Source organism: Pelobates fuscus, chromosome 9, assembly GCF_036172605.1.
Source record: "Pelobates fuscus isolate aPelFus1 chromosome 9, aPelFus1.pri, whole genome shotgun sequence".
Classification (NCBI taxonomy): domain Eukaryota; kingdom Metazoa; phylum Chordata; class Amphibia; order Anura; family Pelobatidae; genus Pelobates; species Pelobates fuscus.
This window is the reverse complement of record NC_086325.1, coordinates 163,132,404-163,204,492: the sequence shown is the minus strand read 5'-3', so window position 1 is coordinate 163,204,492 and position 72,089 is coordinate 163,132,404. Positions and strand designations below refer to the sequence as shown.

At 42.9% G+C, this 72,089-nt stretch overlaps 1 protein-coding gene and 2 pseudogenes across 1 annotated transcript; 2 read left to right on the top strand and 1 right to left on the bottom strand.

The window, feature by feature from the left end:
* Positions 1–6,657: 6,657 nt before the first annotated feature.
* Positions 6,658–7,712, bottom strand: LOC134572962 (octapeptide-repeat protein T2-like; annotated as a pseudogene).
* An 18,920-nt stretch (positions 7,713–26,632) lies between these two features.
* Positions 26,633–38,886, top strand: LOC134572622 (glutamine synthetase-like; annotated as a pseudogene).
* An 8,925-nt stretch (positions 38,887–47,811) lies between these two features.
* On the top strand, positions 47,812–56,132 carry LOC134573281 (ficolin-2-like). Its single transcript, XM_063432939.1, has 11 exons — positions 47,812–47,956; positions 48,642–48,749; positions 49,127–49,171; positions 49,827–49,880; positions 51,401–51,436; positions 51,670–51,693; positions 52,449–52,472; positions 52,629–52,762; positions 53,815–53,941; positions 54,908–55,042; positions 55,481–56,132. Exons 1-11 carry the CDS (start codon positions 47,875–47,877, stop codon positions 55,726–55,728), a joined length of 1,017 nt encoding a protein of 338 aa, XP_063289009.1. The 5' UTR covers positions 47,812–47,874; the 3' UTR covers positions 55,729–56,132.
* The last annotated feature ends 15,957 nt before the right edge of the window (positions 56,133–72,089 follow it).

Here is a 72,089-nt window from a genome sequence, read left to right as displayed (position 1 = left end):
AGAGTATAGCTAACTTACAACTACATATCCTCCCCCTCCCCCCCCTGTATTGCATGACACCACCTACCTACACTTCGGAACTAACTCGGGAGGGGGTACACACGCTGACACCACTCCAGCTTGGGTAAACACGATAGTTACGCGGATTCTACCTTTCACAAGGTGCACCCAACAGCCGCTTAATACTCATTCGCTCCTCTTTTGATCATTTCAATAAAGAGGCAGAACACATGGGACATAGGCACAATGTGCACAGCGTTTATATCTCATAAGGACGGCTACCCGTGTGCACTACACCCACTTAACCCAGCGCTGCTGACTCCATGCCTCAATTACGTGTTATGCCAACGTTGCTCAGCTTAAACTTATACCAAAAATTTGCAAGTTCCTATGCCACTGTTTAACATGTATGTCTGCATGTGCGCTGTTGTGGTGCGGTTCAATATGATGTACCACCCTGCACGATAAAAATGAAAAATTAAAAAAAAAAAATATTTTCTTTAATAATATCTTGTAAAATTATTTAATTCCTATTCAGACAGTAGCGAAATTGGAGCTGAACTACTTCAGGCAAATATAATACCTACCGTATTTATCGGCGTATAACACGCCCCGGCGTATAACACGCACCTCATTTCCAGAAGGAAATTCCAGGAAATTTCCACCCCTCCCATAGTATTCCCCCCCCTCATCCCATAGTGTTCCCCCCCCCTTCCATAGTAATCCCCCCCCATCCCATAGTATTCTCTCCCCCCTCCCATAGTATTCTCCACCCCCTCCCATAGTGTCCCCCCCATTCCATAGTATTCTTCCCCCCCCTCCCATAGTATTCTCCACCCCCTCCCATAGTATCCCCCCCTTTCCATAGTATTCTTCCCCCCCTCCCATACTATTCTCCACCCCCCATAGTGTGTCCCCCCCCCCTCCCATAGTGTCCCCTAGTGCACTTTCCCTCTGTCCCATATTTACTTACCTGTCTTGAAGCGTGGGCCGGCTTCACAGCGCGCACCGCGGAACTGGAACTTAAATTTCAGGTTCCGGTTTCCGGCGGGACTGAAAGGAAGGGTGCACACAATAGTGTGCACACTTCCTTTCAGTCCCGCCGGAAACCGGAACCTGAAATTTAAGTTCCAGTACCGGCGGGACTGAAAGGAAGTGTGCACACAATAGTGTGCACACTTCCTTTCAGTCCCGCCGGAAACCGGAACCTGAAATTTAAGTTCCAGTTCCGCGGTGCGCGCTGTGAAGCCGGCCCACGCTTCAAGACAGGTAAGTAAATGTGGGATATCGGCGTATAACACGCACCCATGATTTTCTCCCTATTTTCAGGGAGAAAAAGTGCGTGTTATACGCCGATAAATACGGTATATTAAAAAATAATAAAGATCCCTCCCTGATTGAAAATTATCATTCCATTTCACTTATTAATGCTGATAAAAAAATATATTCAGTCGTTATCGCAGATAGATTGAAATCTATAATTCCATCTCTAATCCATCCTGACCAAACAGGTTTTGTAATGGGTAGATATCCCTCTGACAATATTCGTAGAGTAGCAGATCTGATTGATTTAACTAATAGAAGGACTGACAAGACTACCTTACTTTCGCTTGATGCGAATAAAGCTTTCGACCGAGTATGCTGGACCTTTGTGTTCCAAACATTAATTAATAGAGGCTTTAACGGCCGGATTCTCCAGGCAATATCTGCTCTCTACACTAACCCCTCAGCCAGGATAATAGGCTCGGGTATTACTTCTTCATTTTAAGGTTCGAAATGGAACTAGGCAGGTTTGCCCTCTCTCCCCTATGCATTATATCCTGACTCTGGAGCCCCTTTCTCAATATAATAGAATGAATGGAAACATTAAGTGAATTCAATTTGACCACAGAGAGACAAAACTAAGCCTTTATGCCAACAATGTCATATGAACATTAACCATCTGTTAACTTGTGAGTGGCCATGTGTTAACCATCTGTTAACTTGTGAGTGGCCATTTTTTAACATCTGTTAACTTGTGAGTGGCCATTTGTTAACCATCTGTTAACTTGTGAGTGGCCATTTGTTAACCATCTGTTAACTTGTGAGTGGCCATTTGTTAACCATCTGTTAACTTGTGAGTGGCCATTTGTTAACCATCTGTTAACTTGTGAGTGGCCATTTGTTAACCATCTGTTAACTTGTGAGTGACCATTTGTTAACACAATCTATGTGATCCCTCTCCACACAGTTATACACTATGTTATTTTGTTTACTCTCTACTTAGCAGATTATCCCCTATTTTTGTTTGTATACCTTTTGCTGAAGACCGGAGAAAGTCTTTGGGGATCCATTTGGATACTTCACCTAATACAGGGAAGTTCCTGTCTGCTTATATTTATATTTTTTTATTCACTGGGTCTTGTTCACACACCTGTTTTTTGGTTTTTCTGACATTAACAGATCCTGAAACTTCTATAAACTGTCTCCTTAAAGAATTAAAAATATTTGGCAGTATGTCAAACCATAAGCTTAATACATCTAAATCAATTATTATGAGCTGGAATTTAGATAAGGACACTATAGATATACTGAAAGGGGAATTCACCTTTAAATGGGAAACAGACAGTACTGAGTATTTAGGTATAATTCTTACTTCCGAGGTAAAGAATTTAATTAAGGCTAATTGGGAGACATTGTTGAATCAGACTACGAGATTGCTCAATGATTGGAAGCCTTTGGAACTTTCATGGCTGGCGTGAATTAACGTCATAAAATCTTATGTCCTTCCAATCTGGAACTATCTTTTTGGGGTGATACCCACATGTTTACATAGATCGAATTTACTTAAAATACAGAGAACATTTTCTGAATATATATCTAAAGGGAAAAAGCCAAGAATAAAAAAAAAAAAAAAAAAGCTTGAGAAAAGCATAGATAAGGGTGGACTAGCAATTCCTGATATTAAAAAAAAATATCATGATGCTGCTATCCTTAAACATATTTTTAAATGGTTTAAAACAGAATCTAAAGATTCTTGGTATGATATTGAAAAATTAATGCTGGAAATATCGGATATTTCCCTATTACTGTGGATTGATCCCAAAAAATTGGGCATGGATAGGATCTCTGGCAACAAAGGTGGGAAACACTATTTTACTTATCAAATTATAAAGTTTTGGTCCAGATTTAAGACAGAACATAATTTATCATGGGATAACAGTATAAGATCTAAGAGTAGTGCAAGCCTTCTAGAATATAATACGGAAGAAATTTGTTTATCTACATGGAAAAAGAATGGTATAAATGTTTTAACAGATATCTTAAATGGTCCTCATATGAAATCTTTCCATGAAATAGCTCTTGAATCCCACCTTATATATGCAAAAAGGAACGAAATTAAAGGATTGGAGTGTATAATGAAATATGGAGGTAATGTTAGAACTTTGATGAAAAGTACCATTTTTGATGAGGATGATCCATCTATAATAGACCCAGTTATTAGTATTATAAATAATTGGAAAAGTGATCTTGAAATAGAGGTTCAAATCTTGGACTGGTATAAGATCATACCAAAAGTAAAGAAATGTATACAATGTTTTAATCTCATAGAGTTACAGTATAAGATATTAACTAAATGGCATTGAGTCCCAAATAAAATCAGTAAGATGTTCCCCACATATTCTTCTCTTTGCTTGCAATGTAACCAACTAGAAGGTTTCTATACCCATATTTGGTGGAACTGTCAGAAATTAAAACCTTTTTGGGTATTAACATATAATGTATTAGAGATTCTCACAGGCACTCATATGATTTTCTCTCCCAAAATTGCTTTATTACATCTTGACTGGCCTAAAATGTTGCAAAAAAATAATATATAGCTACTCATATCCTCATAGCAGCAAAAAAATGTATTGTAAAATTCTGGAAGCAGAGGGAGCCTCCAACATGGGTAATATTAAAAACACACATTTCTTCTTAATTAAAGATGGAGAGGGAGCCCCTGCCTATAACTAAATATGGATGGAATAAATGGAATAATTGTATCCAAGAAGTATAAGTATATATATAGGAAATTCTCTTATTCAGGAAATTCTCTTATCTTTATTTTTAAGATATATATATATATATATATATATATATATATATATATATATATATATATATCTTAAAAATAAAGATAAGAGAATTTCCTGAATGGATCTATATCAGTCTCTATTAGCATCTTGCGATGTCCTCCCCGCATTTCTTTGCCTCTCTCCCCCTCCACAGATTTTGCGTTAGGGGTTCAGGATACAAAATATGGCTTTGTATGTATGATATGTATTTTTAAGATCTGACCCTTGAACCCCTTTTGCATTTACTACTGTCTTTCCTAATGACTAAAGTCCATCGTGTTTTTTTTTTCGTCAAAGATTTTGTATTATTGAATTTTAAAGAAGACTAACCAATGTTCGACTTGCTTAATAAGAGTTCTGGGTTCTGTAGGAATGTTGGAATGTCAATATTGCACTCTGATGACATGTGATTGTTTGTCTTGTTTCTGTATATACTTGAAAAAAAATCAATAAATATTTATAAAAAAAAAAAAAAAAAGAAGGGTTCTCTCGCAACTCAGTTATTTGAAGTACAGGTACTCCTCACTTACCAACTGGGTTCCGTTCTTCCGACTCGGTTGTAGAATGAATTGGTTGATGAGTGAGGAGTTGAGGGATTCCATGCTCTGGTGCACTTGTCTATGTTCGGGGAAAGTACCCTTGAACACAGACGAATGCAGCAGAGCAGGCAATCCCTCTAATCCCCATGGTGGCTCGCACTTACCCCCACGCTAGAGAGCTGGTCGTAAGTGCGAGCTGTCGTAAAATGAGGACCACCTACATACCCAATAGTAGCTGCTGCAGTAGCCTGGGGCCATTTAAGGGCTGGTTGTTCGATGGAATGGTTTTTCTGATGATCAAGCGATTTGTCACATCATAAAGGGCATTCATCTTCATTAACCATCATGAGATTTCTTAGGAGACTGACTTTGTTAGTGGCCTGTAAACTATTTTACTTGGTTTGTCATGTTCCAGGTATACACAACACAGCAGCTGACCAGTTATCTCGTTTTCAATTCCAGGAAACTCTTCATACTGCCTCACGACTAGCTACAGCCGCCCCACTGTTCCAATACCTAATAATGGAATAGATGAGTTGTTGAACCATAGCCAAGCATTGACTAAAATGGCTTCCCCATCTCTTCTCTCTTTCCCCCCCTCTCTCTCCCCCCTCTTCTCTCTTCCCCCTCTATTCTCTCTTTCCCCCCCCCTCTTCTCTCTTCTCTCTTCCCCTTCTTCTCTCTTCCCCCTCTTCTCTCTTTCCCCCCTCTTCTCTCTTTCCCCCCTCTTCTCCCTTCCCCCTCTCTTCTCTCTTCCCCCCCTCTTCTCTCTTCCCCCCTCTTCTCTCTTCCCCCCTCTTCTCTCTCCCCCCTCTTCTCTCTTTCCTCCCTCTCTTCTCTCTTACCCCCTCTCTTCTCTCTTCCCCCCTCTCTTCTCTTTTACCCCCTCTCTTCTCTCATTCTCCCCTCTCTTCTCTCTTTCCCCCTTCCCCCGTCTTTCCCCCTCTCTTCTCTTCTCCCCTCTTCTCTTTTCCCCCTCTCTTCTCTCTCCCCCCCTCTCTTCTCTCTTCCCCCTCTTCTCTCTTTCCCCCTCTCTTCTCTCTTCCCCCTCTCTTCTCTCTTTCCCCCCTCTCTTCTCTCTTCCCCCTCTTCTCTCTTCCCCATCTCTTCTCTCTTTCCCCCCTCTCTTCTCTCGTCCCTCTCTTCTCTCTTTCCCCCCTCTCTCCCCCCTCTTCCCTCTTCCCCCTCTATTCTCTATTTCCCCCTCTCTTCTCTCTTCTCTCTTCCCCCTCTTCTCTCTTCTCCCCTCTTCTCTCTTTCCCCCCTCTTCTCTCCCCCCTTCTTTCTTCCCCCTCTCTTCTCTCTTCCCCCTCTTCTCTCTTCCCCATCTCTTCTCTCTTTCCCCCCTCTCTTCTCTCGTCCCTCTCTTCTCTCTTTCCCCCCTCTCTCCCCCCTCTTCCCTCTTCCCCCTCTATTCTCTATTTCCCCCTCTCTTCTCTCTTCTCTCTTCCCCCTCTTCTCTCTTCTCCCCTCTTCTCTCTTTCCCCCCTCTTCTCTCCCCCCTTCTTTCTTCCCCCTCTCTTCTCTCTTTCCCCCTCTCTTCTCTCTTCCCCCTCTATTCTCTCTTCCCCTCTTCACTCTTTCCCCCTCTCTTCTCTCTCCCCCTCTCTTCTCTCTTTCCCCCTCTCTTCTTTCCCCCCTTCTCTCTTTCCTCCCTCTTCTCTTTCCTCCCTCTCTTCTCTCTTTCCTCCCTCTCTTTTCTTTTACCCCCTCTCTTCTCTCATTCCCCCCTCTCTTCTCTCTTTCCCCCTTCCCCCATCTTTCCCCCTCTCTTCTCTGCTCCCCCTTCTCTTTTCCCCCTCTCTTCTCTCTCCCCCCTCTCTTCTCTCTTCCCCCTCTTCTCTCTTTCCCCACCTCTTCTCTCTTCCCCCTCTCTTCTCTCTTTCCCCTCTCTTCTCTCTTTCCCCCTCTCTTCTCTCTTCCCCCCTCTCTTCTCTCTTCCCCCTCTATTCTCTCTTCCCCCTCTTCACTCTTTCCCCCCTCTCTTCTCTCTCCCCCTCTCTTCTCTCTTTCCCCCTCTCTTCTTCCCCCCCTTCTCTCTTTCGTCCCTCTTCTCTTTTCTCCCTCTTTTCTCTCTTTCCTCCCTCTCTTCTCTCTTACCCCTCTCTTCTCTCTTCCCCCTCTCTTCTCTTTTACCCCCTCTCTTCTCTCATTCCCCCTCTTCTCTCTTTACCCCCTTCTCTTTCCCCCCTCTCTTCCCCCTCTCTTCTCTCTTCCCCCTCTTCTCTCTTTCCCCCTCTTCTCTCTTCCCCCTCTCTTCTCTTTTCCCCCTCTCTTCTCTCTCCCCCTCTTCTCTCTTCCCCATCTCTTCTCTCTTTCCCCCCTCTCTTCTCTTGTCCCCCTCTTCTCTCTTCCCCCCCTCTTCTCTCTCCCCCCCTCTCTTCTCTTGTCCCCCTCTTCTCTCGCCCCCCTCTTCTCTCTTTCCCCCTCTCTTCTCTCTTCTCTCTTCCCCCTCTTCTCTCTTCCCCCCTCTTCTCTCTTTCCCCCCTCTTCTCTCTTCCCCATCTTTTCTCTCTTTCCCCCCTCTCTTCTCTCTTCCCCTCTCCTCTCTTTCCCCCCTCTTCTCTCTTCCCCCCTCTTCTCTCTTTCCCCCTCTCTTCTCTCTTTCCCCCCTCACTTCTCTCTTTCCCCCTCTCTTCTCTCTTCCCCCTCTTCTCTCTTCCCCCTCTTCTCTTTTCCCCCTCTCTTCTCTCTTCCCCCTCTCTTCTCTCTTCCCCCCTCTTCACTCTTCCCCCCTCTCTTCTCTCTCCCCCCCTCTCTTCTCTCTTTCCTCCCTCTTCTCTCTTTCCTCTCTCTCTTCTCTCTTTCCTCTCTCTCTTCTCTCTTTCCTCCCTCTCTTCTCTCTTTCCTCCCTCTCTTCTCTCTTTCCTCCCTCTCTTCTCTCTTCCCCCTCTCTTCTCTCATTCCCCCCTCTCTTCTCTCTTTCCCCCTTCCCCCATCTTTCCCCCTCTCTTCTCTGCTCCCCCTCTTCTCTTTTCCCCCTCTCTTCTCTCTCCCCCCTCTCTTCTCTCTTCCCCCTCTTCTCTCTTTCCCCACCTCTTCTCTCTTCCCCCTCTCTTCTCTCTTTCCCCCTTCTCTCTTTCCCCTCTCTTCTCTCTTTCCCCCTCTCTTCTCTCTTCCCCCTCTCTTCTCTCTTTCCCCCTCTCTTCTCTCTTCCCCCTCTATTCTCTCTTCCCCCTCTTCACTCTTTCCCCCCTCTCTTCTTCCCCCTCTTCTCTCTCCCCCCCCCTCTCTTCTCTTGTCCCCCTCTTCTCTCGCCCCCCTCTTCTCTCTTTCCCCCTCTCTTCTCTCTTCTCTCTTCCCCCTCTTCTCTCTTTCCCCCCTCTTCTCTCTTCCCCATCTTTTCTCTCTTTCCCCCCTCTCTTCTCTCTTCCCCTCTCCTCTCTTTCCCCCCTCTTCTCTCTTCCCCCCTCTTCTCTCTTCCCCCCCTCTTCTCTCTTTCCCCCTCTCTTCTCTCTTTCCCCCCTCACTTCTCTCTTTCCCCCTCTCTTCTCTCTTCCCCCTCTTCTCTCTTCCCCCTCTTCTCTTTTCCCCCTCTCTTCTCTCTTCCCCCTCTCTTCTCTCTTCCCCCTCTTCACTCTTCCCCCCCTCTCTTCTCTCTTCCCCCCTCTCTTCTCTCTTTCCTCCCTCTTCTCTCTTTCCTCCCTCTCTTCTCTCTTTCCTCCCTCTCTTCTCTCTTTCCTCCCTCTCTTCTCTCTTTCCTCCCTCTCTTCTCTCTTCCCCCTCTCTTCTCTCATTCCCCCCTCTCTTCTCTCTTTCCCCCTTCCCCCATCTTTCCCCCTCTCTTCTCTGCTCCCCCTCTTCTCTTTTCCCCCTCTCTTCTCTCTCCCCCTCTCTTCTCTCTTCCCCCTCTTCTCTCTTTCCCCACCTCTTCTCTCTTCCCCCTCTCTTCTCTCTTTCCCCCTTCTCTCTTTCCCCTCTCTTCTCCCTTTCCCCCTCTCTTCTCTCTTCCCCCTCTCTTCTCTCTTCCCCCTCTATTCTCTCTTCCCCCTCTTCACTCTTTCCCCCCTCTCTTCTTCCCCCCCTTCTCTCTTTCCTCCCTATCTTCTCTCTTTCCTCCCTCTCTTCTCTCTTCCCCCTCTCTTCTCTCTTCCCCCTCTCTTCTCTTTTACCCCCTCTCTTCTCTCATTCCCCCCTCTCTTCTCTCTTTCCCCCTTCCCCCGTATTTCCCCCTCCCTTCTCTCTTCCCCCTCTTCTCTCTCTACCCCTTCTCTTTTACCCCCTCTCTTCTCTCATTCCCCCCTCTCTTCTCTCTTTCCCCCTTCCCCCGTATTTCCCCCTCCCTTCTCTCTTCCCCCTCTTCTCTCTTTACCCCTTCTCTTTCCCCCTCTCTTCTCTCTTCCCCCTCTTCTCTCTTTCCCCCTCTTCTCTCTTCCCCCTCTCTTCTCTTTCCCCCCTCTCTTCTCTCTCCCCCCTCTCTTCTCTCTTCCCCATCTCTTCTCTCTTTCCCCCCTCTCTTCTCTTGTCCCCCTCTTCTCTCTTTCCCCCCTCTTCTCTCTCTCCCCCCTCTCTTCTCTTGTCCCCCTCTTCTCTCGCCCCCCTCTTCTCTCTTTCCCCCTCTCTTCTCTCTTCTCTCTTCCCCCTCTTCTCTCTTCCCCCCTCTTCTCTCTTTCCCCCTCTCTTCTCTCTTTCCCCCCTCTCTTCTCTCTTCCCCCTCTTCTCTCTTTCCCCCTCTTCTCTTTTCCCCCTCTCTTCTCTCTTCCCCCTCTCTTCTCTCTTCCCCCCTCTTCACTCTTCCCCCCCTCTCTTCTCTCTTCCCCCCTTTCTTCTCTCTTTCCTCCCTCTTCTCTCTTTCCTCCCTCTCTTCTCTCTTTCCTCCCTCTCTTCTCTCTTCCCCCTTTCTTCTCTCATTCCCCCCTCTCTTCTCTCTTTCCCCCATCCCCGTCTTTCCCCCCTCTCTTCTCTCTTTCCCCAACTCTCTCCCCCCCCCCCTCCCCGTCTTTCCCCCCTCTCTTCTCTCTTTCCCCAACTCTCTCCCCCCCCCCCTCCCCCTCTTCTCTCTTCTCTCTTCTCTCTCCTCTCTCCTCAACAAAATCGGCAAGCCATAAGACTTTCTTTGCGGTAGTTACATCTCCAGGGGTGTATTTGCCGCGAGGCAAACAAGGCATTTGCCTTGGGCGGCATTTTCCAGGGGGCGGCAAAAAAAGCCGCCCCCAAACGCCCAGGGCAAATGCCTTGTTAGCCTTGCGGCTAACTGACATGCCGTCTGGGCGGGCGGTCTGCTGGGCAGTGCTGGCGGCCGGCGAGGGAGCACTTCCTCTGAGCTGTCTGCTCAGCTCCCTCGCGCGCCGCAGAGTGAGGCTGGGAGCCGGAATATGACGTCATATTCCGGCTCCGCCTCCCAGCCTCACTCTGCGGCGCGCGAGGGAGCTGAGCAGACAGCTCAGAGGAAGTGCTCCCTCGCCAGCCGCCCGCCCGCCCAGCAACCAGCCCAGCAGCCGACCGGCAGCCCCACTAGACCCCAGGGAGAGGGAGAACCCCCCCAGCATTCCCAAAGGTAAGGAGGCTGGGGGGGTAAATAAAAAAAAAATGAGTTAATGTGAGTGAGTGTGTCTGTTAGTGTGTGTGTGTGTGAGTGTGTCTGACTGTGTGTGTCTGTTAGTGTGTGTGAGTGTGTCTGTTAGTGTGTGTGTGTCTGTTAGTGAGTGTGTGTGAGTGTGTCTGACTGTGTGTGTCTGTTAGTGTGTGTGAGTGTGTCTGTTAGTGTGTGTGTGTGTCTGTTAGTGTGTGTCTTTTAGTGTGTGTGAGTGTGTCTGTTAGTGTGTGTGTGTGTCTGTTAGTGTGTGTCTGTTAGTGAGTGTGAGTGTGTCTGTTTGTCTGTTAGAGTGTGTGTGTGTGAGAGTGTGTCTGTTAGAGTGTGTGTGTGTCTGACTGTGTGTGTCTGTTAGTGTGTGTGAGTGTGTCTGTTAGTGAGTGTGTGAGTGTGTCTGTTAGCAGCTAACAGACACACTCACACACTCACTAACAGACACACTCACTAACAGACACACTCACACTCACTAACAGACACACTCACACACAGACACACTCATACACTCACACACACACACTGACAGATACGCATCCATTAGCTAACAGTTAGCTAATGGATGCGTATCTGTCAGTGTGTGTATTTAGAAGGCGGGGGAAGGGTTGGGTGGGGGTGGCGGGGGGGGGGGGGGTGAGGGGGCGCCTGAGTTTTGTCCTGCCTAGGGCAGCACAAAACCAGGATACACCCCTGACTGCAGATTTGCGATTTTTGTGGGAAAAGAAAGTATTATGGCTTAACTGGTGTGCAGATTTTTGTTTAACATTGCATTTTATATATATATATATATATATATATATATATATATATATATATGTGTGTGTGTGTATAAAACCAACTGTGCGGCTGCTCTCCAGGCTTAATACTTCAATGCTTTATTTCAGAATGTTTAAAATACAATTTTATGGCAAGACAGGAGGCTTCATATTTGCTTTACCTTTCTTTACTGAACCTCCCAGCAGCAAAGGAACAGTTAACAGTAATGTAAAAAGTTCAACCAATCAGATAGTATAACAGTATTATATGATGTCATCAAACTCCTCCTATATCCTCTTTCTTTGCTGCTTGCCTCCCAGGTGAGTCTACTCCAATTATATTGCTGTATCATTTAACCTTTAATACAATATTTCAATTAAAAAATTTATTACAATGGTCATATACCTTTAACACTTTATTCACTTATCACTTTAACAACACTTTCTGTGGAAACATTTATGCTCTATTTATTTTAATTTCATTCTATTCAATCTTGGACTACTTTGTCAATTTCCTGTTAAACTTTATTTAGGTTTCCCCTTTAAATCGCAGGAGGTTTTTCCTCCTGCGACTCATTACTGCTTTTTACTATTCTCAGTTTCGCGCCATCGCGTTACCCCGCCCGTTCGCATCAGCACTTAGCAAGTGCTTTGTTTCCCGCCCTTTTGCTGGCAGCGGCCATTTTATTCGCGTTCCAGTCACCAGAGCAGCGATCAACTCGCCTGACTTCGGATCTGGTAAGTAGTATTTTCCTCTTCTGTTTATAGCACCTTAAAGTGCTAATACCTGAATTTCTTTTAGTGATTTTTCCCCTCATTTTATTTCCTTCTCAGGATTTTTTCCAACACCTGCTGTATTATCATTGTTGTTACTAAATAAAGGAAGGCTTTGTGGGTGACCCCCACCATTTTATTATCTGCCACTTCATTATATTGAGTGTCTTTAATATCAATTCTTAAGGTGTTTTTTTTTTTTTTTAAATTCTTTATTTATTTCAAATTTTTCAAGTTCGGTAAAATGCAGGGGGGGTTACAGAAAAGAAGGGGGGTAACAAAAAATTGCATACAAAAATTTTCATCATCACGGTGGGGTACAGGTGGTGTTTATTGTGATAGGGTTTCGTGTAGTTCAGGGTTCGTGTATGAATCTACACCAAGAGGGGTACAGGAGTGTGTGCGCTGCTGATCGCCCTGGCGTAGGTGGTCTGGTATAGTGGTTTTTTCAGGTTGGGCGTACAGGGTCTAGTGTTGTGAGCGTTATCGTAGATGCGCACGGTCATTGCCCTAAGGGCTTTTTGCTGTGTTGTTCTTTTGTGGTGTGTATCCGAGGGGAGGGTTAGGTGAGGGAGAACTTGGGGTAAGTGTGTAACTTGGGGTATGAGGTCTGTACATAGTGCCGTGTTGAGGGGTGTGTGTGTGTGGTGGGTTGTATGGTAGTGAGCTTTTACATTGTGGAGGAGCATTAGCTCTTTACAAGGACGGTGCCTCGTGGGTCTATGTTGTGGGGTTTGTAGGGGTCTGATGCCCTGGGGGGTGGGCAGTGGGATTTCCAGGGTATGCGAGTGGTGTTCCTTAAGGCGTGTTGGCCGCGGAGTTCCTTCGTAATTGGTTGGCGTGCTTGTCTGTGTGTCTTTACTAGGCACGGGCCCTTCCACCCCCAATTGGGGGTCTGGTGGAAGGGCCGGCGCTCAGAGGTTTGGGTTCATGGGGCCGTTCTGTTAGCGATATAAGGGGGATTTTCCTTTCTATCCTGATTCATATGTTCGGGGCATATTTGTAGGGGGGGAGGGCTGGTTGTGGGGGTGGGTAGAGGAGAGGATGCGGGGAGGGTACTGTGGAGGTGTAGGGGGAGGGGGGTCCAGGTGGGCAAGGGCAGTAGCGGGCCTAGTGGATTCAGGGTGCTAGTATGGTCCCGATGTGCCACGGGTCCCATATCTTGTGGTAGGATCTTGTGGTGTCGTGGGCGAGGGCGGAGAGCTTATCCATTTCCATCGCGTCTGTAACTTTTTTCAGTACCTCCGGCATGGATGGGTGCATGTTACTACCCCAGTGTTGGGCTATGGTTCTCCGGGTGGCCAGGGCAACTCTCGCTGTCAGTTTGTTTTGGGCTCTGGTGAGTGAGTCGTGGGGTTTTGACAGGAGCCATATCCAGGGGTCAAGTGGAAGGTTGCTGTGTAGTATTCTGTTGACTGTGTGGGCTATGTCGTGCCATAGTTGGGCTATTGGTGGGCATTGCCACCACAGGTGTATGTATGTGCCCTGTGCGCCGCAGCCTTTCCAGCACTGGTCAGAGGTGGCAGCGTGCATTTGCTTCAATCGTAGGGGGGTGAGGTACCAGCGGAACATGGTTTTGTACGCTTGTTCTTTGTGTGTTACACATATGGAGACGGCCGCAGTGGCTTCCCATATGCTCTGCCAGTCGGATGGGTCCCCGGGAGGGCCTATGTCTCTTTCCCAGGCTGTGGTGTACGTTAGTGCGTTGGGGGTGTTGGTGAGGTGTAGGATCCCATAGATAGTGGAGATTTGTCCCCTTTGTATTGGTGTGGTCATGCACATCTTTTCAAACAGTGTATGTTTGGTGGTGGCTGTGGCTTGGTTAGTTGGGTGGGATAGGAAGCTCCGGATTTGTAGGAAGCGGAAGTGGTCGAAGGTGGTGAATGGGGTGGTGTTTGGGAGGTGTGTGAAGGGTAGGAGGGTTTGTCCTTGAAAATAGTGATAGAATCGGGTTAGGTTGTTGTCCTCGTATCTTGCAAAGTGTTGAGGGGTCATCCCGGGGAGGAAACTTTTGTTGCGGAGGATTGGTGTTAATGGGGAGGGGGTGTTGATTAGGGCGTGTTTTCTGGTTATTCTGTCCCAGAGTTGGATTGAGTGGGTGATTGCTGGTGTTGTGGGGGGGAGGGGGTTTGGTCTGTCTTGTTTGGGTAGCCATAGGTACAAGGAAGGGAAGTCGCGGCCAAAGAGGTCATGTTCTATGTCCACCCATAGTTTGAGTCCCGCTGGGGCGTGGAGGTTTTGGATCTGGGCTAGTTGTGCCGCTTGGTGGTAGTCCCAGAAGTTTGGGAGTCCCAGTCCTCCTTTCTTATGTGGGATGTAGAGGGTTGCCCTTTTGATCCTGGATTTTTTGCCTGCCCATATGAATCTGTCTATTTGGGTCTGTAAGGTTTTGAAGTCTGGTCTGGAGATGGGTATAGGCAGGGCCTGGAACAAGTATAAGAACCGTGGGAGTAGATTCATTTTGACTGACGCTAAGCGTCCCAGCCAGGATATTGATAGGTTTTGCCATGTTTCCAGGTCTAGGCTAGCGCGTTCTAGTAGTGGGAGGTAGTTAAGTCGGTAAGTGAGTTGTAGGTCTCGTGGCATGTGTGTACCCAGGTATTGTATGCTTTGTGTTTCGTAGCGAAACGGGTATAATTCTTTTAATGTTGGTAACATGTCGTTGGGGATATGTATTGGTAGAGCCTCGGTTTTGCTGAGGTTCAGTTTGTATCCTGATATTGCTGCATATTCGTCTAGGAGGGTGAGTAGTGGTGGCAGGGAAGTGTCTGGGTTCGTCAGTGTGAGCAGTAGGTCGTCTGCGTAAGCCGCTATTTTATATTCTGTTGTGCGTACGGTGATGCCGCTTATAGTCGTTGTCTGTCTGATTTTTTGGAGGAGGGGTTCCAGGGATAGGGCGAAGAGGAGGGGGGACAGGGGGCAGCCCTGCCTTGTGCCGTTGTGGATCGTGAAGGAGGGGGGTTGGGCATTGTGGATTAGGAGGTTCGCTGTAGGGTGGGAGTATATGCCTTGTATGGTGTCTAAAAAGGATTCAGGGAAACCCATCCGTTGGAGGGTCGCGAGTAAGTAGGGCCAGAGGATTCGGTCGAACGCCTTTTCGGCGTCCAGGGAGAGGAGAAGTGTGGATTGGCGTCAGTGGTTGGCCGTCCAGATCAGGTCGTATATCCTTCTGGTGTTGTCGCACGCCTGTCGGTGTGGGATAAATCCGACCTGGTCTGGGTGGATCAGCTTGGGGAGGAAGGGGTGGAGTCGGTTTGCTAAGATTTTTGTGAATAGCTTTATATCTGTGTTTAATAGGGATATCGGTCGGAAGTGGCCTGGGTCTTGGAGGTCCTTGTGGGGTTTAGGGAGTAGGCAAATATTGGCTCTGAGCATGTCCGGGGGTGGGGTTTCCCCTCCCTGTAGGGATGTGAATAGGTCTAGGAGGTGTGGTAGAAGGTTCGTCGAGAAGGTCTTGTAATACAATCCTGAGAATCCGTCAGGTCCTGGGCATTTGTTGGGTTTTAGAGTTTTCATAGCTAGTGCGATTTCCTCTATTGTTATGGGTGCTTCTATGGCCTGTTGTCCCGCGTCCGTGAGGGTGGGCATGGGGATTCGGTCTAGGAAGGTCTTTATCGTGGCCTGAATGTGGTTTGGGTTTTGTCGTGCTTCTGGGTTGTGGTCATAAAGGGAGGAGTAGAACTTTTGAAAGGTTGCTGCTATTTGTTCCGGGGTGTTGCATGTGGTGCCTTCAGGGGTTCGGATTTGGGTTATGTGTTTGGTGCGGGTCCGTTTACGGAGCCTGTGTGCCAGGAGTGTGTCGGCTTTGTTCGACTTCTCGTAGAACATCTGTCTGGTCCATTGGAGGGCCTTTTTTGAGTCTTGTGCCATGAATTTTTGTATTTCCTGTCTGTGTGTTTGCAGTTGTGCCGTGAGGGTGGGGGTTGGATTTGTTTTGTGTTGGGGTTCTAGTGCTCTGAGTGCGGTTAGGTGCGTTTCCAGCTGCTGTAGCTGTTGTTTCTTATGTGCCGTGGCCACTGCTATCAACTTGCCCCTTATGACCGTCTTGTGGGCGGCCCACAGGGTACATGTGGATGGGACTGAGCCTTCATTAGTAGTGAAGTACTCAGTGATCTCTGTTCGGATCTTCTCCCGGATTGATTTATCATGAAGGTGTATGGGGTTGAGTCTCCAGGACCATGTCTTTGCTGTTTGTGGGATAGTGATTGTGAGGGAGATTTCTGCGTGGTCCGACCAGGTGATCGGGCCTATGGCTGCGTTTGTGACTTGGGGGAGTAGGGAAGGGGATATGAGGAACATGTCTATGCGGGAATAAGAGGAGTGTGGGTTAGAATAGAAGGTGTAGTCCGCAGTGGAAGGGTGGAGTATTCTCCATGCGTCGACCAGTTGGGTGCGGGAGACGAATGCCTGTAGTAATTTGTCGTTCCGAGTGGGGGGTTGGGGTCGTGTGTGTGGTGTTTGAGGTCTCCGTCTGTCAATCGCTGGAGATAGGGTGGCGTTGTAGTCCCCGCCTGTTATCAGGTGGTGTGCGGAGAATAGGCGGAGGTGCGCCTGGAAGGAGTTCCAGAATTGGGTGTTGGGGTCGTTAGGGGCATAGATGGAGGAGATGGCGTATCTGTGTGTTCCTACCTGGCCCAAGATCGTCACATATCTGCCTTGAGGGTCTGGGATTGATCGTGTAATGGTTAGAGGGCATGTTTTCCTAACCATGATTGCCACACCATTAATCTTCCCTGTGGGGGAGTTTGCCATGTAGCAGTCCTTGTAGTGTCTACTCATGAGCGGGAATGCCCGTGTGTGTTCGTAATGGGTTTCTTGGAGTAGGATGACATCCGCTGAGGTGCGGTTGGCCCACCGGAGAAGGCGGTGTCGTTTGGCCGGGTTGTTTAGGCCTTTACAATTAATGGAAATGCATGTGAGTCGTGCAGGGCCGGTGTTTCCCCGGCTTTCTGTTCCTGTGGGGGGTGGTCTCTGGGGTTGTGGTGGCATTGTGGTGTGCCCAGGGGGGTTGAGTGTGGGTGGGAGGGGAAGGGGAAGGGGGGGGAGAGGGGTGGGAGGAGTGGTGGTTGGGTGTAGTGTGGGTAAACCTGGTCTTACTTTGGTGTTGCCAGGTCGTCCTGGGGGTCGGAGTGGTCAGTCCTTTTCTCGCTGGTCTAACGAGGAAGTGTGGTGAACAGGGAAGAGGGAAGGAAGAGGTGGTTCGTCCGTGTCCACGTCTCCCTTCTCTCCCAGCATCGGCGTACTTGAATACGCACTAAATCAGTATCTGCGGGTAGAGAACATTTGTTAGATAAGTAGAGTGTCAATGTGTTCATGCGGGTTGTGGTGGGGTGGGTGTATAGATGGTTATACAGGATGATTATACATAGATAGTTATACATAGCTAGATAGATATATATATAGCAGATGTGTTAGATATGGTTGCATGTCAGGAAGCAATGATCTTCAAAGAAGAGAGAGGGTTGATCTGCATTATTAACAACAATAATATCAACATCAAAAACTTTAACACCATTAATAACATTTATAACATTTATAACATTTTGCCTAACGCTGTTGACCTTTGTCGCCCTGGCTCCGGTGCGATAGGGGTCGTGTCATGGTCTAAGGTGGTGGGCGACTGCGTCGGTCTGGACTAGTTGGTCGGGGGCCCATACCTGGTGAGGCGTGCCGAGACAGGTAACGTTTTGGGGGTGTGTGAGGGAGTGAGAGGCTGTGGCAGTAGTACAGGAGCTTGTCTCCCAACCCATAGGTGTTGGTTGTGGTAGTCTAGTGTCTGCACTTGGGTTCGTCTCCTTGGCCCGCCTCCTGTCTGGGGGTACCGTCCGGTTCGGTTGTGTGGCGCGGCCCAGCGTGTGTTATTGGGCCGGTAATATGTTGTTGCCCGGTCCACGAGGGCTGCAACTGGGGACGGCTGGGCTGTCAGGGTTCGGGATCATCTGGTTATGAGTGCCCGGTATATTGTGGATGGTGTGGCCCTGCTGTGTGGGTCGATCAGGGGCAGAGGCCCCTCGTCAGTGGAACTACTAAGTTTTTATGTCGCCCGCTATTCTCCCAGATCCCTATAGGTTCCCCCCCGTGTGTCGTCGAGCGGTAGGGGTTAGGCTGTTACCGGGATATGCCATGATGTGTAGTGGGCTGCCGGTAAGTCAGAGTGGATGTCCAGGGGGGGGCTAAGCTATGTCCTGCTGGTGTCAGCGTGTAAGGTCCCTCCATTTTGTCTTGACTCGACTTATGTCGTGGGTAGGTGACTAGGCATGGTGTGGGGCTGGGTGTTCCGGGGAGTCCATGTCCTTGTCGTGTTATGGTAACCCCTTAATTTGGCAAATAACAACATTATCCAACATATGTGTCCCATACCCCACACATTAGAAGAGAAAAGAAAAGGGAGAAAGTTAGGGCACATTATCTCTGGGAGGTCGGTAGGTTAGTTTGTTCAAGAGATGGCGTTGGTTTTCTTTCAGTCCCCGGTCGCCATCGCCAGTGCCCACAGGCCGCAGGGGTTTTTTGGAGTGTCTCGGTGGCCGTGCTATAGGCAGGTTGGATGCCAAGTACCCGTCAGGGTGTGTGTGCCTAGCGGGCTAAGTCTCTCTGCGTTGGGGTGACCGGCTGGTTGCTCGAACGTGTGGGCCTCTTTGCAATGTCCCCTCCTTACATGGGGGGTAAGTATTTAGCAGTTTCTAGGTGCGGGATAGGCGTAGTGGGCAGGCAGGGCCCTGGGAAGTGGGAAGATGTGTCTATAGGCCGTGGCCGGGACAGTTGCCCCTGGAGGGGCCCCCCATCCGGGTAAGCGGGGCAATGGGTGGTGTGGGAGAGCTTGAGGTTACTTGCCCTGTTTTGGAGCGTCAGGATGAGCCGTCTCGGGGTCTCAGGGTGCGGGCCCAGTCCCAGTGTCTAGTCTCTGTCTTCGGTTTGTGAGGGCGTTCTTTTGCGCGATGTGCGGCGTGGAGACCTGGCATATCTCTCTCTCTGGGGCCGGGTTCTGCCGCCTGCGTTCCGGCCCGTCATCGGTGGTGGTGGTAGTAGAGTGATGCCCAGTGATTCAGCAAATGGGGTCATCTCTGCCGGGTTCGTCAGAATGTAGGTTTGGTTTTCTTTGCGCACTATTAGTTTAAACGGGTGCCCCCACATGTATCGAATGCCGTGGTGGTTTAGGGTGAGGGTCAGCTGTCGGAGGTCCCTCCGTTTCTTCAGGGTGGATGGGGCAAGATCTTGGTAGAGTGCCAGTCGGGTCCCCTGGTATTGTGGCGGGGTGGTTCTGGCAAGGTTGAGGATTCTTTCCTTGATCGCGAAGAAGTGTAGTCTGATGATGACATCTCTGGGGGTGTCTGGGTTCATGGCAGGCGGCCGGAGTGCCCTGTGTGCCCGGTCGATGAGGAGGTCTTGCGCTGAGGCGTTGGGCAGAATAGTTGTGAACAGGTCAGTGAGTGTGGTGTGGAGGCTCTCAGCTGTGACCGTTTCGGGTAGGCCCCGGATCCGGATATTGTTCCTTCTGGATCTATTATTTAAGTCTTCCAGACTTTCCTCCATGGCTTCGATTTTGGCGTGGAGGTATGTGATATCCTGGGAGTGTGCCTGGGTGGAGGCTGTGAGCTCTTTAATGCATGTCTCCGTGTGGGTGGACCTGCTCGTCAAGGCCTCGATGTCTTCTTTCAGGCCTGAGAGCCGTTTATCCAGCTCCGTCGCCATGTGAGTTTTTATGTCCATCGTGGCTTCTTGTAGCATGCTTTTCATATCGTGCAGTGTCAGAGGGGCATCAGATGTGGTTGTGCATTCGCTACCTTCGGAATCTGTGCCATGTTCTTCCGTCTGTTGGCGGCAAGATGGCCGCCGTTGTTCTTGTTGCGGGCGGAATATTGTGGCGACCGAAGGTGTCTGATCCTTCTTTTGTTTGCCACCCCCCATCTCACCGGGTTGTTGCTGAGCGAGCGGGGTATGCGGTGAGGGTTCTCTGAAGGGGATTTGCGGGTCGTGCGTGCGGATGTCGGCGGATTGAAAATGCTGGGAAGAGGGAGCTATAGGATTATGCTGCCATCTTCCTGAACGGTCAGGCTCCGCCCCCAATTCTTAAGGTGTTTTTAACACCAATATTACTGTTCAGGGTGACCCCCTTATACAAATGCACTATAATTAAAGTGATACAACACTTTAATATCAATTCTTAAGGTGTTTTAACACCAATATTACTGTTAAGGGTGACCCCCTTATACAAATACACTATAATTAAAGTGATACAACACTTTAATATCAATTCTTAAGGTGTTTTAACACCAATATTACTGTTAAGGGTGACACCCTTATACAAATGCACTATAATTAAAGTGATACAACACTTTAATATCAATTCTTAAGGCGTTTTAACACCAATATTACTGTTAAGGGTGACCCCCTTATACAAATGCACTATAATTAAAGTGATACAACACTTTAATATCAATTCTTAAGGTGTTTTAACACCAATTTTACTGTTAAGGGTGACCCCCTTATACAAATGCACTATAATTAAAGTGATACAACACTTTAATATCAATTCTTAAGGTGTTTTAACACCAATATTACTGTTAAGGGTGATCCTCTTATACAAATACACTATAATTAAGTGATACAACACTTTATTACTACTCAGTGGTGAACCCCACTGTCTATGGTTATAATTAAGTGGTTAACCCCACTGTTTACTATCATAGTGGTACAACCCACTTGTGTATATTTTAGTGGACAACCCCACTAAATATTGAGTGCCGCCTACGTATTAAACTACACAAATATTTTGGGTGACCCCCATCTATACTCTGAAATAATTTTGGGTGAACCCCATTCAACTCCATTCTTTCAAATTAATATACTTAACTGTTTGGCAACCGCTATAAGACATACCATGTCTGACAATAATGAGCCCGCTATATCCCAGGTACTCAGAGCCTGGTTGGTTTCAACCATTGCAGATTCCATCCCCAAGGCATTAGCAGCCTTTCATGAGAAGACTTCGGCCGAAGTCACCCGTACTGCATGTCAACTCTCTGATTCCGAGGACTCTCAACCCTCGGATCAGGAGGTTACACGCAAACGCCCCTGGAAAGGGGAGAGTAGGTCTGCGGGCAAGGACAAGGCTCCTGCCAAGTCCCAATTGATTGCCACTCGCCCCGTTCAAGCTAACTTTAACCCCTTAGAGGGTCTACATCCCACACGTTAGACGGGGTTGACGATTATTTCCTTGGATATTCTGATGAGGACCCCTCGGCGAATGCGCTAGGGGATACCCCATCGGAATTTGTCAAGGAAACCTTTCTCACACATAAAGATCTAGATGCTATACTACCTAATCAAAAGGACCCGATTCAGACATCCTTCTAGATGCTTCAGGTGTCCCTTTATTTGACCCCAGGGTCATCAGACACCCACGGTCGGCAGAATGGGCTCCACCAGAGCACATTTCCAACTTTTGTAAAATGTGGTTATGCAAACCACTGGACAAAGAAATTAGGGCAAAACTCAGAGCCGAGTGCCCTCGACCGACCATTCCAAACAAGGTAGCTCTCACGCCAGATTTGACCCAAACACAGTTAGAGAGTGGGCCCAGAGAGCCTTATGCTTACTAGGCAACGCTAATGTGGCCATGTCCACCGAGAGACGCTAGGCGGCACTGTACAAACTGGATGCAAAATTAGCCGATCTGAGCTTCCGAGAACTGGGACCAGAGGCAATGGATTACTGTTTGGGGACTCGTTCATGAAAGACCTTTCCAAACATGTAGCGGTGTTCACCACCCTAAATAAGGCCCAATCCTCCTTGCGCAGGGTTTTTCGCCTTCACAGGCTACAGGCCTCGCCCCTCTGAAAATTATTGGCAATCGGGACAACCCCGACCCTACCACAGGCAACTATTCACTAATAGAGGGTCTATCCGGGGACGTGAATCTGCCTCCCTACGCGGAAGAGCTGCTCCAGGTAATGTCCCTTCTTTCAATGTACCTATAGCAGGTCGATTAACCAGTTTTTCCAACAGTGGGAATTACTTTCTCAGGATCTATGGATCCTACACACAGTCCAAGGGTTCAAATAGATTTCCTTTCCACCCCTTCCAGGACACCCCACCTACACCACTACAGATGTCTGCAGCAGACAACCTGACACTACAAACCGAACTGTGCAAGCTAGTAAAAAAAAGGGCCAATAGAGAAATCCCCTTTCCCGCATACTTTTCTAAGCAACCTTTTTTTTTTGGCCACAAAAAAGTGGAGACCTACGCCCAATTATCAACTTAAAAAAACATGAATCACTTTGTCAGGTATCGCCACTTCAAGATGGAGGGCATCCATCTACTCAGGGACCTCCTTTGCGTGGGAGATTGGTTCTCCAGCTTCGATCTCAAAGACGCATACCTCACAGTTCCTATTGCTCGCAACCATCGAGCTTTCCTTCAATTCCTCTGGCAAGAGGAAATCTGGCAATTCACATGCCTCCTGTTCGGACTATGCTCCGCACCATGATGTTTCACAAAACTGATGAAACCAGTGATGGCGCTACTCCGATCACAGGGGATTCGATCCATCATATATTTGGATGACATCCTGATAATGGCACAAGACATTCGCAAATTGTTATCAACCCATCAGATTCGCTTACGCGATCTGGCCCATACTATAGGCCTACTGTGCGCCTCTATGCAAGCCATTTTACCCAGGACCTTTACACTACCGAGCCATGCAATGGCTCAAGACATACTACCTACACCGTTCCACCTCCTACGATCAGTACATCCAACTCACAGATGAAGTTCGTATAGAACTTCACTGGTGGCTTCACAATATGGAAGCCTGGAATGGCAAAGCCATCTTCGGATCACAACCAGATTTCATTCTGGAATCCGATGCCAGTCTCCTGGGATGGGGTGCACCATGCGCCCAAGGGTCCACAGGGGGACTTTGGTCCCCATCCGAACAAGCACTGCACATCAATTGTTTGGAATTGATTACAGGATCTTTCGCAATTCGCGAAAGACTGTTTCAACTGTTCACTAGTACTGCGCATGGACAACGTCTCTGCAGTGCGCTATGTGAATCGGTTAGAAGGCTCCCGATCCAAGCTACTATCCGATCTGACCAAAGATCTTTACCAATTCTGTCTAGAACGGAACTTATCTATCAGAGCGGAATATCTTCCGGGCACGGACAACCTAGTCGCGGATTGGTTCTCTCGCCATTGGAGGGATGTAAGCGACTGGCAATTAGACCCCCGCGTGTTCCACCAAATTCATTGCCTTCGCGGGCCCCTTACACTGGACCTGTTTGCATCCCGTCTGAACCGCCAGACAGAAGCCTTTATCAGCTGGCTCCCAGACCCCAGTCATGGGCAGTCAACGCCTTTCTACATCCTTGGCCGGAGACAGGAGCCTATGCGTTCCCACCTTTCTCCATGATCCAACGCACCCTCTACCGGGTCAAAGCCCTAATAGTGACGATAGTCATTGTCACTCCACGAAGGAGAACCCAGACTTGGTTTCCAACCCTGTTAGAATTATCAGTGAACTATCCAATTCTTCTACCTCGATCACCAGACATCCTCAGGAACCCAACAGGGCACTTTCACCCACTCGCCCTTCAGGACCAGCTCCAGCTTGTAGCTTGGACCGTTTCAGGGGATCTTGGAACGTCTCAGGACTTTCGGAGACAACTCAGGCTCTAGTCAAGCTTACATCGCTGCATGGAAGACATGGGTCAGCTGGTGTTTGGAAAGGGACACCGATTCCTTTTCAGCACCTCTGACGATCATCCTAAATTTTCTGTCTACCCTATTTGATCAAGGTAAATCCTATCGATCAATTAATGTCTATAGATCCACTATCTCTGCGGCCCATAATCCCATTGACAATGCGTCAATAGGGAAACATCCTTCAGTCTGTAGACTTTTACGAGGGATCAGGTTAGCCAGACCTCCTCTTCCTAAATACTCCTGTTTCTGGGATATCACTCAAGTCTTTTCCCTTTTAGAATCCTGGACCGCTAATGAAAATTTGTCGCTACGTCAACTTTCGGCCAACTGGCCTTACTCCTATGCCTGGAATCCTTCCGTAAGGTCTCGGCTATCCGAGCATTTGATCCCCACGCAGTAGTCTTCTCGCCTGAAGGCGTTAAGTTTCACATCACCAAACGAACAAAACTAATTCTTCCTCCGTATTCTACCTTACTTTCCTAATAGACAGTCACTCTGCGTGGCACTCTGCGTAAGGCATTATTTAGATGCCACCACCACTCTACGCCCTCCTACGGGACCCCTCCTCGTGTCTTATGTAAAACCACACAAACTGGTATCCGCACCCACCGTCGCACGGTGGATCAGATGGATACTAGTGCAAGCAGGCATTGACTCAAATTTTGGCGCATATTCAGTCAGAGGAGCAACCGCATCCTCAGCCTTTCGCGCAGGGAGCTCCCTCTCAGACATTTTGTCATCTGCAGATTGGTCCAGAGAGTCCACATTCCGTACATTTTATTTCAAACCTATGACACATGCTGCATCTTCTATCATATAGGAGCGTTAAAACAGCAAATATGAAGCCTCCTGTCTTGCCATAAAATTAGGGATTATTCTAGCTTTAGTGACTGAATAATCTAAATTTTATTAACGACAGGAGGCGAATATTTCCCCCCCCCTTCTTTATTTTCACTTTCTAACACCCGCCCAGGTAAGTTACTATGCATTCCAGTCTACTGGTTACACACACTTTATACACCATCTGCCATAGGTTCACGCCATAACACTTCTAATCTAGTGTTTGAAATATTCAATATTATATTCAAAGAGTAACTACAATTTGTTCTTAACATACATGCCATAAATTGCATTCACCTAGTATGAGAACCTATACTCTCACGTCTTTTCTCTATTCCCTTAGTGTGAAAAATACCTACCTTTGTATATACGGCTCCTTCAAGCACGCTCAAGATTCCACATGTTGACTACTTCAGGACTCCAACTTAGTCCGCAGTTCATCGTTACAGTTTACACGGTTGACACAGACATATCATCGACCACAGCAAGAAAGAGGATATGGGAGGAGTTTGATGACATCATATAATACTGTTATACTATCTGATTGGTTGAACTTTTTACATTACTGTTAACTGTTCCTTTGCTGCTGGGAGGTTCAATAAAGAAAGATAAAGCAAATATTCGCCTCCTGTCGTTAATAAAATTTAGATTATTCAGTCACTAAAGCTAGAATAATCCCTAATTGTATTTTAAACATTCTGAAAAAAAAGCATTGAGGTTTTAAGACCGGAGAGCAGCCGCACAGTTGTTTTTTTATGTTTGGAGCCCAGGCTTTACTGCACCCGGCATTGGAATATTTTAGGCGTGACTGTAAGGAAAAGTGTGTGTATATATATAAAAGAAACCAAGAGGGCTGCACTCACCTAAACATGCATACATTATAGGGTGCTGTGGGGCCAAAATATACAAAATACAGAATCTAGCGCACTCGCTTATTCACTAAACAATGATTTCAATTCTTAGAGATTGTAAAAGGTTTTATTTAAAAACACCTCACCTAGGCACAAAATGATGGGGGTTTAGTTACATTATATGATCATACATTGCATAAGCCTGCCAACTACGTCAAAGTACCCCATATTCGGCAGGTCCTATCCTAGTAGCAACCTAATGCTTGCTCTTATGAGATTAATCCACTTACTTGGGAAATACTTCCTTACTGGGACTCTCTGCAAGTCTACTTTGACTTAGTTGGGAGGCTTATGCAATGTATGATCGTATAATGTAACTAAACCCCCATCATTTTTTGCCTAGGTGAGGTGTTTTTAAATAAAACTATTACAATCTCTAAGATTTGAAATCACTGTTTAGTTAATAAGCGAGTGCGCTGGATTCTGTATTTTGTATATTTTGGCCCCAGCCGCACCCTATAATGTATGCATGTTCAGGTGAGTGCAGCCCTCTTGGTTTCTTTTATATATTTGGGAGTCCCAGGCCAACTCCTTGATTTTGCACCCCTCCCTGTTACAGGTGCCTCATTCCAGGACCCTAATTAGCCTTGACTTGCAGAGAGTCCCAGTAAGGAAGTATTTCCCAAGTAAGTGGATTAATCTCATAAGAGCAAGCATTAGGCTGCTACTAGGATAGGACCTGCCGAATATGGGGTACTTTGACGTAGTTGGCAGGCTTATGCAATGTATGATCATATAATGTAACTAAACCCCCATCATTTTTTGCCTAGGTGAGGTGTTTTTAAATAAAACCTTTACAATCTCTAAGAATTGAAATCATTGTTTAGTGAATAAGCGAGTGCGCTGGATTCTGTGTGTGTGTGTATATATATATATAATCCTATTTTTTTTTTTTTTTTTTTTTAATTTTTTGTAGTTTTAGAACACTGAAAGTTCTTAAGTTCTTCCCTTTTTTTTTTTTTTTGTTTTTCTTGGAGTTTTTCTCAAACTCCCTCCTGCTTGTCTACAATTTGACTCCTGTCTCTTCCTTCCCCTCTTTATATCTTCAACATTTAAATAGGATTTTAAATTGTTTGCATGTTCCTTGTGTCTTTTTTTTTTTTGTATCTTTTTCAGCTGTAACCAAAATGGTGTGTAGAAGAACAGTGAACTTTGTTTTAGATGCACCATTACAAGGATAATTGAGACTATTGGCCTATTCTTTGGATTATAAATTCAGAGTATATCATGAGGCAATACAGTAACAGGTCTGTTTAGTAAACACCAAATTTTCTCTGTATTGGAATACTTCTAAAAATGGTCAAATTCTGACCAGATTGGCAATTCGCACATTTACTAAAGCCAGTTCTGTCAGAATTCTGTCATCGTGGCCAAATCTGCACCATTTTCCAAGATGCCTCTAGTGTTGATTTTAAACTTGGTGCTTTCACATCTGAATCCTACTGAAATCATTTTTTTTTTATTCCTTCCACATAAGGTCAGTCTCCACCATGGCTGCTGTGTCTCTTGGTTCTTATCTCATCAAAGGGCTGAGGGAACCGTACATGAAGCTGCCCCAAGGAGGAAAGGTGCAGGTCACCTACGTGTGGATTAATAAAACTGGGGAAGGAGTCCACTGCAAAACGAAGACATTGGACTCAGAGCCCCAGTCCATAGAAGGTGAGAAAAAATACACTTTAAAGCCCACATGACACCCATCTGCCATGTTTCTGGCAGCCCCCTTGTGAATTATCAGATGAGAGAAAGTATCACTTCTGTCTAAAATTGAACCTTTACTGGATCCTCCTGAAGTTGAGATGTTGTGTTTTGAGTGGGAATGATGATTCTCTTGGTTTTCAATGGTACACAGAATAAAGTGTAAATAGTATGAAGTGAGGTGACCCAATGAAGTAGGTGAATTATTGAACAAGCAGGCTGAGGGTCAGAGCAGGTGGTTGATATCATAAATCGAAAGAGACATTTATCTGTACAAGCAGGAAGACAAAACAAGCAAGCACTAGCAAATATTGGTGCGGAGTAAGGCCAGAATGTAGTACAGCAAATGGGTCACAGTCGGAGATTCAATAAGATGGAACACATAATTATAGTCATGATTGGGTGGGGAAGTGTTTATTGTGAACATTGCTATTTATAGAGATTGGATGCTCAATGTGTGTCATCAGAACCACAGAAGAGGAGGGAAGAAGATTTTGTATGACCTGGCTTTGAACCTTTAGTAATGGGCTCAAACCAAACTGTTCAACATGACCAAATTCAGGTGCATTCTCTGTACGATGTTTAGAAAGTTCTAAAAAAGCTTAACTCTGGAAGTGAAGATCTTATTTCCCATGATGCTCAGCTATGTTATTTTGATGACCCTCCAGGGCAGCCCATGTGCATATCCCAGATGAATAGTTGTTACATTGAGTTTTATTCACTGCAAGCAAAGTTAATGACCTACTTGCCCTGTGATTGCTGGTGACTAGTCTCTGATGTCCCCATAGGGGGATACAGGTGGGTCAAGGCCAGGAAATGGTGGGATACTGTAAAAACACAAAAAAGTGCTGATGCTTCAAGGTTAAACTCACAAGTATAAGTTTTATATATAGAGCCCATCAAAATGTAGGTGATAAAATCCATTCAAGGTGATCCTCCGGACATTCAGAGATGCATGCAAAAATAAATAATAAAATCCATAGTGCAGCACTTTTAAATATAAAATACACTGCTTTATTAGATACACTTACAAGATATGTGTAGTTAAAAAGCCCATCCGTAAGATCACAGATGCTGGGAACTGGATACAAATGTCCTTGTAGGACTTCTCCAGACAGGTGTAAATTGTGAATAAAAAAACACAAATGAATAAACATAAGCAGAAAAAGTTAGGATATGCTGAGCTGGTTAGGGCAATACTTAGATCTCCCCACTGACCCATGGAGGGATAGATTGTCTACTAGGAAAGTCATTGATATTCCCAGATCGCATTGGCTCAGGTATGTTGTTTTTTTGCCCAATGGCCAGTTCCTGACTGTTCAGGACCTCAGAAAACCTGCTGTGAAATAGCTAGAGTGGCATAGGTGGGCCATCACCAATATAAAGTATGCTAAACTTAATATGAACAGAGCTTCACTTGCTAAAAGGTCTCCCATGGTTTATCTAATTGTTAAAGGAAGATTTGCACCTGGGAGTGTTTACATAAACACAACACTGCAGCCATTTATAAATTCTGCTTAAAGTGTGTTCGATAAGAAGGAACTCTACAGAGAGTATATACATCTATAAATGTTTAGCTGTTTGCACACAGATAAAAGCTACAAATATGTCGTCCAATACCGACAGCTGCTCAAAAGATGCTGAAATATCATGTCTGTCAGCGTGCAGCTGTACATTAGTTGTTGCGGGATTTAACTAATGACAGATCGCTACTCCGTATGTTTGTTTAGAATCCATAAGCATTAAACTGCAATGAAAAAGCCAATAAACTGACCAGGAGTAAGAAGATATAGTGAAATAGAAAAGGAAAGTGCAAAATATATAAACGATCGAATATAACAAGAATGGAAAAATGGAAATAGACCTTGGTATGTGATAGATCTACTAAACAATGTTATCATGGACATAAAAAAAGTCTAAAAATCACAAAAACCTAAATGTATATTGCACATTGATTGAAGTCCATCTGGGTAAAAAACTTAAACGTTGTTGAATAAATAAATGTCTGTTGCTGTATCAGCTAATTGATCCCAGAAAGGTTACATACTGTAATACAAGAAGGAAAATATACTGGCAAAGCTAAAGATAATATAGTATTAGTCTTGTATCCTAAAATAAAATACAGACTGATACAATTTGGGATGATACAATCTAAATCTGGATATTGTATCATAAACACAGAGTGCTTGAAGTACATAGTCTGTGCCGGATTCTATAATATACAATACAGACACTCTCTGATAAAAATTTTATTGAAAAAGATAAAATGCACTCCCAAAAGGGTTAAAAGTTTTGGCATATGGTAACAGGCCGGTAGCTTACAGTCCAGAAAATCCTAATAGCTTCCTCATGCAGGCCAGATCAGGGGAAGTGTGGATCTCTGTGAGGTGTCAGACACTGGATGTTCGCCACGTGCATTCCACTGCGGCTCGGGATGCGTTCAACTTGACTGCCTTTTGAGAGCTTTGAGTATGATGCTTGCCTTCACGAAACGCCCATCACGAAACGCACAAGGCAAGCATCATACTCAAAGCTCTCAGAAGGCAGTCAAGTTGAACGCATCCCGAGCCGCAATGGAACGCACACGGTGAACATCCAGTATAAGGTGGTAGCTATTGGTTTTTACAGTTCGAGAGTAGTTATGGTTGCCTGGTTTAGGTCTCCTTAAAGGGACACTCCAGGCACCCAGACCACTTCAGCTCATTGGAGTGGTCTGGGTGCCAACTCCCACTACCCTTAACCCTGCAAGTGTAATTATTGCAGTTTTTTTAAAACTGCAATATTTACCTTGCAGGGTTAAGTCCTCCCCTAGTGGCTGTCTATTAGACAGCCACTAGAGGACACTTCCTGCTTCATAGCACAGGTTTTCTGTGCTAGAGCGTCGCTGGACGTCCTCACGCTGTGTGAGGACCTCCAGCGTCGCTCTATTCCCCATAGGGAAGCATTGAAATTCATTTTCAATGCTTTCCTATGGGGTGCGCTAATGCGCATGCGCGGCATTGCCGCGCATGCGCATTAGGTCTCCTCGGCCGGCGGGCGAGATCAGTCTCGCCCACCGGCCGACGTAACCAGAAGGAGGAGCGGCGGGGGAGGAGGAAGCAGCGACGTGGGACCTGTCGCTGCCCCTGGTAAGTGACTGAAGGGGTTTTCACCCCTTCAGTAACCGGGGATTGGTGGGTGGGAGGGAGAGGGACCCTCCAGTGCCAGAAAAACGGATCGTTTTTCTGGCACTGGAGTTTCCCTTTAACTTAAATAGGATTACATACGATCAATTGATTTTTATATTTTATCTATTTTTGGGTGCAATTTCCCATTTTTAAGTTTCTACCGATATTTGTATTAAACTGCAATGGGTTATCTACAACTTTTAATCTTCTGTTTCATCTCTTCTAAATAAATAGAAGTAGGAAGATATAATACATTATGACCATACTCCATTTGTAGCAGTTTTAACCCATGTGTTATGATGCCCCCACTTCTTTTAGGGTACAGCTCTATCAAGAAGTCCCATTTCTGTTTTGTTTCTGTTTTGTTGTGTTTAAAAGTTTTGTAGTTGTAAAATATATGGCTTTGTCCAGTTATTTTCATGTTTTTTTTCCTATATCAGAGATCCCAGAGTGGACCTTCAATGGGACTGGCACAAGCCAAGCAGAAAGCGATAACTGTGGCATGTATCTCGTCCCGGTCAAAATGTTCAGGGACCCTTTCAGCCTAGACCCCAATAAGCTGGTGTTGTGTGAAGTTCTGAAAAGTAACAGAACACCTGTAGGTAAGAATTTTACAAATAAACAATTTTTTTTGGACTGTCTACTAAACTGAGCAGTCGGAGGCTGTTCGCTTTAAACTAAGGAATGGGCAGCTATTGCAGTAAATTTTGATGGGGTGGTGGGAGGCATGGCATTGATTCCCCCATATGTGACTGGCAGGTGGGGGCTGAATAAAATAAATATAAGGGGCATATACCATTCGTAATATTAACAGGCTAGTCTCATGACAGACAAGACGTGGAACTGAGTTCTCGGTCAGAGTGCTTTGACCCACTATTGAACAGATTTTAAACTAGACATAAAATACATATACTCGAATGGTGCAGATTGGGTCAGGAAGATAGAATTCTGACCAGATTTGACTTTTAATAAATGTTAGCATTGTCATTCTGGTCAGAATTCTGTCATTTTCACCAACTTTTCTTTATACAGATAAACTTTTGTAACCGTTGATGGTTCTCCTATTTACAAATAAAATGCCTTCAAGCATAGAGTTTAGCAGGGCTAACGTACATATATCTTGGCCACACTCAGGGCCGGATTTTCCTGTAGGCTAACTAGGCTTCAGCCTAGGGCCTCAAGATCAAGAGGGGCCTACATTCAAATTGTTAGCAAAATTAAAATTACACTATTCTAAAAACAGTGAACACTAAACCGAAAATAAGGAGAAATTCTACGCATATGATATGACCAGTGGCGTTCTGCGGGGGGGCGGTCCGCCCCCAGTGCCACTTACTAGGGGGGTGCCCGGGGCAGACTGCAATGCCCCTCCTGCCGCGATCGCCGAGACTGGCGGTCTGCAGCTCCGAAATGTGCAGAGCTGCAGACCATGGGTCTCGCGTGCACTGCCCAATCAGAGCGTTGCCGCGTGTTACCACGGAAACGCTCTGATTGGGTCTCGCGAGATCCATGGTCTGCAGCTCTGCGGAGCTGCAGACCGGAAATAAGGGCCGCCGGACCACCAGGGACCCCACCGGACCACTAGGCAGACCCCACTGGACCACCAGGGATTTAAGGTAATTTTTTTTTTAGTCACCCCCCTCTCCTCATCACCCCCTCCCTCTCACAATCACCCCCCTCTCCTCATCACCCCCCTCCCTCTCACAATCGCCCCCCCTCCTCTCCTCATCTCGACTTTTTTTTAAATTTATTATCCGTGCCAAAATTTTTATAAAGGTTAGTACCAATCACAACATGTTTCATTTAACATATTGATATATATCACAGTAATGATGTATTTTATTGTCTCTCATGTAATTTACAAACTTAAAAATGGGAGATGAAAGGGCCTCATAAGTGGAATAGCCTAGGGCCTCTTTTCATCTAAATCCGGCCCTGGCCATACTATTATATGGTTAGTAAGAGTTCCTCTATTTAAAATATACAAATAATTGCGAATACAATTTAGAATAAGGATTGTCTTGGAAGCAATAAAACTTTCTTATAAAATTTTTCTATGTGTGTGTTAAAACAAGATGAAATTCGTATCTTGTAATACCTTTTCATTTTATTTTTATTTTTTTTATTTTTTTATTGGACTAACAGAATTTGTTAATGACAAGCTTTTAGGAGAATCTTCCCTTTCTCAAGTCTAAAGAATTTCTGCGCAAGATGATACATAAAATTCAAAGTTGATTTGTAATGCAGGGGTTAAAAGACATGAGTGCAGATAAGACACAGGTTTAATAGAGAATAGACCCTATTCTCCCAGAGGGTCATAAATATCAACTTATTTAATTATATAAAGAATGCATGAATTCCCATCCAACAGTTACAGGATACAATAATATACATATAATTACACCAAAATGCCCAAATATATATATACATCCACACACAAGCACCAATACATGTACCTATAAACATATAAATGTGCCTACACATACATAGACATCTATATGTACACTTACACCTATTCACATATACACATGTGTATGCATGAATATATACATGTACATGAACTCACATACACCTATACATGCACAGATATATATATATATATATATATATATATATATATATATATATATATATATATCTCATACATGCATGAGAGTATGGGAAAGCATAGGTCTACACATAGTACTTTGCATATTGATAGAATAGAAATATTGGAATGCATTTTAAAATTGTTGATGCATATGAGAGAACAGTAAGCTAATGCTGGGGAAGTGTTCATGTAAAGTGTTGGTAGTGGGACAGGAAACCCAAATCAATATTTAGTCCTCTATTCTTGCTGTTAAAAAATTTGATCTTTCTGGCTTCAAAAAATATTCCTTTCTTGGGTATGAAAAAAAAATTTAAAAAAAATGCAGTGCTTTGATTTTTAGGTCCTTCGTTGAGTGGCCAGGCTGGGTAAAGTGGTGTCCCACAGGAGTGCAGTACGATCCTTCGAATCCTGTATACCACATTGCTGGATGTGCAGGAGTATGCTCTTTTAATGCTGGAGGCTTTGTTGTATATGCATATAAACTGACCATTTGCAACAAGGTTTTTTGCATTGACTTAATCCCGTTTTTCTTTCTTCCCCCTCAGTGGGCAGCTTCCTGTTTAATATTTCTTGGAGGTTTGGTGGTTGTCTGAAGGCCAAAATGGGTGTTTTTCAGAGTCTCATCTTCTGTTAACATTGGTTGTAGGCCTTTAATGATTTCTGTATTTCCTCAAGAGCTAGGTTGTAGGTGACCGCAAGTGGCACTCGTGTAGATATTTTTTTTCTTTGTACTGTAGCAGTCGCGTGGGTGGAGTTTTTACAGCAAAGTTGATTTGTTTGGTAATAGTCTTTGGTTTGTAGCCTTTCTGTCTCATAGATTGGGAGAGTACATTTAGATGGGTAATTAGGATCAGAGCGATGGTACCTTGTAGCTTGGCTGTAGATGATGCCCTGTTTAGTATGGGAGGGGTGGAAGCTGGAGCTGTGAAGGTAACTGCACCAGTATCTGGGTTTTCTGTAAACCGAGGTGTGGATTGTGCCATTGTTACATGTCACAGTGGTGTCCAGAAAATATAGACCTATAATAACTTAATAATCCATTACAATAATTTATAGCAGAGTTTATAAGATTAAAGTATTTGCTTGCTTTTGAACAAGTCAATCTCTCAGTCTTGATACAATGGAGCAGCATTCCTGCATCCAAAAAGCTCCCCTCTGTGTTTAATATTAATAGGTACACCTATTTATACTCTAGATTTTCAATCCGGTGCCGTTCGGAAAATAAGAAAACAAACCTAATCTTTCTAAGCTTGACCATTAAATGACAAAGCCATGACTTGGTCATTTCACATGGGGACATCTTAATCAGTATGTCATGACCTAGACATCTTATCTATGTTTGAACTAAAACTTGAGGTAGGACATGATGTAGGTAAGGCCTGGCTTGGTATCACTCTAACCTAAGACAAGATGGCGTCTTAAAGTCTAAACCTCCTATTCACTCACTCTTGGTTACTAAAGAAACATCGTATGAGAAGGAATGTGTTCCATTTCTAGCAACTTGTTTGTTTGCAAAATCTCTTAAAGACCGTGAACAGTTAAAGAGATACAACGTTTAATCTTAAAACCTGTAAAATTTGCCTATGCCCATAACACTTCTGTGCTTATTGAATAATCTGGCAAAAACTGCAGAACCCTCCATACTGGGTCACAATAGCCCTCGTGGCCCTACTGTATTAATTGCATTGGATGCTAGAATGATTAAATGGTAAGATTTAACTCTTTCAGCTGACCATCACAAGGGGAAGAGGGATGTTTTTTTACAGATGGAAAAAGACTTGTGTAATTTGTAAGCTGGGCAACCACAGAGGATGTTTAAATTACATAAAGGATGGACGGATGTAATAATGTGAGTATCGAAGATAGTGTCAGGAAGCAGCGCCTGTAGTGCTGTTTCCACGCTCAGAACGACATGGAGGAAGAAAGGAAAAGACGCAAATATAGTGTATGTTGGACCTCTTTTTTTTTTTTTTTTTTGGTGAATAAGGAAAAAATACATGCACTTACACTTTTCTGGAGCTTATACTTGGCTCCAGATATATGCGCCTGGACGGTATAATCCCCGTATGTGGATATATTGTTGGTCCTTATGCGTACTCAGGAACGTCTTCAAAGGTGGTGAGACTGTATTTTATTTTTTTTGCTCTTTCTCTCCACTAGTTGTTGCACGGGATTTTGAATTTGCTGCAGTGTTTCTGCTCCAGGTGTTTTTAGGTAATCTTTTTGTTGTTTTTACTGTGGCTTAATTGAATGGTCTATGGAGGGCCTCTCTTAACATCTTTCTCTAATTCTTTTTTTTTTTCATGGGACATTTTTTGGCTTTTAGAGAAGCCTTGTTAGTGTCATCCTCTGCTAACTTGAACTCTTTATAGTAGGAATAGTGGGCCACGGGTAACCCGATTGGTTACTTCCGCTTAGCCACTTCCTTCGTCTGGAATGGAACTGTTTAAAGTACAAAGAGACCCATATCCCTCCCAGTAACTGGATGACACACTGTCCTGGGGGTACAACAACCACATTCTGCTTTATACCTCACCACATGCAAGGGGTGTACTCCCCCCTCCCAGGCACCTTAGCGTGATACAGGAAATCCAGTCCCTTTGTCCCCTGTTCCTGCCACCCAAGTACAGGGTTTCCCACTTTCGGTGACAGGAGGGTCCCTTTTTCTCCCAGGCATGGAAAGCCCACCTCAGCATCTTCCTCCCATGAGCCTCTGTACCTAGGAATCACAGTGTGGGAAAAGCAATGTTTTCCAGGAGAAAGCACACCAACTAGCTATTGTCCCCAAAGGGTGCCCAAACCAATCCCAAGGACCCCATAACGGTACCAGCCTCAAACAGCCTCAGTTCGCGGGGTCCCTGTGTGAAACCAGGCAAGGGAAGCACCTCCTTTCGGGATACAAATGCTCCCCCTGGGTCGCGTTCGTTTATATAAATGGCGCCCACCCAGGAAAGCACTCATTAATTACTTCCCTTGCGGTTTCACACTTTTATGTTGCGAGTTATTAACGTTCTAGTTATTTGGTGTGAACATTTCAATGAGTGCTGGGGAGGTCCTCGTTCAGTAAACAAACAAGGTGAGACACAATCCGCGAATGCTCCCCTTGATTGGCATTCGTCTATACGAAATGGCGGCCACCCAGGGACGGCACGTGCCGAAGGTTTCTTTTGTTGTTTGACACCTAGTGGCGAGGTGTGAACGTTCTAAACTGACATTCTAAATGAGGTATCGGGGTGGTCCCCCTTCGGGAGGCGAATTAATTCCCTTTGAGGAAACTCTCCCGAAAGGGGAGTGGGCACATTACACGAAAGGATGGGGAAACACACATAATATCACAAGGCAATTCATAAACAGGTAGCGGTCCAGCTATAGTAGATTACCTAATAATTATTACCCTTATACTATTCGTCTACTCCTATTATTTCTATTCTTCTTTCCGCAATTAAAGGGAAACTATAATCACCAAACCAACTTTAGCTTAATGAAGCATTTTTAGTGTACAGATCATGGTTCTGTCTGTCTCAGTGAACATGATGTACGCATACAAAAAAATCCTGAGATGCAAAAATCCAAATATAACAACGTTAAAGGGACACTATAGGCACCCAGACTACTTCAGCTCATTAAAGTGGTCTGGATGCACTGTTCCAGCACCCTTAGCCCTGTCTACCAGACAGTCTAACTGGCACTGGACATCCTCACGCTGTGCATTTGCTTCCTAATGTGAGTGTGGCCATTGCCGTGCATGTGCATTAGGTCTCCCCCGCTGGAACTATTGTTTCCCTTTAAAGGATTGGCTAGCAGCATTATATTATATTCAGTTTCCATATACTTTAGTCTTACATTTTTTTTATTTATTTTTTTCATAATGGTTGTCATGACAGTAGTCTCAGTAACGGCAAATGGGTCACAGTTGGCAGACTGCTGGAGATCTTCGAAGTACCTTTTGCCCTCCTGCTCAACTTGGTGAGGAATACTGTGTAATACTTGCCACTATTCGTAAATGCCTCTGTCAAAAGAACTCCAGGTACATTCACTAAAAACTGAATTGTGATGTATCAAAAAACAAATGGCAAAATTCAGATAAAGATGATTTGGAAAAACCCAGCTATAGTTGCAACTTGTCTCTATAGACCTAAACTATGCTGTTTGGTTTATAATTTACTATATATATTCACTGAATACTCAGCCTTGTGGATTTACTTTCTTTTTACACCTGCAGAAACCAACCTGCGTCAGACTTGCAAAAAATAATGGACTTGGTGAAAGATCATCGACCTTGGTTTGGGATGGAACAAGAATACATCTTACTTGGAATCGATGGTCGCCCTTACGGTTGGCCCAATAATCTTATCCCAGGACTAGAAGGTAATACATTTTATATAAAAGCATTGCATGTCTTTATGTAAATTACAGAGAAGCCAGTTTTGTAGCTGCCCTAGAAGAAAATGATTAACCTCCAAAATAAAACTCTTGATGGAAGTTTCCTGGCCTGACTTTGTGATGAATAGTACAGTGATGCATGGTGATTGGTTACCCTGGTAAAGGGTAAGCTTCATAATTGTTCAAAAAATGGTAGAACTGATGATAGAAGGTACAACAAATATAGAAATTAAACCAAACAGACCAAGGAGCTTCCAGACAAAAGGTTAAGAAGTTGAACATGGTTCCCCCCGTCAAAAAACACTGTTACTCTGCCCATTTGTATTTGTTACTTTTTTGGGGGTTTTTTGCATTTATAAAAAGTGCTTCTTTATAATCATCTGCTATGAATTTGATGTATGGTTTGAGTGTAAATGTGATTCAGTAGAGTGAAATTATTAATTTTAACCATCACAATTTTCAAGACTTCTCCAGGGCTGCACCGTTCCTGTGGAACTCAATTCCCTCCTACATTAGATGCTCACCCAGTCTCCACTCCTTCAAAAAAAATCAGAGAGATTATGTTGACTGACTTGCCTAAACCTAACCCCTAGATTCTTTTTTTTTTTTTTTTTTTCCCACAGATGACCATGCAACAGGTCTCGCATTCTGTTGTGTTGGTATACAAAAAGTCTTTGGACGTGATATTGTAGAAAGTCACTACAAGGCTTGTCTTTATGCCGGTATTGAGATCTGTGGCATCAATGGAGAAGCTATGCCATCACAGGTACGACATTTATGCTTAAATTCCTTATTTGCCTTATTTGTCTTGTCCTGTTGTGTATTACCTGTTGCTGTCACTGGTTAATTATGGATTTGATTTCCTAACTCTTTATTAGCTACTTATTGTGTCTATAGTAAGCTTTCAAAATCAGTATGAAAACTTGATGCATCTGTGCACCCTGATGCCTCCAATTTGGACAGTTGCTACCAAGCATCTAAGAATGCAGTGGTACATTCTCACTGTGAACTCATTCATACAACCAAATTGACCTAATCTATTTGTTTTTTCGGTTTCTTAGTGGGAATTCCAGGTTGGCCCCTGTGAAGGCATCGAAATAGGAGATCATCTATGGATGGCTCGGTTTATACTTCACCGTGTCTGTGAAGACTTTGGTATTGTGGCCACTCTTGACCCAAAACCGATGCCCGATTACAAATATGCTTCTGGCTGTCACACCAACTACAGCACAGAAAATATGAGGAAGAAAGGTGGATTAAAGTGAGTTGTGATTGAGTTGTGTCTTCAGAATAAAGATATAACTTTTACGGTCTGTTCACAACTAGCACTTGTGGGTCTTGGCAGGAAAATCATACTGTTTTTAATTCTCATTGCTTCACTTTTAAAATTTGCCACATAATTCCTGTTTTTCCTGTTCGGCAATGAGAAATGTTATAGACCAAGTAAAATACACGTAGATGGCACATTGATTTGTGATGACTGATTTGTTTAAGCATACAGTAAGTTCGTCATGCTTTTCTGGAAAAAAAAACTGTAAACCAACCATTTATGAAAAGCTCAATCTACTTTTCCTCCAGGGATATTGAAGATGCAATTGAAAAATTGGGGAAGAGGCACAATTACCATATCTCTGTCTACGACCCCCATGGTGGCAAGGATAATGCCCGTCGCCTGACTGGTGAATTTGCAACCTCAAGCTTCCATGAATTCACCACTGGCATTAACAACTGCTCCGTTAGCATTCGTATTCCTCACCAAGTTGAGCAGGAGGGCAAAGGGTACTTTGAAGATCGACGGCCGTCTGCCAACTGTGACCCATACGCGGTTACTGAGGCCATTGTAAGGACAACCATTCTAAACGAGACTGGCAATGAGACTAAAGACTATGGAAACTGAACTGGGACCTGGACCTCTCTGCTCTTCAATTTTTTTATTTTTATACATTGATCAGAAAACAACTCTCAACTGTATCTTGGGGGGGAGGCATGAAGATTATATATTTAATTCACAATTTACATATCATATTTAAATTACATACCGCAGAAGAAAATTGTTGGACGCTTTAAAAATTAAATTATGCATTATTGTGCCTGATTGGAAAACACAACTTAAAAACAAAAACAAAAAAAGCCTTATCGTGTTCAATTGTATTTATATGAATCTTTTTATAGTATTGATCTGTTAACCAATTATTCTAAAAAGGTGTTTGTGTTTTTTTTTATTTCTTTAAAATAGACTTGCATACCGTGGAAACATTTTATTTTGGACGCACTATTTTATTTATGTATGTATGTATTCTGAAAATATGGACAGACAAATTCTGACAATATGGTAGTCCAGCGCATCAGAATTTTGGTAAAGGAAAAAAGATTCTGACAAACCAATCAATCGCCAAATCCTGCCCCTTCCATCTCAAAAACATTCCGACCTTATTTAACACCTGATACGGCAAGGGTGCTTGTCCATGCTGCTGTCCTCTCTCGCCTTGACTACTGTAATCCACTTTTCAGTGGTCTTACATGTTACTAACTTGCGAGGCTCATCTTCCTGTTTGCCTGCACCTTCCACGCCTCCCCTCTTTGTCAGACCATCCATTGACATTCCCGTAAGAGATGGGGCTCAATTTAAGATCCTGACACTTGCTTGCAAATCTCTACACAATGCTGTTCCCACCTACGTTTCCTCACTAATACACAAATATGTCCCGTCTAGGGCCCCTACGCTCTGCCGGAGACCTACGCCTAACCTCTGTTCATACTCCTACCTCTGATGCTCACCCTTAAGGACACATGACATGTGTGACATGTCATGATTCCCTTTTATTCCAGAAGTTTGTTCCTTAAGGGGTTAAAGACTTCTCAAGGGCTGCACTGTTCCTATGGAACGCCCTTGCCCTCTCTGTTAGACTCTCACCCAATCTCCACTCCTTCAAAAAATCTTTTAAAACTTACTTTTTTAGAAAAGCATATTAATTAAACTGTGAACAGCTTTCCCTCCCCGCACCCTGATTCCTCTCCTGAAACTGTCATCAAAACAAATTACTAAGCCCTACTTTTCTACCCTACCCTTACCTTTTGTGTCAATATACCCCACTCCCTCTAACATGTAAGCTCATTGAGCAGGGCCCTCAATTCCTCTCTTCCTGTGCGTCAAACTTGTCGGGTTACAAATACGTGTCTGTTAGTCCACCCATTGTACAGCGCTACAGAACTTGTTGGCGCTTTATAAATAATAATAATATGAACTAGTTAATTCAATGCATTCAAGTCTCCCCCCTAGTGTACTGGTGAGAGATGAAAATATGTTTATACTAGTTTTACCCCTTAAGGACGGTGGGCGTTCTATGCCACCCTTTTTGGGGTGGCTTTAAATGTCGGAGGGCCGCATAGAACGTCCGCGCCGATCCCATGTCGGCGGTCGCGATCCTGGGGGTCTGTCTGGGAGCTCAGGCAGACCCCCACTGCCTGATCTGGGCCATGTAATCGTGGGGTCCTTGCGATCACATGGCCGGAATAGGCGGCTTGTGCAGTGCCTGCAGGGGGATAGCTCTCAGGCTGTCCCCATAATGCCTGCAAAAAAGTTTATAAAGTTAATAAAACTTTAACAAAAGTTTTTAACAAAGTAAATAAAAGTACTTGGATCGTATATATATATAGATAGATATATATAATATATACGATCCAAGTACTTTTATATGCACATACATACATAAACCTTTATTCTAAGTGCATTTTAAAATATATATATATATAAATTTTAAAATACACTTAGAATGACGTTAATGATATATATAATTATAATCATAAATATATATATAATCAATAAATAAATTGAAAAAATTAAAAATAAATGTAAATAAAATTAAATACCGGTTTTAATTTGTTCTAACTATATTTTGATATTAATATGCATATATATTAAAATTCATTTAGAATGACATTATAAATACATATTGTCCATATGTCTGACAAGAGCATAGTCTAGACTAAGCCAAATTTTCACACAGGTTAAGTCTTACCCTGCGAAGGCTCTAGCATGAACGCTACAACTACTATAACTAATATCGTATTGCCAAGCTACCGTTAACCTAATACTATTGTGAAACTTCGGTTTTATGCATGATTATCTCATCATTTAAAAAGTGCAATGTCTCCAAAGCCATATTTACACCTGTGAATGAAAATGTTGGCACCAGCTATTGTGGCAGTGCTGCTATTATGTTCAACATTTGCACAACTAGAATAAAGAATTACAAAATAAATACATATTGTGATGGACCACCTGGCACCCCGACTGGGTACCTCCGCCAAGTGATGCTTCCTAGCGAATGCTGAGGACCATAAGCACTGCACAGGACACCATAAGCACCCTAGACCCCATGAACTGCCACAGCTTGGTTGAGGTCTCGCCGTCCCTTCCCATCCTGGACCAAACTCCTGGATCCAGGGACTCAGTGGGAAGGTCTCTGCTCCAGGAGAGTACAGCTTTGAATCTCTTACAAGAGCTAGTAGTGATAGTTGTATAGCAGTTCCCTAAAACAAGAGACAGAACTCTGTGTTGAGAGTAAAGTAAGACTGAATTTTAATAAGAATAGTGATTACATGCACAACACTCCTGTGACAAACACACAATCCCTCCTCTCTGCCTGGGAGATAATTGGATCAGTAACTTTACTAATTATAATCCAATAATCTCCATGCACAGAAAAAAACATACTTTTTTTAAAACACCCCAAAAGTACCCTAAAAATACATAAAACCACACAAATGTTACATTCCATGATAGCCCTGATCTGGATGACCAACATATCCAAAAATCACCCAGATCAGTTCAGGGCAGGGGCGTACCTAGAGCATGTGGCACCCGGGGCGGGTCCTAGATTTGGCACTCCCCTGCCTCCCTCTCTCCAAAAAAAACAAAAACAAAAAACACCTACTAAATTTTTTAAATGTGTTCTTTTTTTTTACATTTTTTTAAAAATGTATTGAACAAATTTGTTAACTTTTTAAAACCCTTGCCCCCTTCTACAAAATCCCTGCACTTCCTCACACAGTTACAGGCAGACAGTCACACACAAGTACAAGCAGACAGTCACATGCACACAGTCACATGCAGACAGTCATACACATAGTTACAGCCACACACACACACAGTTACAGAAAGACCGTTACACACACACACACACAGTTACAGGTAGACAGTTACGCACACACACACACACACACACACACAGTTACAGGCAGACCGTTACACACGCACACACACTTTTACAGGCAGACAGTTACACACACGTACACACAGTTACAGGCAGACAGTTACACACACACACACATATTTACAGGCAGACAGTTATACACACACATACAGTCAGTTAAAAGAAGTTACACACAGTCACACACACTGTTACAGGCAGATAGTCACATATACAGTCACAGGCAGACAGTCATACACATAGTTACAGCCACACACACACAGTTACGCACACACACACACAGTTACAGGCAGACCGTTACGCACACACACACAGTTACAGGCAGACCATTACACACACACACACACACAGATACAGGCAGACAGTCACACACACACACACATATTTACAGGCAGACAGTTATACACACACACACAGTTACAGACACACACACAAGACAGACAGTCACACAGTTACAGACAGACACACACATATTCACACACACATATTTACAGGCAGAAAGTCACACACACACACACACACAGTTACAGGCAGACAGTTACAGACACACACACACACACACACACACACACACAGTTACAGGCAGACAGTTACAGACACACACACACACACACAGTTACAGGCAGACAGTTACAGACACACACACACATAGTTACAGGGTCAGGCAGACAGTCACACACACAGACACACACTCTTACTTACAGACAGTGTGGGCTGGAGGAGGAGTGGATTCCCTGAAGTCCTTACCTGGAGCCTGTTAGGTGGAGGAGCAGGGATTTCTTCTTGCTGCACCTCCATGGGCAGCAGTTACAGCAGCTTGTAAGGGCCGTGTTAAACCCCGCCCCCTCTCTCGGTTAGGCGCCGCCCCTAAATGGTTGTAGCTCCGCCCCCTTCTTGCTCCCATGTGGCCAGTTAAGCTTGCTGGTCTCCGTGTGAGCTGTGCGACACCCCAGCTGCCATGGGGCACAGCTCACACGTCCCCCATTAGCCCTCAGACCAGGGTCATTGCACCCCCCTACCAGGTGGCACCCGGGGCCCCTCTGCCCCCCCGTTAGTCCGCCACTGGTTCAGGGGTTCAGGAATTTCCTGGAAGTCATTTATTTGACTGACCGCAGGCATGGTCCCATAGCAGAAAATAGTTCCATAAAATCGCGGCTAAGTGCTGCTGGAGGACAGACCGTGAACCGTGAAGTTTTAATGCCGAAAATAACTGAAGCCAGCTCTTCTGCTGGGAAGATGCTATGGGGCATGTCTCTGGATGAAATTTGTATTTATTTATTTATTTTTTCACACAAACAAATATGAACACTAACTTTGGCCAGTGTTTGTGACTAAGTGGCTACTAAAAAAGACTGGACATACCCCATTTGCAATACCTTGTCTACATTTGCAAATGGTATGCCATTATGAGGGTAATTTTCATTCTTGGGCTATCATTTGGTCTCAAAGTCAACATAACCAGTCTGGCAAATGTCAATGTGTATAAACTGAAAAATGGTATGTGCTATATTTGACCCTGTAACTTTCCAAAACACCATACGATCTGTACATTGGGGGTACTGTTTTACTCGTGAGGCATCACTGAATACAAATATGTGTATTTTATTGCAGTAACAGCTAACAGTATTGTGACATTCACAGTTAAAATGTCATGCAGAACTAAATAGTAAAATGTCTTAATTTCTAAATTTTATTTTTATATTTTATTCATATTATGTTTAATACACAAATATTTGATGTGACATGAAAGCCCTGTTTTTCCGGACCAAAATGATATTTAATAAGTGTGGGTGCATTTAATATGAAAGAGGTGAATTACGCCTGAACAGACATATAGCGCAAATTCAAGGTTTTGTTTGCGTTCTGTTTTGATCACAACTTGTACAACTGCCTCAGTCCTTAAGGGGTTAATGTCATGGGAGTCCGCAGGAATTTTTCCGGGATGGGGGGGGCATAACTGTAAAGACATCTATGCTTGGCCCCTTTTTGACAGTGTCATGAAGGGGTTGAGCATAGTCATTATCACATAAAGCCAGGGTGAATAGCGTTTTCACAACTATGGTGTCAGGAATGCATGTTTGTATTCTTGACACTATAGTGTTTCTTTTTAGAAAATTAAAGGAACATTCTGGTCACCATAACAACTTCATCTAAATAAAAATGCTATGATGCCAGGAAGCCCCTGAGTGCTCTCTTTCCTTTAAGGGGTTAAACCGCTCTCAAATGGTTTAACCCCAAAGGCTTCCTCCAGCTCCAGGTCCCTCAGTGGTATTCGGCATCTGAAATGGAGTGTCAGGAAGTGCAGATTGACGTCAGGCATTGGTGCCACTGATTGGCTAGAGTTGACAGTTGACACGCTAAGCCAATCGCTAGTTCCCGGTTCATAAAAGTTTTGTACTTTTTTATGAATGGGGAGCTACTGATTGGCTTAGAGTGCCAGCTGATTCTTTTTGTTTATTAGGTAATGGTGGCTGTTGGTTCATATGGCAAAAATGGATTGTTTTGCATTTTTGAATAAGAAACAGCTGTTGTCATGCTCTTATAAAAATATCTATAGTTGTAGAATTTTTCCAATTTGTCAATTCTTAACCTAAAGTCTGCAATTGTTATTTCAATTCTCTTAATTTACCAGCTAAGCAAATAAACTCACTTGTGTTTTGAAAACATTTTTTATTGTTGGCAATAGTGATTTGGTCGAAACAAATTTTTCTTCTGTTCACAAATCTAGTCGGTGAATTTGAACTGTGCCTCAAAAGATAAATAAATTCCTTAATGACTAAAAACAGCAATGCCATGTCGTTATGCATCAGCAAAATTATATTAATACTATCTATATTAGCCCATATTTTTTTATAAATGTATTTAATATGAGCACGCTCTCTAGACAGAGAATTATCTTTGACACTAAAACTGCATTGAAACAATGTCAGTTATGACATTTCACCACTAGAGGTCTTAACAGTTCAGATTTACAGAGATATTCCATCCAAAATCTCAAATCTCACTATTGAAGCAAATTACCCAAAACAAAATTGTGCAGAACAACCATTTGGGTGGATTTCAGAGCTAACCTGGGCTTTTCCACAGAATGAGGTTGTTATTGAAGCTATAATGGAGTTTAAAATATGATATACATTTAAAACTGGATACGTACTTGAAACCTAATAGGCTCTTTAGAATGTATCACCACAGCTGTTTTTATTATTAATTCTCTTGTATAAATAGTTTGTTAATTTGTGGGTGTTTGGGCTTTTTTGATTGGTCTTTTAAACTTGAAATTTGATGCCACCAACCGCTGACAAGTTTTCTGAGGTGATTCCCTATATACAAACAGCATAAAGGAGGTGGTAAAGCGCACACAGTGATTATAGTTACCTCAAACAATAAAATTCCTATATAATATAAAAGAAAAACATCTCGTAGTGCAATATGTATGAACGGAAATTAAAAGGGAAAGGTATTTGGAAGTCGGCTCTAAACTGTGCTGGTGTCAGGTAAAACTTTGAAGATATACTTTGCTTTAGATCGGTGTACGTCCCAAAAGAGGATTGTTTTCAGCAGTATAAAATAATAAATTAAATTATTTTTATTAGAATGTACAGATAAATAAAATCAAATAACAGTAAAAACAAAAATGGCAGCACAACACGTTTCAACTAATGAAAGTATTTAGAAAACTGGGCAGACTAGATGGGCCGAATGGTTCTTATCTGCCGTCACATTCTATGTTTCTATGTTTCTGCTACACAGTCTTCGTCAGGTGCATATAACCAAAAAAACTAAAAGCATGGTATATATAACCCTCCCAATAATCTTAATATATCCCACCCAACTTTAAGTGATAAAATCCTGCCCATGCTATATATGGAAAATGGAAATGGGCCGGTCCTATGATGGTGGGCACAGTTTATTAGTAAAACCTATGCGAGCGCCACTCCCAATATGGCAACACATTAGTCCACAGTATATACAGTGTTCTCCCTTTTGGAATTTCCTCCGGCGTGATGTCCGACTTGTGTCTTCAGCGGTTCCACATCTGAACGCCTCAACCAAGATGGAGGCGCATCCGTACCTGGAATGATAACCGCAGTCGTTCCAGGCATGCAGTACTTCTATATCCACTCTTGGATGTCCACAGCAAAAAAGGAAGTGATGCAGCTGGTCCAACAAGTATCTATATTATAAAGTTTCACTTCCTGTTCGGTCAGTCCACTTAGATTCGTTAGGCAGACATATTGAGTGTGGGCACAGTAAGGGAAAAGTCCATAAATGAAGTCGTAGAAGTAACATAATAACTAATAAGAAACACAAACAGCAACTAAAATACTTTATATTGTGTACAAAGTGCTCGAGAGATAGCTTTTTATAAGTAGAGAATATATGATATGATATGCCACAAGCCTGAACCTTGAGTTCTTGTGTTAAAATATGTCAATGTCTAATTATTATCTTTTTAAGGGCACCAATGTTACTTACATAATTAACAACAAAGGGAATGTTTCTACTTTTTTCCTTTTTCTTGTATAATAAGAGATTGCCCCAACCAATTTGTCCTACCTTTTCTAAATCTTTCTGAAGGCTAATAATAGCAGATACTATAGTTAAAAGAAATGTTGTGCTACTGCTAACAAATGGATCATATGTAATATTAAATCAGAAAATTGAGAGTTATATATCTTCTAATTTTAAAGGTTGTTTGGAAATCTTTAAACTTTTCAATTATCGATCGAATATATGAGTCCAATGGGATTATGGAAATGAACGCAGTGATAAATACTAATTTTCATTCATATTAAAGGGATACTGTAGTCACCTGAACAACTTTAGCTTAATGAAGCAGTTTTGGTGTATAGAACATGCCCCTGCAGCCTCACTGCTCAATCCTCTGCCATTTAGGAGTTAAATCCCTTTGTTTATGAACCCTAGTCACACCTCCCTGCCTGTGTCTTGCACAGCCTTCCATAAACACTTCCTGTAAAGAGAGCCCTATTTAGGCTTTCTTTATTGCAAGTTCTGTTTAATTAAGATTTTCTTATCCCCTGCTATGTTAATAGCTTGCTGGACCCTGCAAGAGCCTCCTGTATGTGATTAAAGTTCAATTTAGAGATTGAGATACAATTATTTAAGGTAAATTACGTCTGTTTGAAAGTGAAACCAGTTTTTTTTTCATGCAGGCTCTGTCAATCATAGCCAGAGGAGGTGTGGCTAGGGCTGCATAAACAGAAACAAAGTGATTTAACTCCTAAATGACAGTGAATTGAGCAGTGAAATTGCAGGGGAATGATCTATACACTAAAACTGCTTTATTTAGCTAAAGTAATTTAGGTGACTATAGTGTTCCTTTAAAGTGACGTTCATTTTTCAAAATCAGCTAGTTTTACCATTCGAGTTTCAATTTACCCCAAGTCACTGATTAGTGAATAAACCTCACAGTGCTAAAGTCAGTCTCCCGATTCTAACAAAGTTAAATATTTAAAGTAATATATGTTTGTCCACCAATAATAAATGAGATAAGACTTTTACCTCCCACATTGACTCAATCCCACTCAGTTTCATTGCAAAACACACAAAATACATGAGTCAAAAAGTCAATACTCTGTGCTCATAGCTTGGAAAACACATGCAAACATTTAGTTTTCAGTTCAAGTATAGAAGGCAAAAGACGGGCAGCAATGAGAGGACTAGTTCTGACTGTCTTCTGCGCTCTAATTTGGGTAAAGGCAGTTCTTTGTCTTACAGAGGATCCATGCATAGGTAAACGCCACATTCACTCATTATGGTATAAAATTATTGCATGTGAGTTTAAACAAATTTAATTGATCCGTTCCGACACATTGACTAAATGATTCTACTGTTTTTATATAAGTTATATCATGATTATAAATTATTTATATTCCCTGTGTCTTTTATGTACGAAGGTTTGAATGTATCAATATTCATTATCTTTATTCGATATTGATATATATGTAAAATTGCCTGTTTATATTTATTTGATTGTTTATTTGCTCCTATTGTGTGTCGATGTTGTGTTTTGTAGTTGTGTCTTCGTATATGATAAATATTTACTAAAGAAATATTAAAATAATAAAATTATTGCTTTTCTTCGCTAAAGGGCAAGTTATGTTGGCCTCTAGTAACAATATTAAGGCTGGTGATGCAGAAATTTTAGAGCAAATCAAAAAAGACTAAATGTAGCACATATAAAATATATCATTAATTATGATAGATATAATTTTCCAATTGTATTTAAGAACTGCACAAAAATCACTGGCAGTTATATTTGAAAATGAATAAAATATAACAAAAAAAATAAACAGAAAAACATTTTTAGAACTCTCTTTTAAACGTCTCACTTATAATATTCACATTGTAATGCCTAGAAGGATTTAATTTCCATTTACTCTTAAATTTGTTTTACCAACTTCTTCTCTCACAACAGTGGATACCAAAAATGTTAAGGGCACCATTTCAGGACTCCTTACGGGACCTCCTGGGGGCCCAGGACAAAAAGGAGCACCTGGATCTTTGGGATCAAGAGGGAAGCAAGGTAACAAGGGCAATTAACCTCCAGTGTAACTATTGCTACTGACAATGAACAGTGATATAGATTAAATGCACGCATAATCATACTGTCTAATGGATAATACATTCAGGGCCCCAGAAGAGAGATATATGGGAAAGCTAGTACATTATGTAACAACTCAGTTTAAATACAAATTCCCCCCCAAAAAACATTTTTGTGATTGATCTGAAATGGTTAAATAAAACTTTATATTGAACTGTATTTATATTTACTGTTTGTGCTAGGCACCTTTTATTTTACATCTCTTGTCAATAGGAAGCAGGGCTAATATACCTCTCCTGCTGGCTGTACACCATAAACCATGTAATTTGTTTGTACTTTGAATTTTATTTTTTGTAAAGGAGATAAAGGACCACGTGGCAATCCTGGTGCTCTAGGACTCAAAGGTAAATAACTTTATTTTTTTTTTAATTGCCTATAATAAGAAGCAATTTTGCTATTAATTGGACCTTCATCACTGTTTTTAGTCTTCTTGTCTTATTTTTTAGTAATTTAATTACTTTACCCTACGCGTTTTTCCTATTTTTTTTTGCCAATTTAAAACATTTAAGAACGCATTATCAACTTGGTAAAATGAAAAGCATGAAAATTACTGTTTTTGAAATTACAAAAACTTGATGAAATCTGTATTTTGTTTACAGATTCATTACTTCAATCAATTTAAAAAAAGGAAAAGTCTTTAATGCTATATCCTTTTTTTTCTCATTGCAGCTAAAGAAAGTAACTGATTCTGATATATTTAATATAGGAAGCGATTCCTTTTAAAGTTAATGTGAACCTTGAGTTTTTTGGCCCTGAAGACACTGACAGGGTTATTGGCTAAAGTATAAATTGACAGGAATTCAAAATACATTTCCTATTTCGGGCTAAAATATTTTAAATGAAAAAGGTCCTCAAACTCAGGATGACATTTTGACCTAAAATGTGAAATTTAATTAGAATTTCTGACAATTCACATGTTAATGAATAATTATGTGTGTCATTGCAAATAAAACCTGTGAAGATCATTAATCATATAATTATGATATAATTCATCTCCAGGTGATGATGGTGCACCAGGAGCTCCTGGACTTGCTGGAGAGCCTGGACTCAAAGGTAAAACAACTCCTGGTACACGCTGTGAAGCTTTGTGGTTATGTTCACATTTAGCCCCATGTCTGCATTGGGGGATGAATGTGTTTTTTATTTAAGGTGGGGGAAGGGGGTTGTGTTGCAAACAAATACGTATATTTTTGTGTTTTGTAATACAGAAATATTCTAAAAAGAATATTTAAAAATCAAAAAGAAAACTATAAAAAAAGGCAAATTATGGGTGTAGTGGGCTGCAAACAAATGGCCATTTTCCATGTCCTTCTTTTTTGCTCGGAAAAAAAGTTTTTTCTTGCACTCGCATTATGGAGAATTGCACTTACCGTTAAAGCCCGATCGGATCTTCGCTAAAAGGCTATTTAAAAAAAATTAAAAAAATTAAATTGGCAAATATCTGACTTTATTTCAAACATGACTTTGCTCTCCTTCATTCCAAACAAATTCATGAAGTACTATTTCTTAAAGAAAAACAAATAGTTACATAGTTATATAGCTGAAAATAGATTTGCGTCCATCAAGTTCAGCCTTTCTCACGTTTGTTTTTTGCTGTTGATCCAAAAGAAGGCAAAAAACCCAGTCTGAAGCGCTTCCAATTTAGCAACAAACTAGGAAAAAATCCTTCTTGACACCAGAATGGCAGTCAGATTTATCCTTTGATCAAGAAGATGTTACCCCACAAATAAAAAAATGATATCTCTGTATATTATGTTTTTGCAAGTATTTATACAAATTCTGTTCAAACATCTATATAAAACCACTTCTTCAGGCAGAGAATGACATATCCTTATTGTTCTTACTGTAAAAAAAACAACAACTTATTTTGCCTTAGACTAAATCTCCTTTCTTCCAGTCTAAATGTGTGACCTTGTGTCCTATATATGGTCCTGTTTATGAACAGATTTCCAGACAATATTTGTATTGGTATTTGAATAATGTTATCATATCCCCTCTGAGGAGCCATTTTTCTAAAATAAACAGATTTAAATTTGTTAACGTTTCTTCATAACTAAAATGCTCCATTCCTTTTATTAATTTTGTATAGCCGGCCTCTGCACTCTTTCTAGTGCCATAATATATATATTTTGGAACAGGTGCCTACAATTGCACAACATATTTAAGGTGTGGTCTTACCAGTGATTTATAAAGAGGCAAAATTATATTTTCATCCTGAGAATTAATGCCCTAGATATACATCATAATACCTTACTGGCCTTGGCAACTGCCAATTGACATTGCACATTGTTGCCTAGTTTGTTGGCTATAACAATTCCCAAATCCTTCTCGTGTGTTGTTATCCCTAATCCATTGCTATTTAGGGTGTAAATTTCTTGTGCATTCTTTACTCCAAAGTACATTTTTCTACATTAAATTATATCTGCCATTTGAGTGCACAGACCCCTGATCTATCTAAATCACTCTGCAGCAAAGCAATATCCCTAAAAATAGTGATAAAGACTGCATTGTGTCTTCACGTTTAGCTTTATTTAATTATTTATATATTCATTTATGTATTCTTTATTACATAGGAGATGATGGAGAGCAAGGATTAAAAGGACCAAAAGGTATCGCAAACATAACAGTGCAACAGCAAACATAACAGTGCAGCAGCAAACATAACTGCAATTTTTGTTTTATTTTAAGGATATCATATTTGATTACCTCTAACATGATTTTTAGAATCTGTTATATCATTACGATTATGTTACATTGTGATTTTGGATTCTTTTGAGCATGTTTTGAGAGTTGATCCATATTAGGTTCTATAAGGATTTAATTGTATATTCTATCCCTGCAGGGATTAAAGGTGATCCATTTCGCGGTAAGAACATTGTAAATATTCTTTGTGAAACTTTCATGTCTAAATGTATAAAGTAAAATAGTAAATTTGAGAATTCCAAAAAAATTATAAACACGCCCCTGCCTCAGTTTCTCCTATTGTTTTCTAAAGGCATAAAAGTAGAAGAAGCACAGGATTTGGGCTACTAATTCCTCACAGATGAAATGTCCACTTAATAAGACAACCTGCTTTGGGCAGAGGACACGTTGATATTATCACTGCTATGATTTTATTTAAAGAACTACTATCATTACATTTTCACTTCTCATATTGGAAAAGTTTATTACATTTAATGGAACATAATGATTTGTTTTAATTATTATTATTTTTTATTGATATTGATATTGATATTTTTGAGAAAATTTCACCTGAATTATGGGTTTAATTTTATTGGAAAAATAGTAATTAAACATAATGCATTTGTACACCCCTCACACCCCAAACCTTTAGACCAGAATCTACTTTAAGATGTTATTGCTTGTCAGATAAAATGCATTCAATGTAGACATCTAACTTATGAGAAGGGCTTCTCCCCCTCCCAATCCTTTTGGACATCCAACAGCCTCAATTTCCAGGATCTTCTTACATAAGTGCTGTGTTGTTGTTTTTTTTCTAATAATCTAGTTATGCTAATGAAATCGATTTGATTCTTTCATCAAATCAGGAAATCTTTTGGGCAAATCTAAAAATGCCATTAATACAATGTTCTCTAAGATATTTATTCTATTTCCCCACAGTTGTCAGAGTTGGTACAGATAAAGGTAAGGGAATGTGGAACTTTAAAATATATGTGCATTCTCTCTCTCCCTCCCTGGCTACCTAAATGTCCCTCCCTCCATGGTTTCCATGGTAACTTCTCCACATTTAGATCTTTGTCCTACAATTACATTCTGAACATCAGCCAATATGTTATCTAGCAACAGGTCCAAAGAACTGTCAGGAGGTCCAAGATCAGGGAGAATTCCTCAGCGGCTGGTACACCATATACCCAGATGGCAAGACTCCTTTAAGAGTTATGTGTGATTTAGAAACAGATGGTGGAGGATGGATTGTAAGTTGGAAAATGCTGTTTTAGAAACATTATTGTTCATTGTTAGGTGGTAGATAAAAAACAATATCTTATGAATGTATGTATCTTTAAAAAAGTATATGAGCCATTGTGACTTATAACATTGTTAAAGGACCACTCTAGGCACCCAGACCACTTCAGCTTAATGAAGTGGTCTGGGTGCCAGGTCCAGCTAGGGTTAACTAATTTTTTTATAAACATAGCAGTTTCAGAGAAACTGCTATGTTTATCAATTAGTTAAGCCTTCCCCTATTTCCTCTAGTGGCTGTCTCACTGACAGCCGCTAGAGGCGCTTGCGTGATTCTCACTGTGAAAATCACAGTGAGAGCACGCAAGCGTCCATAGGAAAGCATTATGAATGCTTTCCTATGTGACCGGCTGAATGCGCGCGCAGCTCTTGCCGCGCGTGCGCATTCAGCCGACGGGGAGGAACGGAGGCGGAGAGGAGGAGGAGAGCTCCCCGCCCAGCGCTGGAAAAAGGTAAGTTTTAACCCTTTTCCCCTTTCCAGAGCCGGGCGGGAGGGGGTCCCTGAGGGTGGGGGCACCCTCAGGGCACTCTAGTGCCAGGAAAACGAGTATGCTTTCCTGGCACTAGAGTGGTCCTTTAATAAAGATCAAATAGTTCATTCAGATGTGAGATTTTAATCTTATAATCACGCTATAATGTTATGCCCGTTTTTATCACCTATACCAGTGGTGGGCAATCTTTCGGCCCTCCAGATGTTTTGGACTACATCTCACTTGATGCTTTGCTAACGTGATGGCTCTAAGAGCATTAAGGGAAATGTAGTCCAAAACATCTGGAGGGCCGCAGATTGCCCACCCCTGACCTATACAATAGGATTAGGATTATATATTCTCATATTATCTCATATTATTAGGATTATATATTATCTCATATAATTAGGATTACATATTATCTCATATTATGTAATAGGATTGTTTAACTCCTGTTTGTAACCTGCAAAGTGAAAATGCTACAATTTAAAAAAATAAAAACAATAGCCAATGAAATCAGTGTACACTCTCTGCAGGTCTTCCAAAAGCGTGTAGATGGTTCTGTGGATTTCTACCGTGACTGGATATCTTACCGCAGAGGATTTGGTGATCAATACGGGTTTTGGCTTGGAAATGACAATATTCATGATCTTACTTCTGAAGGTGATCGTGCTGGTGAAGTGTTATATAGAATCATAACTGGCTTATTCACAAAATGCAGAGTTGTGGTGAAATGGGAAACCAATGTTTTAAATTTAGGTCAAAATGGGGGGGAAAAAAAACTACAATGTGATTATATTTTAATCTTATATTTAACTATTTGGTTTCCAATACTACACAATTAAATGTTTAAGTTACACATCAAAAGTAAATTGTTTGTCAGAGTTGTACTTTAAGTATTTCTACATTTATCATGTGATCATGGCATTTATATAATTCATCTGTTGCATTTGTCAGACGTAATCCAAATATTCTGAGGCGTGAGTGTCCCTTAAGGTCTGATGTTGGACATGTGTAAATGTATACATTTTGAATTTGACATTCAGAGATTCAATATTAACCAATGGTTTTGTAATGTTGCCTGACGCTCTTGCCTTCTGCCGCAAGAGTAGGGCCAGTCGATGGGCTTTGTGAGACGTCGAACAGAAAGAAGTACCACAATCCATTTCGACAACATTCCATGAGCAATGTTATAGATACAAATAAATATACAACCATACCTGGCAGTTTGTGATTACAATAGATTCCTTTTTTCAATTATCTTTCTGTTTTACTACTGGCCACTGATGACCTGGAATGGTAGGACACAAGGTTTGAAAGGTAATATTTATATATATATATATATATATATATATATATTGATAAATATAAAACCATAGGATAGGACCTGCCAAAAATGGGGGTACACTGGCATTGGGGCAGGCTTATACAATGTATGATCATATATTGTAACTAAATCCCCATTATTCTTACCTAAGTCAGATGTATAAAAAAAAACTATTAAATCATGTGAGCTTGCTGAGTTGCTGTTTAGTGATTAAGTGAGTGTGCTGGAGCTTGTATGTTTATATATATATATATATATATATATATATATATATAATCTAAAATTGATTTATATATTTACAGGTAACTTTGACCTTCGAGTTGATTTAGAAGATTTTAGGGACAGTCGTGCTTATGCCACATACAGTGGTTTCTACATCGATGGGGAGAAGGAGCAATATACACTTCATATAGACAAGCATATTGGGGGCAATGCAGGTAATATCCCCTGCTAAAATACAAAATAAAAAGGCAATAAAAATGAAGAATGGATAAAATATAAACCTACCAATAAAAGTATAATGAATGTTCTTCTTTATGATTACTGTCTGTCCATGATGTAATTGACTGGTTGGAACAAGGTCCTTGAAGTTGGAAGTATTACTCCAGAATTATTCACAGTAAAAAGAAGAAAATTGATTTACAGGGGTTCAAGGTGTGTCCATTGTCTGATCATGCTATAGAAGACAACACGGACACTGGTCATCACAAGAGTGTAGGAAATGTCTTCCTGGTCCCTCAGAATAGTCAGATATTCATAGGGGGTGGATGTTTGTAGTGGGGTGGTCACTGTTTTCTTGTTAGTATTTATATGTTGTTTCTCACCATTGGTTGTATCCTAATTATCTGTGGTCTTTTGTTTGTTTTTAAATGCAGGGAACTCACTGATGTTTCACAACAACATGAAATTTTCCACCAAGGACCAAGACAATGATATGCGTGAGGGCTCCAGCTGTGCTGAGTTACATCATGGCGCCTGGTGGTTTGAGTCCTGCGTCTTATCATCACTGAACGGGAAATATCTGGGAAGTCAAAGTAAAGAAAAAGATGGAATTGTTTGGGCATCCTTCCGAGGGTTCGCTTCACTCAAATCTTCGGAAATGAAATTTCGACCTGCATCATGACACAAAATGCTAGCGACATAAATTGGAGTAACAGAAAGATGACTACAACTCTTGATGAGAATTATCACTGTGATGTGACATTATCATTTCTCTACGATGATAGACTGACACAAAATAACAACTGTCTAGTTGTATTAGAAGTGACAGAAAAATACGCTATAAAAATAAAATTACACCTAACTTCCTCTCTGTATGTGCAGTCCTAATCCGAGCCCACATCAGCAAATCATTAACGTATATAATATTATATATACCTGACCATCTATCTGATCACAATGACTGTTCATTCACTTTACTCCCATATCGCTGTCATTCTTTTTTCTTTATTAGTTAATAGTCGCTGTTGGTTAATAAGGTCCAAGTAGATTGTTTTGCATTTTCCATAATAAATAGCTGTTGTCACAGTCTTGTGTCTTTTTTACTTTGCACACACATTTAAAAAGTGAAAAGTTGTTTACAAAATATCGTTGAGAAAACATTTTAATAACTATAGTATAGTTACCCACAAAATCTTTTTTTTTGTTAGTAACACAGTGTGCCGAAACAACTTGAGTTGGACTTAAGTAAATGGAGGGTATCAAATGCTGCTGTTAATAAGAAGAAGAGTAACAGAAGAAGTAAAAAAACAAACCCGTAGCTTAATGAAGCAGTTTTGGTGTGTAAATTATGCCCCTGCTGTCTCACTGCCCAATTCTCTGCCATTTAGGAGTCAACTCCCATTTGTTTCTGTTTATACAGCCCTAGCCACACCTCCCCTGGCTGTAACTCACAGCCTGCATGAATAAACTGGTCATTTTAAATCAGATCTCACAGCACAGTGTGTATAATTTAGAAGCTTTTATCTCCTGCTCTGTAGATTGAACTTTAATCACACACACAAGAGGCTGTTGCATGCTCTAACAGGCAATTAATAGAGCAGGTGAAAATAAATTCTAAATTAAACACGCTGAGTAATAAGGGAAGTTCACAAAAAGTTAATTCTTTTTCAGGAAGTGTGCAGGGAGGCTATGTGTAGCTCAGTCAGAGGATAGGTGGCTAGGGCTGGCAGTACAAACAAAGTGATATAACTCCAAAATGGCAGAGAATTTTGAGCAGTGAGACTGCAGGGTCAAGAATTTAACACCAAAACCCACTCCATTAAGCTAAAGGTGTTTTGGTGCATAGAGTGTCTCTTTAACTATAGAGACACATGGGGATAGAAACATATAACTACCACTACCCTCTCAATAAAGTAATACTTCCTGATATTATTTTTAAACCTTTGCCCCTCTAATTTAAGACTATGTCCTCTTGTTGTGGTAGTTTTTCTTCTTTTAAATATGGTCTCCTCCATTACTGTGTTGATTCCCTTTATGTATTTAAATGTTTCTATCATGTCCCCCCTGTCTCGTCTTTCCTCCAAGCTATACATGTTAAGATCCTTTAACCTTTCCTGGTAAGTTTTATCCTGCAATCCATGAACCAGTTTAGTAGCCCTTCTCTAAACTCTCTCTAAAGTATCATTATCCTTCTGAAGATACAGTCTCCAGTACTGTGTACAATATTCCAGTGAGGTCTCACCAGTGTTCTGTACAATGGCATGAGCACTTCCATCTTTCTACTGCTAATCATGGGTGTCCGCAGGAATTATTCCGGGGGGGGGGGGGGGGGGGGCATAATTGTAATGACATCCATGCTTGGCCCCTTTTTGACAGTGTCATGAAGGGGAGGAGCATAGTCATTATCACATAAAGCCAGGGTGAATAGAGTTTTCACAACAATGGTGTCAGGAATACATGCTTGTATTCCTGACACTATAGTGATCCTTTAAGCAAATTAAAGGAACATTCTGGTCACCATAACAACTTCATCTAAATGAAAATGCTATGATGCCAGGAAGTCCCTGGGTGCTCTCTTTCCTTTAAGTGGTTAAACCGCTCTCAAATGGTTTAACCCCAAAGGCTTCCTCCAGCTCCAGGTCGCTCAATGGTATTCGGCATCTGAAACGGAGTGTTAGGAAGTGCAGATTGACGTCAGGCATGGGTGACGCTGATTGGCTAGAGTGGACAGTTGACGCTGTAAGCCAATCGCTAGTTCCCGGTTCATAAATGTTTTTTACTTTTTTTGGAATGGGGAGCTACGGATTGGCTTAGAGTGCCAGCTGACCGCTCTAGCCAATCAGCAGCACCCCTACCCAGCGGCCCTCTGTGCTTCCTGACACTCAGTAAATAAAAGTGAACACATTAACACTGATATTTTTTTTTACTTGGGGAGATGAGAAGGTCCAGAGTTTCCCTGCCAGGCCCAGGTACCAAAGCCTTATGATGTGGTGTCAAGAATAAAGTGGAGGGTTCACTTCATTTGTCCTTCCTGCTCCAATCTCCTTTTCTTCTCCTTCTTTTGACAGTCTTCTTTTTCTTCTGCCACTGTCTTCTATATTTGGCTCCTTCTGCTCCTTTACCTTTCTGCTCCTTTCTGCTTATTTTGTGCCCTTCTGCTCCTTTATCATTCTGATTCCTTTCTGCTCCTTGCAGACTCTTTCTGCTCCTTCTCCTATTTTAGCTTTGTGCTCCTTGCTGTCCCTTTCTGCTCCTTCTTCTACTTTACCTTTGTGCTCCTTCTGATTCTTTCTGCTCCTTTACCTTTGTGCTCCTTCTGTCCCTTTCTGCTCCTTGCATACCCTTCCTGCCCCTGCTCCTTTCATACCCTTCCTGCTCCTTGCTGCCCCTGCTCCTTGCAGACTCTTCCTGCTCCTTGCTGCCCCTGCTCCTTGCAGACCCTTCCTGCTCCTTACTGACTCTTCATTTAGGCTGCCCCCCACCCCCCATGCCTCACTTCCCTAATCTATAAAATGCCCCCCCATGCCTCACTTGCCTAATCTATATGCTGCCCCCCATGCATCACTTGCCTAATCTATAGGCTACCCCCCCATGCCTCACTTGCCTAATCTATAGGCTGTCTCTCCCCCCATGCCTCACTCCCCTAATCTATAGGCTGCCCCCCATGCCTCACTCCCCTAATCTATAGGCTGCCCCCCCACATGCCTCACTCCCCTAATCTATAGGCTGCCCCCCCACATGCCTCACTCCCCTAATCTATAGGCTGCCCCCCATGCCTCACTCCCCTAATCTATAGGCTGCCCCCCACATGCCTCACTCCCCTAATCTGTAGGCTATTTTACCCCCCCCCCCCCCCCATGCCTCACTTACCTGATCTGTAGGCTGTCTCTGTTGCCTGCATGTGTTGCTCCCCTGCGGTTTCAATCAGCAGAGAGAAGCAGGGATAGATGCAGCTTCCTATGCCTGTCTCTAGCCATACACAGCGCCACCTACTGGCAGTTTATTTTAAATCTCACCTGAAAAATTGCAGAACAAGCTGAAAAATCCAGGGGGGCAAAAAGCCGTTCCCCCGTCCCCCCGCGGACGCCCATGCTGCTAATACCTCTCCGTATACAACCAAGCATTCTGCTAGCATTTCCTTCTATGTGCATCAGAAAAGGCCTTACTGATATCTAGGTAAACAATGTCTACTGCACCACCCTGATCTATTATTTATTTACCCAACTAAAACATTTTTACAAGATTAGTTTGGCATGACCTCCCTGAAGTAAACCCATGTTGTCTCTGATCTTGAAATCCATGTGTTTTTAGATGTTCAACAATCCTATCCTTTAACATGCTTTCCATCCCTTTCCCCAATACTGAAGTAAGGCTTACTGGCCTATAGTTGCCCGACTCCACCCTACTACCTTTCTTGTGAATGGGCACAACATTCGCTAACTTCCAATCTTCTGGGACTACTCTTGTTAACAATGATTGGTTAAATAAATCTGTTAATGGTTTTGCTAGTACACCACTAAGCTCTTTTAATAACTTTGGGTGTATTCCCTCGGGCCCTATTGACTTATTTGTCTTTACTTTTGACAGTTAAAATACAACCTCTTCCTCTGTAAACTCACATGTAACAAATTACTCATTTGTCCTTTTTCCTAACTGAGGTCCCTTTCCTTCATTTTCATCTGTAAATACTGAACAAAAATATTCATTGAGGCAGTCAGCTAGACCTTCATCCTCTTCTACATACCTTCATTCTTTTGTTTTTAATCTAACTAATCCTTGTTTTACTTTCCTTTTCTCATTTATGTATCTAAAAATGCTTTGTTTCCTTTTTTTTTACTGACTGTGCTATATTCTCATCTGTGTGTGATTTGGAAGCTCTTATAACTTGCTTAGCCTCGTTCTGCCTAATCTTATAGATCTGTCTATCTTCCTCACTCTGATTTTTTTTAGAATTACTAGATGCTAAATGTTAGTTTTTTACTATTTTGTCCACTTCTGCGGAGTACCACAGTGGTTTATAATTGTTTTGGCTCCTACTGACAAGCCAAAGCAATTTACTGTTGCCTTAAGTAGTGTGACTTTTAAATAATTCAGTTTCTCCTGGACTCTAGTTAAACTGCTCCAGTCTGATAATGACTCCGTTACACATATTCTAATTTTATAAAAGTCTGTTTTTCTATAATCGAAAACTTTTGTTTTTGGGGCTTGTGGTCACTAGACCCTAAACTTTCACCTACAATAACATCTGATACCAAATCCCTGTTTTTTAACATGAAATCTAGTATGTCCTCCTTACGATATTCTACTATTCTTCCCTGATGAAGTTAGCGCAGTCTTACGAAACGCGTAGGAACGATTGATTCATCAAGCCAGGACCTCACACAGAGATCAACAGCGATCAGCCGCATACAACTTCACAGCCTGAGCGCGCTCGGCACCGATGGTAGCTTGGACAAAGGGAGATCCCCAACTAACTACAAGGGAACCCGGAGAAGGGAGAACATCGCTCCAGCCCTCTACCAGACTATTGAGGAGCTTACCCGGCACAAGACCGACAGGATCTACACCCTTACTGAGAAAGTTCAAACGGCCGATGCCTGTGCAAATTTAAACACCAACAGGCTTTTTTCCTGTGCTATTCAACTCACATACCGATAGAAAGACCCAGGAGCGACAAGAACAGAGCTCTCCCCAAAACTATCAGGTCGGACTTTTATGTTTATTTTTCGTTTTTCAAACATAATTTTTCTAAATTTTTACCAATTTTTACCCTACTTCAATTTGTACTCTGTTATTTTGGTTTTTCTATTGCTGTGTTTGAAATTAGTGTGCCTACTCAATTTAGTACGATTAGGTACCAGTTTAAACTATTGTATCTCAGCATAGATACCAGCATACACAGATTTATTTTTATATTTCACGTTTAATAAGACAAATAAAATGTTTTCTTTCATATGTGAAAAGTTTGTATGAAGTTTGCGCTTCTTTAAATACTTCTATTGGTTATATTGTTTAGAGAAAGTGTAGGGATACTTTCTATCAATGGAACTGCATCTCTAACACAACCCTTACGTATTTTAATAGACACACTCCGGATTAAGTGATACTTTACTTTTAATACTTAAACTGACACTTTGTCCTAAATATTACATCCTATTATTGGGAGTATATTTGTTTGAGCAAATTTATACTTAACCTGTCCTCCTTACGAGTTGGCTCCTCAACGCCTTGTTTTAGAGACAATCCCAGTAGGAAGTTTAAAATATGTGTGCTCCCGGCACAAGCAGCTATTTTTGTTTTCCCGCTCACATCAGGAAGAATAAAGTCACCCATGATGATAACTTGCCCCTTCATTGTCATTTTAGCTAATTCCTCAACTAGTAGATTATCTAACTCTTCAATTTGTCCTGGGGGCCTATAAATCACACCTACACGAGTTACTGTGTGATTACCAAATTCTAACGTAACACAAACGGACTCTATGTTGGCCTCACTAACTTTTATTAGGCTAGATGTTATGCTATCCTTCACATACAGGGCCAACCCTCCCCTTTCTTGCCTTCCCTGTCTTTTCTAAATAAAGAGTACCCTGGTATTGCTGTCATTCTTCTCATTATACCATGTCTCAGTAACAGCGACTAAATCTACATTATCAGTTGCCATTATTCCCACAAGTTTATGGATTCTCTAAACTGCGAGCATTTGTAGACATGACTCTAAGCTTCTCATTTTTTAACACATTCGCTACAGGCACTTTCTGTCCTTTTTGGGGGGGCAATTGGATTGATGTTTACTCCCCCCCTCCTAGTTTAATTACTTTCTAGCAAAGCCACTGAACTGCTCACTGAGAGCATTTGTTCTTTTTTTTGTACAGTTCAATTCCATTCCAAATAGAGCTACCATGAAAAATGAAGCGCTTGAGACCATCTACCAAGGCACAAGATAGGAATTGCAGTACTGCATTATGTAACTATGTACACCATTAACAGCGCCCTCTATTGTTTAGCATGATAAACATACTCTTATGTACATGAAAACTGATATTACTTCTTCAACAATATGCCCTAATGGTAGCTACATAGGAGTTTTAATGTCCTTACTAAATATATTGCTAACACCTTTTTTTTTTTTTTTTGCCATCAGAAAGCTGAAATGTGAACTAAAACTCCCAGAAACACCTGTTCTTCCCATAAAGTCCTGCCATGCTGAGATGTATGGAATGGACTTAGCATTTGCTAAAGAAAAGCATCCTGGTTGGCTAATCACGTCCTGTTCTTAGCAAAAATAATTGCAAAACTTGTTAATCCTAGGATTTATTGCAAATGTTGCTACTTGCTTTTTTTTTTTAATCTATTAATATTTTGAATTAATTGCTTTTAGTTGTTTTTATTATTTTTATCTGGTCTTAATATGCATTAAAATGAACAGTCCTTTAAACAGACTGGACTAATCTGTAATAAGAAAAAAGGAGAAAGGTAGGAATGAGTCAATTATCCTAACAGAGTGAGTTTCCCTCTCTCAGGAGAGAAACAGTACGGGAAAAATATAGTAACTGATTCTTCATTTCCCAAAATTTTAAAACTTAGCTTTTAATCTCAAACTAAGGTTGCTGCAGATGTACGGTATTATATAATACTTTGCAGTCACACTTAATTACATTATGGTTAGCAGCATACTTTGGTAGGCTATAGCATTAGTATTGTTCTATATTGTAGCCTAGAGCTGCTGTTTTTTTTTAACCCCTTAAGGACACATGACATGTGTGACATGTCATGATTCCCTTTTATTCCAGAAGCTTGGTCCTTAAGGGGTTAAATACACCGCTTGGTGGGTTATCTTCCCTACCGTCATTTTTCTTTTATTTAGTTTGAGATTAAAAGCTAACTTTTAAAATTTTGGGAAATGAAGAATCAGTTACTATATTTTTCCCGTACTGTTTCTCTCCTGAGAGAGGGAAACTCACTCTATTAGGATAATTTACTCATTCCTACCTTTCTCCTTTTCTCTCTCTTTCAGGGGTCAAGTCCTGGAGAAAAAAGTGTGGGAACTCACCCATGATTTCCCCCCCCCCCAAAAAAAAAATTACACTCCTATGCATATAGTGCAGTTCAGGGTGTGTATAATGAATGTACTGTGTTTGTAGTGAGTGCAGTCTGTATAATAAATGTAGTGTTTTTGTAGTGAGTGCAGAATGTGTATAATGAATTTAGTGTCTGTAGTGAGTGCAGAATGTGTATAATGAATTTAGTGTTTGTAGTGACTGCAGAGTGTGTATAGTGAATGTAGTGAGGTTGTAGTGAGTGCAGAGTGTGTATAATGAATGTAGTGTGTTTGTAGTGAGTGCAGAGTGTGTATAATGAATGTAGTGTGTTTGTAGTGAGTGCAGAGTGTGTATAATGAATGCAGTGTGTTTGTAGTAAGTGCAGAGTGTGTATAATGAATGTAGTGTGTTTGTAGTGAGTGCAGAGTGTTTATAATTAATGCAGTGTGTCTGTAGTGAGTGCAGAGTGTGTATAATGAATGCAGTGTGTTTGTAGCGAGTGCAGAATGTGTATAATTAATGTAGTGTGTCTAGTGAGTGCAGTGTGTATAATGAATGCAGTGTGTTTGTAGTGAGTGCAGAGTGTGTATAATGAATGTAGTGAGTGCAGTGTGTATAATAAATGTAGTGTGTTTGTAGTGAGTGCAGAGTGTGTATAATGAATGTAGTGTGTTTGTAGTGAGTGCAGTGTGTGTATAATGAATGCAGTGTGTTTGTAGTGAGTGCAGAGTGTGTATAATGAATGCAGTGTGTGTAGTGAGTGCAGTGTGTATAATAAATGTAGTGTGTTTGTAGTGAGTGCAAAGTGTGTATAATAAATGTAGTGTGTTTGTAGTGAGTGCAGAATGTGTATAATGAATGTAGTGTGTCTAGTGAGTGCAGTGTGTATAATGAATGCAGTGTTTTTGTAGTGAGTGCAGAGTGTGTATAATGAATGTACTGAGTGCAGTGTGTATAATAAATGTGGTGTGTTTGTAGTGAGTGCAGAGTGTGTATAATGAGTGCAGAGTGTTTGTAGTGAGTGCAGAGTGTGTATAATGAATGTAGTGTGTTTGTAGTAAGTGCAGAGTATGTATAATGAATGTAGTCTGTTTGTAGTGAGTGCATAGTGTGTATAATGAATGCTGTGTGTAGTGAGTGCAGTGTGTATAATTAATGTAGTGTATTTGTAGTGAGTTCAGAGTGTGTATAATGAATGTAGTGTGTTTGAAGTAAGTTCCGAGTGTGTTATAGTGAATGTAGTGTGATTGTAGTGAGTGCAGAGTGTGTATAATGAATGTAGTGTATTTGTAGTGAGTGCAGTGTGTATAATAAATGTAGTGTGTTTGTAGTGAGTGCAGAGTGTGTATAATGAATGTAGTGTGTTTGTAGTGAGTGCAGTGTGTATAATAAATGTAGTGTGTTTGTAGTGAGTGCAGGGTGTGTATAATGAATGCAGTGTGTGTGTGTGCTGGAAGATGTGCGTGTGTGCTGGATGATGTGGGTGTGTGCTGGATGATGTGTGTGTGGGTTGGATGTGTGTGTGTGCTGGATGATGTGGGTGTGCGTGGATGATGTGGGTGTGTGCTGGATGATGTGTGTGTGCTGATGATGTGTGTGTGGTGTGTGTGGATGATGTGTGTGTGTGTGTGCTGGATGATGTGTGTGTGTGTGTGTGCTGGATGATGTGTGTGTGTGTGTGTGCTGGATGATGTGTGTGTGTGTGTTGTGGATGATGTGTGTGTGTGTGTGTGCTGGATGATGTGTGTGTGTGTGTGTGCTGGATGTGTGTGTGTGTGTGTGCGCTGGATGATGTGTGTGTGTGTGCGCTGGATGATGTGTGTGTGTGTGCGCTGGATGATCTGTGTGTGTGTGTGTGTGTGCTGGATGATCTGTGTGTGTGTGTGTGCGCTGAAGGATGTGTGTGTGTGTGCTGGATGATCTCTGTGTGTGTGCTGGTGATGTGTGTGTGTGTGTGTGCTGGATGATGTGTGTGTGTGTGCGCGCTGGATGATGTGTGTGTGTGCGCTGGATGATCTGTGTGTGTGTGTGTGCTGGATGATCTGTGTGTGTGTGTGTGCGGGATGATCTCTGTGTGTGTGTGTGTGGATGATGTGTGTGCAGTGGCGTACACACGATCCATGGGGCCCCGGTGCGAAAATTGATCTGTGGACCCCCACACGCTTACTCTGCACGGGCCTGGGCCGCAACACATGGTGCGACCCCTGTGACCGCGTGATGTAAGCCAGTGCATGCAGATACACTAGACTTAAAGGACCACTATAGGCACTCTGATCACTTCAGCTCAATGAAGTGGTCTGGGTGCCAGTTCCCTCTAGTTTTAACCCTAAGGGGTTAATCCAGCCTCTAGTAGCGGTCTCACTGACAGCCGCTAGAGGAGCTTCCGCGATTCTCACTGTGAAAAATCACAGTGAGAAGACGCTGGACGTCCATAGGAAAGCATTGAGTAATGCTTTCCTATGGGCAGTTTCAATGCGTTCCCGGCTTCGCTGCGCATTCGGAGCTGAGAGGCGGATCAGGGCGGAGAGATCCCCAGCGCAAAGGAAGCCCGGCGCTGGAGAAAGGTAAGTGCTGAAGGGGTTTTTACCACACACACACACTCTTACGAACAGACACATACACACTAGCTAACAGACACACACATTTACTGACAGACACACTTAGTGACAGACATACATACACTCTCACTGACAAACACACACTCACTAACAGACACACACAAATTAACACACTCAGTAAGACACTCACTGACACACAAACACACACACACTGACACTCACTAGCAGACACACACAACTAACACACACACTAACAAACACACAAAAACTAACACTCACTGACACTCACTAGCAGACACACAAACTAACACACTCAGTAACAGACACACACACTAACACACACACTAACACACACACTGAGGGCTGCACACAGAGGGTGATGCACACAGAGGGCAAGGGGCTGCACAGAGAAGGGGGAATGAACTGCACAGAGGGGGAAGGGGAATTCACACAGGGGGTGGGGCTGCACACAGAGAGGGAAAGGGGGCTGCACAAAGGGGGAAAGGGAAATTCACACAAAGGGAATTAACTGCACAGAGGGGGGAGAGGGGGAAATTAACTGCACAGAGGGAAAAAGGGGGATTCATACAAGGGGGAGGGAGGCTGCACAGAGAGGGGAAGGGGCTGCACAAAGTGGGGGAAGGGGGCTGCACAAAGGGGGGAATGAACTGAACAGAAGGGGGAAAGGGGGAATCACAGAGGGGTAAAGGGGTTCAAACAGGAGGAAAGGTGCACAAAGGGGGATGGGCAGCACACAGGATTGCCAAGGGACTCACTGTGGTGGGGATTAAGGACTTTAAAATACTACAACAATGCAATGCAAAAAAAACAAAAAACAACAACAAAATACACCTTCCTATGTGTTGTCCCCCTCACTTTGGCTTACCTTGTGTCAAAGAGGGGAGACACAATGATCTGGACCTGGCCTGACTGGGGGGACTCTGCTCTGCACGATGCACAGCAACACTCAGTGTCTGCTACTTCCTGCTGTCAGACAGTGGCAGTGCTGAAGGGCTGCTGCCTGCTGGAGAGGCAGTGAGGGAGATCTGATTTCCTGCGGAGCAGGAGGAGAAGGTTCCTTCCTGGCTGCCTTACCACCTCCACGTTCCCCCCTGGGCTCCACCCCACCCCCACTACCTGCACCACCCAGTCAGACAGCATACCGGCCCCAGCTTACCTGCTGCATCAGTCACTGAGTCTGAGACTCAGAGCAGCCAGCCAGCTATCTGCCGAGGCCGCCCACAGCACCAGGAAGAATGTTATCTGACAGTAACAGCAGGGGCCCACAACCCCCCCTCCCTCCCTCCTGCTTCTTACCTTGTCAGGGAGGGGGGAGATCGCCTGGTGGTCCGGTGGAGTGAAGCAGCCGCTGCACACAGGGGCCATCACACGCTGTGTTCCCTCTGAGGCTCTAACTCTCGCGAGACTCGCCTGTGCGGAGCGTTGCCATGGTAACCCGTGGTCTCGCGAGAGTTAGAGCCGGAGAGGGAACACAGCGTGTGATGGCCCCTGTGTGCAGGTAGCAGGGCAGGTCCTGCAGGACTGGGAACGGGAACGGCGTTCCTGCTTTGGAAAAAGTGCAGGAACGCCGTTCCCATGCGTTCCTGCAGGACTCGAGCCTGCTCTCTTTACTTTTGTATTTTTGGTGAAGATATTCACTAGGGGTTATCCCCCACTTAGAAGAAACGTATCAATATATTCACCACCCCCCCCCCCCCCTTTTGTTTTTTACGGAATAATATTTCGTTTTCGGCCTCAAGACATAATGGGGATTTCCATAGTTAATTAGTTAAAATGAATTGACTGGTCAATACAGAAATAAACAGCCCCTTGCATGGACATTGATATATATTTCAATATTGATTCACATTTGAAAACAGCAACAAAACATTACAGTTTCATGGCCAGAGGTAAAGATTTAGATGGTTAATTAGTTAAGGAAATGGCACGTTAGTGCAAGTGTTCCCAGTGGGTGGGAACTAGAGTGTGTCTGCAGACCCAGGAGGGCATAACCCTTGTATGTGTACAAAGTAGAGAAAAAGTGGACCCAAGCTGTGGGGCAGCTTCAGGAGCACAGGAGTTGGGTGCTGCAGGGATGATTCTAACCAATGTGGCAGATTTAAAAATTCAACTTTATTATGGGCACCATAACAACTGTATGGTCCCAGACAGATATATACATATAGAGAAAGGAAACTTAATATCCCACAACCACTATGAACCAAACGGGGAAAGCAAAAATGTATCAAAAGTAGTACCTATGAAATGGCTATAGGAACCTGTGGAAGCTAGCCCTGCTGTATACTGCTTGTGAGTGGAGAAAGACTGAGAATGTATACGCAGAGGCTAGGTGACAGGTATTGTACAGTGCAGACTAATGCTCTTAGTGGCAGCTGACCTCTACGACAGGGATAAGTGAGTGAAGACAGCTCTAGAATGACAGGAACAGGTTGAACCGCACGGTTCAGACCAAATGATGGATTACTGTGAGTCAATAATAGAGTACACTCAATCCTGTCTATAAAGGAATCGGATGTTGCCTTGGAAAGAGACTATACTCCGTACTGGGATTACTCAAAAGCACTTGCACCGCTGGTGATGGCACAATCCACCAAACAGGGAGAGTGCCTAGCGGTGACAGACTGTGAGGAGGTGGAGGGGGTTGTAACTCACTTAATAACAAGGCTTCTAATCGATGCCAATAGTTAAGGGGCCCCCCCAGACAGATAGTCTGGCTACAGAGCTTGCCGGTATAACAGCTGGACGGAGCAGGCTCTCCTATGTGTGGAGAGGAAACAATATGGGTAGGGAGACACAAATGTATCCACACTTGGAACGTGAAGACGCTACCATAAGGTGCAGTATAACCTGTCTCCCAGTAACCCGCTTGCTGTCTCTGCTTTGTGTCAGCTGCTTGCCAGTGTAACAGCTGGACGAGACAGACTCTCCTAGACGGAGATAGCCCGATGTGGGTAGGGAGACACAGATGTGTCCACACTCTTAAACGTCAGTATGCTACAGGTAAGTGTAGTAACGCCGTCTCCACACTAACCCACTGGTTGTCTTTGCTTGATGTCAGCAGCTGGAGAAGCCTCTCTCCTACTAGTGGAGAGGAGCTAAAGTAATTCACCTGTAAGGAGTAAAAAAAAGAGATTCTGCACTGAAGTGAATAGAGTAGCTAAAGAGCTACTTGCTAGCTCAGTAGGTGCTAAAGTTGTTTCCCCTGGTGATCACATCAAATCGTGTAGTTAAAATAAAGAAATTGGCGACCTAACGTCCGTTTCGGCGCTGCTAAAGCGCCTTTGTCAAAGGTGAGGTATGTACTGCTGCTTACAGCGTTTTAAAGCCGATCTAGGCGGCTTTTCCAGCCAATCAGGACGTTGGGCGTGTACTGCCTCCTGGTGTCCGACTGTGATTGGCTGTATACGCTGTCACTCCTCGTTTAGTCCGCCCACTTGTTGTGAGCGGGGGGGGGGGGGGGGGGGGGGGGGGGGAGTACTGTCACACTGTCCATCCGTATTGGCAGAATGCATACTGTAAATGGTCGGTCCGGATTAGTTATCGTCGGATCCTGACGGATCCTGAGCCATGGTCATTGAGGAGGCTGTAAGAGCAGCTATCAGTGCCTGGCTTGGGAACACCGAAGGAGGGGGTGTAATGATGCCCATGGGTATATCCTTCGGGCGTACTCCGATGTCAGGGAAGATAAGTGGTCCCTGGGGTGGAGGGGTGCCCAATGGATATCTAGTGATTGACTTATTTACAGTCTCTGCCGTGGTTGGAAAGATACAGTGTGACAGAAAGGGAGCTGCAAGTACATGATGGAATGCTCTATTAGTACGAAAAGCATGAAAGAATTATTTAGGAGGGCCAATGGTGTGAATCGAAAAATACTACATATCTATATACATATATACACGAGGTGCTAGGGAATCAGGAGTCAATGAACGGGGTGAAGGTGAAACCTTCATTTAGGCCTTTGGGTGATAGTGTGTCCAGTTTGTAGATCCAATAGCACTCCCTCCTTCTGAGGGTCATGTCTAGGTCCCCACCTCTTTTACCCAGTTGGATTCTCTCGATGCCAGCGAACTTAATGCATTTGGGAGTATCCATGTGATGCATTCTGATATGTCTAGCTACTGGTGTGTCTTTGCTGGAGGTAACGGAGTGGATATGCTCCATAATACGTCTTTTGAATGGGCGTATGGTTTTGCCCACGTATTTTAAGCCACATTTGCACGTCAGTAAGTATACTATCCCGGAGGTGTTGCAATTAAAAAATTGTTTTATGGGGATAACGATAGTATTGGTCGAGTCCATGATAGTTTTGGACCCCTTGGCTATGTGTAAGCATGCAACACATTTGCCGCACTGGTATGTGCCATGTACATTGAGCCAGGTAGTGTTTTTCTTTTTCTTAGGTGCGGTGAAGTGACTGGGTACCAGTATCTCCTTCATATTCCTGCCTCTCCTGGCTGTGACCGATACTTTGCTGGAAATAACGTCCTTCAAATGCGGGTCCTGAGTTAACAGGGGCCAGAAGCGGCCCATAACCTTTTTGACTTCGTTCCAACCGGCGTCGTAGCTTGCTATGCATCTGATAAGTTTCTGAGGGTCCTGGTCAGGCTTATCTGCTAATAGGTCATCACGTGTACTGCTCAGAGCCCTCTGATAGGCATGTTTGAGACATCTATTGGGATATCCTTTTTGTTTGAATCTGTGTCTCAGTTCAGTAGCTTTAAGTTTGAAATCCTCAATGGATGAACAGTTTCTCCTGAGTCTAAGGTACTGGCCCACTGGGATCCCCCTCTTAAGGGGTATAGGATGGTGGCTTTCCCAACGTAACATGCTGTTGGTGGATGTGGGCTTGCGGTACAGTGTGGTCTCAATCGTGAGGTCCCCAGTGATCCTTAGTGAGCAGTCTAGGAAGTTTAGTGTCTGGTCACCGAACTCCATAGTGAGCCTGAGATTCAGGTCATTCTTATTCAGAGTCTCTACAAACTTGACGAAGTGTGTTAAGGTACCCGTCCAGATGATAAGGACGTCGTCAATATACCTCTTCCATAGAAAGATACAGTCCGTGAATTCTTTGAGAGACCCAGAAAAGATTAACTCACTCTCCCACCATCCCAGATGCAGGTTGGCATAGGATGGGGCACAAGACGTCCCCATCGCAGTCCCCTGCACCTGGTGATAGTGTTTGTTCTGGAAGAGAAAGAAGTTGTGGGTAAGAATGAACCTTAGTAGATTTAATACAAACTGGGTATGGGTGGTGTGTTCGGTGCCCCTTGTTTTCAGGAAATATTCGACATGATCCAGACCACTGGAGTGTGGTATGGAGGAGTATAAGGCCTCCACATCAAGACTACATAGTGCTGATCCCTCTGGTACCTTTAGTGACGCTAGGCATTTGAGGGTGTCCTTGGTGTCTTTTAGGTAGGATGGTAGTTTTTCTACGAATGGGCGTAGTATTCTATCCACATAAATACTGCCTCTACTTGTAAAGTTACTAGAGCCTGAGACTATTGGTCTTGCTGTCAGGTCTTTTTGTTGCTTATGTATTTTAGGGAGGCAGTAAAATGTGGATGTTGTAGGGTTCTTGATATAAATACTGCCATGCTCCTCTTTCGAGAGTACACCCTGGTCAAAGGCTTGATCCAAGAGGGTCTTATATTCGCATTGATACTTTAGAGAGGGGTCAGTAGTCAATACTTTGTAAGTCTTGTCATCGTGGAGAATGACTTCAGCCATCCGTACATAATGTGCCCTGTTGAGTAGGACTACGTTGCCACCCTTGTCAGCAGGTTTGATTACGATGTCCTCATTATCCCTGAGGTCACACAGGGCTCGCCATTCGTTACCCGAGAGGTTACCCCTTGGTTTGACTGTCAGCATGTCAGTATTCATGGTCTTGATCATGTTGGTGATTGAGTCAATGAACGTATCTATATTCTTAAACTCTCTGAAATTTGGAGTAAATTTACTTCGCTGGCAGAGATCGGTGTAAGGGGCTGTAGGATTGGTGTCATTATCATCAAGGAGAGATACTAGCTCCTGTAGGCATTGATACTCTCTGGGGTTGAAGCCTAGTTCCTTTGCCCTTTTCTCATCTTTTAGTTTAAAGAACTTGTGTAGGGCCAGTTTCCTCCCAAAGAGATTAATGTCCTTAATCCATTCAAAATGATTGAACGGCGGGGTTGGAACAAAGGATAATCCTCTCGTAAGGACCTTAACTTGTATGGGGGTGAGGGTAATATCTGACAAGTTGACAACTTTTAATTCGTCGATTAATAGCGTCTGCGCGCTCTCCCTCTGTATCTGGTTTGTCTTTGATTTTGAGCCTCCCCCTCTCGGGGGGGCTGCCCTAAAAAAGCTACCCCTTTTTTGAGGATCCCTTTGTTGGACTGAGGATTGGAATTGCTCGTTGGGGTAGTGGTTTGTTCA

Coding starts and splice junctions, on each gene's coding strand:
- LOC134573281 (XM_063432939.1), top strand. CDS start 47,875: ATGAGAGGACTAGTTCTGACTGTCTTCTGCGCTCTAATTTGGGTAAAG. Junction 51,694..52,448: donor TAAAGGTGATCCATTTCGCG/GTAAGAACATTG, acceptor ATTTCCCCACAG/TTGTCAGAGTTGGTACAGAT. Junction 55,043..55,480: donor GCATATTGGGGGCAATGCAG/GTAATATCCCCT, acceptor TTTTAAATGCAG/GGAACTCACTGATGTTTCAC.